This window comes from Lissotriton vulgaris, chromosome 1_1, assembly GCF_964263255.1.
Source record: "Lissotriton vulgaris chromosome 1_1, aLisVul1.2, whole genome shotgun sequence".
Classification (NCBI taxonomy): domain Eukaryota; kingdom Metazoa; phylum Chordata; class Amphibia; order Caudata; family Salamandridae; genus Lissotriton; species Lissotriton vulgaris.
In genome coordinates this window covers 272411493-272483581 of record NC_141685.1, presented here as the reverse complement: position 1 = coordinate 272483581, position 72089 = coordinate 272411493, and the positions used below count along the sequence as shown (strand labels likewise).

Here is a 72089-nt window from a genome sequence, read left to right as displayed (position 1 = left end):
GATGCAGGGTGACTACTCCTTAGCCACAAGGGAGAAATCTTGAGAAGAGTCTTGAAGTCCTTTCGTAGAAAGTATTCTTGATTCAAAGATGATCTAATTTGGAAGGGTCCCCGCTCCGGCCTTTATCCTAAAGAAAGGGGTGGGTACATGACTAGGTCCTGCCCTAAGGGTGGGACCAGGAAGGAGGGTAGTTACACCCCTCTCCCCTGCCGGACTTTCCCCAGGCCAGGGCTGTCGCCCCTGGAACTGGTTCTAACCGGCAGATGCGTAGTGAGCACCGGGGTGCCACTCCGCAGTCACCTTCTCGCAAAAGCCCTACCTACCCAGAATACACAAACCCTGTCTGGGACGGTGCGAACACCGCCCTCGACAGGAAACCCTTTGTCCAAGCGCTCCTCGCTGGAAGGACTCCCAGCAGCAGGAGGTCAGACTCGTGTCTGTGGTGGCAGCATCCATTTTGTGGAGCTGAGGCTCTCGTTAACTTTAACCGGGGTTCACAGTTACGTACATGTCGTGTCCCTCTAGAAGGGCAGAATGCTAACCTCGTCGCCAGAGTTGGTGAGAGGGCAGCATCCCGATTCGTATGACACCTTACTCGACATGTCTTGATAACGCGACACCGAAGTTACCAATGTGGCACGCGTTATCATGGAACAGCCATTGGGTCTTTTCTCCGCAAGCTGCAACCGGCTCGGCTCGGGCCAGAACACAGTTCACGCGAGCCCATGCACTCTGCCTTCAGGATTGTCAAGGCCTGCCATAGGAGTGACTGATAGGGACTCGGGTGTCCATTGTATGGTTAGATATAGAGCTACTATATCTACAGCAAAGGGTGATTACACGCCTTCGCCCCAGCTGTCATGCAGCCAGTTGTGTCAAATTTAGGAGGCCAGCCAGGGGTGGCATAATACATGCTGCAGCCCCTGGCGGCCCTGGGTACACCTATGCCCTGAGTTACAGGGTCTGATAAGGTGGCCCAGTACCAATTGGTAAATGCACCTAGGGTACATGGAATCCATTTTAAAGAGAGAGCAGTAGGCCTGGGGTCCTGATTGGCAGGGTCCCAGGTCGACTATGTCCAAAACCAGCTAAAACACAGGGCAAAAAGTTGGGGGCAACCATAGTCAGGATGTACCTTCCTACACAACCCCCCCCCCCAAACGAAAGGAGATAAGGCTATCCTTGTCCAGGTAAGCCTCTATTACCTAAGTGGCCATATAAGGAAGGACCAGCTCTGGCTTGGTTTCCCCCTGTGTCATGGTCCACTAGGCAACCCCTCACCCTAAAGGTATCTGAGGGTCTCCACCATAGGGAATCTCTGTCTCTGGTGTGTCTTGGGAAAGAAGAAGGCTGATGATGGGATGGAGTACTGAAGTGAGGCTCCTCTACCTTTGGGCTCAACTTCCTCCAATCACCATTCATCATGTGCGCCTTTCTTTCTTTAGCTGAGATGCACTGAGCTCTCAGGGTCAGCCTCTGGCCACCTAAAGCTGGAGGCTGAGTCCCTCTGTTTGGCTTACTGGAGGGACAGGTCAGGTCTGGGGTTTTTAGGCCCCATGTTTGGCTGTGCCCAACAGTGTCCAGCTGGGGGAGTTCCCTAACTACTTTTAAGGGGGATCCCTCAGGAGTCTGTTCTATTCTCACTTGGCTAGGTTTACCAGCTTCAGTGATCCTAATCTGTTGATTAAGGGGTTCTTTTGGACAGGGGGCCCTTTTGGGTCCGCCACTGGCCTCCCTGTCCTCTTCAGCCCTGGGCTGACTGAGGCAGGGTAGAGAGGTGCAGGTTATCTGCTCCAGACTGGGTCCCACCTGGGAAGGGTCCACTGCCATCAGGGGCTCTGCCAGGCTAGGCCTGACTACCTCTGGGGCAGTTCCTTCAACAGGGGTAGAGTCAGTTCCCTGAGGAGGCTGGCTCTCACCTAGTGTCTGGGAGGGGGAAGACTCTTCTTCCTCCTCAATGCTCTCTGTTTGAGTGGAGTGATCCATTGTTGCAGGCTTCACAACCTCACTATCTGTCTGAGTAGAGGCTGAGACCATTTCAACCTTGCCAACCTTTTCAGGAGGGCACTCAGTCTGTGTTTGGGCGGTGACTGTCACAGCCCTCCTATCCTGTTCTGGAAAGTCTGTCTGAGCCTGGGCAGTGGCTACCACTGCCCTTCCAACCTTTTCAGGGAGGAATGGTGCTTGGACTGGGGCTGTAGCTATTACTGCCCCACTAACCTGTCTGGATAGGCCTATCATTCGGGAGTGAGTTTCTTGCTCCACCTCAGCCCATGCTGAGAGTTCCAGGTCATTCCCCAGTAAGCAATCTACAGGTAGGTTATCTGTCACTGCCACTCTCATGGGCCCTGTGACATTACCCCAACTGAGCTTGACCACTGCCATGGGATGCCTTCTCTTCACTCCATGAATGTCTGTCACCTGATAAGTAAAACCAGGGGTCAGTTGAGCAGAGGGGACCAGATGGTCAATCACCATGGTGATGCTGGCCCCTGTGTCTCTGAATGCCTCAACTTTCTGACCATTCACTGAGACCTCTTGCCTATACTTCCCCAAAAGGTGGGGTCCAGTAGTGAAGTTGGCAAACCCCATGCCAGTCTCACAGACAAGAGTGTGGTCAGGGAACCTGGCTAGGCCATAGTCCTCCTGATTGCCCAAAGTAATGCCCACCACATTCTTGGGGGCACTCCCACCACCTGGGGGATTACCACTAGTGGTAACAGGAGGTCTGGGAGTGTTACTTGGGGGTATGTTTTCCTTATTGCTATTTTTAGGGCACTTGGCATCACTTTTGTAATGGCCCACCTGTTTACAGGTATGGCAATAAGGCTTCTTCTGTTCTGAAGGAGTGTTCTGGGACCCACCACCCTTGTTGGAGTTTTGGGGCCCTTGGGAAGTCTTCTCTGTGGATTTATCCCCCCCCTTCTCTTGAGGCTTGGTTGATTCCTTTTTCTGGTCACCACCCTGGTTTTTAGGCCTAACCCTGGTTCTGACCCATTTGTCTGCCCTCTTACCCAATTCCTGTGGAGAGGTCAACTCAGAGTCTACCAGGTGCTGATGTAATAGCTGGTTCTGACAATTATTTAAGATCTGCTCCCTTATAATTAGATTATACAATCCTTTAAAATCAGTAACCTTACTACCCAGTAGCCAGCCTTCAAAAGCCTTAGTGGCACAATCAACAAAGTCAGACCAATCTTGAGCCTGCGTTTTCTGGGTATCCCTGAACAGCACCCTGTACTGCTCAGTGGTTAGGCCGAACCCTTCAACGAGTGTATTTTTCAAGACTTGGTAATCGTTAGCATCCTCCACCCTTGTGGTGAGGAGCTTGTCTCTTCCTTTTCCTTCAAAGGAGAGCCACAAGATAGCTGCCCACTGACTCTGGGGAACACCCTGCACAGTGCAGGCCCTCTCCAAAGCAGTAATCCATTTGTGGATGTCGTCCCCTTGTTTAAAGGGGGGCACTATCTTATTCAGGTGCTTTGTATCAAAACTCCTTTCCCTATTGCTAGGTTTATTGCTGCCACCAGTGGGGACTACCCCACTTAACTGTTGCTCTCTAGCAAAGGCAAGCCTTTCTTTGGCCAGGGCAAGTTCTTCCCTTTCGATCCTCAGATTAGCTGCCCTTTCCTTAGCTTCGTACACTCTCCTCTGAGGGGACGTCATCCCTCTCTGAGAAGAGTTGTGAGAGCCATTGGTTCGAAGGGATCCGCCAGAGTCTCTTGACAGAGATCGGGCTCGTCCATTCCCAATGTTAAGCTGACCTGATAGTGGCCCCAGGGGTCCCCCAGTACCGCTATCATGTTTGCTTAAGTTGGACCTGCTCAGTCTGACGACTTCTACCTGTCCCTTATCTGCCTCATCCCCAGAGAGATCCTCATCCTCATCCTCCTCCACATCCTCGTTCTCGGTTGCGAGGTGAATGAGGTCAGGATCGTCTCGGGTTCCCTCGAGGGGAGGCATGTCTCCTTCTGGATTAGAAGAGCTACGAAGTTTCTCAGCTCTCCTGGCATCATAAGTCTCCAAGAGACCAATCAGAAAGGACGTTGTGGGGTTAGACCCCTGCTGAATCTTCCTGGAGTGACACAGTCGTCTTAACTCCTTGAAGCTCAGCACAGTATATCCTGAAGGGATGACCTGTGGAGGGTCAACTGACACAAGGGGAGACTCAGAGTTTCCTCCTTGGCCCGACATACTGTTTCTAGTGTGGTGTAAGTGATGCACCTACCTACACTATGTGTTTTCCTACAGTTCCCTTGCTAAGAGTTGTAGCCAAGGTGTGCTAAGCCTTGAGGAGCTACAACAGCTGGTTCAGTAGAACTCAGAGTATTCTAAGCTTTAGTTATATGTACTAACAGTACTTGCGCGATCTTTCAACAAGATATTCTTAGGATACGTGTGGTAAAACAACAGCAAGCTCAAATCCCAACCGCTGCTCACCAATGTGAGAAGTTGGCCCGATATGCAACGTTCGCTATTCTAGCGACCGCTATGTATCGTTCCAACGACCCTTATGGTGTTTGGTTGTAAGTCAACCTATAGACCAGCTATCCTAGTAGCGTGGATACGAGCAGTCTAAGGCTAAAGACTCGAGAGGGCGCGTTAAGCCAGCTGTTTACCACACATGTACCCCTTGAACACCCAGTGAAAGGACACCACACAAGTGTTATGAAAATAAACAGTATATTTATTAAGAATCACAACAGCCCTGTACTCTTTATGAGGACAGGGTACTTAGCACAAACCAAATCTCTTTAGCAAATACTTTAAGTGCACAATTAAAACAAGTGTCCGAGGACACGGAAAGGTTAAGGCAAGTCGGAAGCGAGGGACTCGGGACCCTAGAGTAAGGAGGCTATGCAGGCACTGAAATGCCGAGTTACCTAGCCACGAGGGCTGCGGCTGCACAAGTCTTACAGGCGTCGGGGTCTTCGCTGACGAGCCAGGAGCCGGAAGAAAAGGAGTTGCTGGCCGGCGACCAGTGCTGAATAGTTCGTAGAGATCCAAGCCTGGATCGGAGATTGATGAAACCTGAAAGCGGAGGGGACCAAGTTCGTACTACTAGCCAGTAGTCAGAGGGTACCAGGAAGGCACCAGTTGGCCGTCACCTCGACCAGGTGAGTGGGCGACGCTAGGCTCTGCAGTCTCACGGACCAGGAGGCGTTGTCGGCGACCACGGTGGAGGTGCGAGCTGTCCCACGACGGATGTCGCTGTCGGCGTCTTGAGTGGACCAGGAGGGTCCGGGGTGCTTCTTGAAAAGATGGAAGCAAGGGCCAGTCTGGAGCAACCAGACCGGCAGTGATGATTCTCGGATGTCGTCACAGAAGGACACAAGCCAGCGGCTAGTGACCAGACAACGTGCTGAGCAGCGAGCAGAAGGGCCCCACGCAGATCGTGGAGATGCTGGGGGACTGCACTTCGGAGCTGGAGCGGCTCAGGGTCGGGGCTTCTCGGACCCCAGAGCACTCACCAGAGAGTTACCTCGATGGTCGTGCTGGTTTTTAAGAGCGTGCAGGTTCTGATGATGGCCGGTCCCTCGAGGTCTCGTCGCACCCACAGATCACAGCTGAGCTGATGACGGGGGTAGAGGTCAGAGGTGCCAGGGAAGCCGGTTCTCGTCGAGCTGGGCCGTCGGATTCCTTGAGGAAGGACTTACAGCAAACCGCAGAGTTCTTAGATGGTGCCCGCTGATGCAGGGTGACTACTCCTTAGCCACAAGGGAGAAATCTTGAGAAGAGTCTTGAAGTCCTTTCGTAGAAAGTATTCTTGATTCAAAGATGATCTAATTTGGAAGGGTCCCCGCTGCGGCCTTTATCCTAAAGAAAGGGGTGGGTACATGACTAGGTCCTGCCCTAAGGGTGGGACCAGGAAGGAGGGTAGTTACACCCCTCTCCCCTGCCGGACTTTCCCCAGGCCAGGGCTGTCGCCCCTGGAACTGGTTCTAACCGGCAGATGCGTAGTGAGCACCGGGGTGCCACTCCGCAGTCACCTTCTCGCAAAAGCCCTACCTACCCAGAATACACAAACCCTGTCTGGGACGGTGCGAACACCGCCCTCGACAGGAAACCCTTTGTCCAAGCGCTCCTCGCTGGAAGGACTCCCAGCAGCAGGAGGTCAGACTCGTGTCTGTGGTGGCAGCATCCATTTTGTGGAGCTGAGGCTCTCGTTAACTTTAACCGGGGTTCACAGTTACGTACATGTCGTGTCCCTCTAGAAGGGCGGAATGCTAACCTCGTCGCCAGAGTTGGTGAGAGGGCAGCATCCCGATTCGTATGACACCTTACTCGACATGTCTTGATAACGCGACACCGAAGTTACCGATGTGGCACGCGTTATCATGGAACAGCCATTGGGTCTTTTCTCCGCAAGCTGCAACCGGCTCGGCTCGGGCCAGAACACAGTTCACGCGAGCCCATGCACTCTGCCTTCAGGATTGTCAAGGCCTGCCATAGGAGTGACTGATAGGGACTCGGGTGTCCATTGTATGGTTAGATATAGAGCTACTATATCTACAGCAAAGGGTGATTACACGCCTTCGCCCCAGCTGTCATGCAGCCAGTTGTGTCAAATTTAGGAGGCCAGCCAGGGGTGGCATAATACATGCTGCAGCCCCTGGCGGCCCTGGGTACACCTATGCCCTGAGTTACAGGGTCTGATAAGGTGGCCCAGTACCAATTGGTAAATGCACCTAGGGTACATGGAATCCATTTTAAAGAGAGAGCAGTAGGCCTGGGGTCCTGATTGGCAGGGTCCCAGGTCGACTATGTCCAAAACCAGCTAAAACACAGGGCAAAAAGTTGGGGGCAACCATAGTCAGGATGTACCTTCCTACATCTCCCTCCTAGGGGCACTACCTTTTGTTATTGTTCAAAACAAAGTTACAAATTGATGTACGTACGGTGTGATTAAATAACACTGATTACTAAATACACTGCTTGGCAGATTTACAAGCCTCTCATGCCTCTTTTATGCCGCCGTTGTGTCACTTTTGTGACGCAGCAGTGGCACAAAGCCAGCGCCATGGTGCAGGGTACTTACAATGTGACGCATCTGGGAGATGCTTACAAAAAACAATTCGATGGACAGAATGTAGATCAATGTCTTACATTCACCCCAGTACAAGGATCTGGGCCTAAATCCATTGTTTTTTGCACTCCACACAACCCTGGTCGGGTAATGGCTTTATGCAATTCAGCTCTGACCCTGTGCCCCATGGGAACAGTCCAGTCCGAACTACAACAGCCATATCTTTCCCAGACCGGAATCAAGCATCCGAGGACGGGACCGGTTTCGAGGTAACACCTCTCATCAGCCCGGCTAGCTTGACTCCAGTGGTTATGCTTCGCGCCAGGATACTCTTGAGTAGTTGTGCGTGCAATAAATATCCATATAACATAACATAACATAACATAACTGCACATATCGCACAGTATAGGATGATTAATTCCCTTCATAACGGGGTATTTTAGTATTTCACACTCCCTGTTAAGATGGCCGCCATGCTCAGTATACTGAATGCTACTTTGTGCGCATGCGCATAGACGCGATAGTTTGTATTGATGCTCACGAGCCTTTCCTCTAGACGCCGACGGAGACTGGAATGATACGGTCGCGTCCGTGAAGCTCACCAAGTAAGTTCCCTGCCCAGAGACAATCATGGACTAGATAGCTGGCATCTTAGTTGTCGATCGTTTTAGTGATTCGAGATTGCACGTTTATTTCTCTTTTAGTTTATATGGTTGGCAGACGTTTGAAAAGCCGAGGTGTGTCCCGGTGCACGTGATTAATAGCAAGTTACTATCGAGTGTCAAGGGGAATCACGGTGGAGGTAAGCTCCATAATGGTTTTTATACTGTGTTTAGTGTACTATTCGACTGCTTTAGGGTTAGGACTACATTTTGAATCTGTGCATTGTTTACCTAGGAGTGGTTTCAATTACCCTAAGAAGTAGTAGTGGATTGAGGCTTTGGAAGACATCCTGTCTAGTGAGTATAGAGAATCCTGACATGAGGTGCTAAGGAGTGAAGGGTTGTATATATGTGTATATATCTAGTAAGGTTTTTTGGACACTTTGGGTGTGGTGATGGTATTTTAATGTAAGCAGACGAGCAAATATTGGACATTAGTAGCTGGTTCAGTTATATTGACTGTGTATATATTGTATATGTTTTTGTAGATTCCATGTGCAACGCTTAGTCCTGAGGATGGTCTCGGTGAAATACATACAATAGAGACAGAAACGTCGACGCATACACACCGTTTGGTTCATACCTGTCCAAACAAGGATTTGTATATAGTAAATCGATGGATTAGCTGACTACATGTACAGGAGCACTCTATGTATATATTTGTATATTACATACTGTACCAACGGTGTACCACACTACAGGAAACATACAGGAAATTGAAGTGTTGTTTATGTTGCCTATTACTTGTACTTTGAGAATCTTGTGTGTAAAAAACAAAAGGATCATTTTCTAAATAATATAAAAGTTTTGAAAGATACCATGCTTCTTATGTTTTCTTCTTAAGTAAAGTACTTATATAAGACTTAGTAGAAAATTATTGAGATATTAACAAATAATTCCTCAAGGAGCCTTCTTCTATTGCATCTAAGCAGATGCATCACCTTGTAACGCCCTGTGCTACATTATACCTCCGTCAGGTATAATGTATGCAGGGTGGACATTCCCCCCGTAAAAAGCCATGTAGAAGTGTCACAGTGAACTCTATCAGATTTCACTGCGCCACTTCTAGGACACCACCACATCAAAATCTTACACCTGCCACACAGCAGGCGTAAGACTGACACAGACATATTTAACATGGAACTTGCCCATGTGCAATGGCACATTGCTGGCGTTGCGTCACTTTTACGAGATACTCCAGCAATGCGTCATTACTGCACCTACAAATACATCAGAAATACTGACGTATCAGTAACTCCTTGCGACATGAAGCGCCGTACATCAAATTCGGGGCATTATTCGTGTTGCAAGGAGAGCGCAGTGAAAACTGTTGCAGCGCTTTTTTCATGCAGCAATGCAACAGTTTTCATGAATGAGGCTCAAACAATCTTCATCTGCAACGCAGACACCCTTGCACTATGTTGCAAGCGTGCCTGCGTTGCCGAGAGGAAGCTAAATTAAGCTCCGGCACTGGTGGAAACGCAGGGCTACACCATATTGTGTTTCAGAAGTGACGGAGCTGTGCACCATCACTTCCTTGTAAATATGCCCTGCTGTGAACTGTGAGAACGATGCTGAGGTGACGCTATATCATGTGACATCATATTCATCATAAAATTTTGCAATCTCCAATTTAATCCTAGTTTTTATTTTTAGTCTCATAAATAAGGCGCTTAAGGTCTCATCTATACTAATATTATAAAGAGAGAACGTGCACCTTTTGGCCAGGTAAACTCGGGAACCACAGCACCAATCACAACACCCAATACAGCGTTGGAAAGGGCAGTTGCAGCAGAAGGACATAGGCTATGCAGACGCCCACCATATACATTTAAAATGTAAAAGAACCGTGCCAGCAGAGTAGTCTCTTGTGGGAGTGTCTGCATTGTGCTGTGGGTGTGTGCTGTGGGTGTGTGCTGGGGGCATTCCATCACGAGTGTTGTTTTTTCTTCCCAGGTTCTATACATTCCTGCTCCCTTTAAATAGTAATTCAGTGGAGGTCCCATTCTCTTAGAACCACCCCAAGCACAGTTATGGGCAAAAATACAACTAAAAGTCCCTGCAAAGCATTATGGGATAAGCTTAGCATAATTTTTAGCATTCATGAAAGGGTTTCAATGTTTTTGAATTTTACTCATCAGGGACATCTTGGGACGACGAGGTGAACTGCAGCTTGATGTATAATATTTAAAATGATATTGCATTTGCCTCATCAGGGACATATAGGGACGGCGAGGTGAACTGCAGCTTGATATATAATATTTTAAATGCTATTGCATTTGCATCATCAGGGACATCTAGGGACATGAGGTGAAATGCAGCTTGATGTGTAATATTTTAAATGCTATTGCATTTGCCTCATCAGGGACATCTAGGGACCATGAGGTGAACTGCAGCTTGATGTATAATATTTTAAATGCTATTGCATTTGCCTCTTGGGGACAACTGGGGAGAACGAGGCGAACTGCAGCTCTTTGTAGAATTATTTGGATGCTATAATATTCACTTCCCACTGCTAATCTCGTCCCATAATGATTTGCACGGGCTTGATCTCAAAATCATCACCTCTCTCACTGCTTGCTGGAAGCTAATTTCACTTTTGTGAAATGACTATATGCATTTTAGCATGTAGAAATACTTGTTATTTTACCTTGAATATATGAGGTTTCTGTTTTAATAATTGGAAATCTGACGGAACGAAATATTGTGGATTGTACCAAGTTCGCGCCAATTCCGCCCACCCCTACTTTAAATACCCCTGCACCCATAATCATAACCCACCCTTACTCTATAAAATACCCCAACACTCTTAAACACTAACCCATCTTAATCCTATAAATCTACCCTGTACCCCAAAACCCAAACCTATCCCTAAACGCTAAAAATACCCCTGTACCCCAAAACCCAAACCTAGCCCAGAACCCTAAAATACCCCTGTATCCCAAAACCCAAACCTGGCCCTGAACCCTAAAAATACCCCTGTAACCCAAAACCCAAACCTAGCCCTGAACCCTTAAAATACCCCTGTACCCCAAAACCCAAACCTACCCCTGAACCCTAAAAATACCCCTTTACCCCAAAACCCAAACCTAGCTCTGAACCCTAAAGATACCCCTGTACCCCATAACCCAAAACTATATCTGAACCATTAAAATACCCAAACACCCCAAAACATATACCTCAGTACCCCAAAACATATACCCCTATACCCATACTTGCCTTATCCAAACATTTTTAAAAAAACATGCTTTTACCATTCATGTATTTACAACGAAATTCGTTGTAAATGTATGCGTGGTAAAAGCATAAAAAATGTAATGCCATGCGTTATAATGGCATTGCGGAGTCATGGTACTTTCATAATGAGAGTATGCGGAGTGATGGTCTGCGGAAAGAAAGTTGCGGAATAATGGGTGTTTACCCTACCCCGGTAAGTACATTGGTGGCAAGGCGGCCCACATCTCCAGAAACATACTCATATTTTTTCACCACCGATTTGAAAAATGCACAGGTCTCTCTCATTGATGGCCAGCACCGACATACACTTTTAGACACACCTCCCGCCACAAGTTCTAGAATTGCGAACTTTAGAGCTGGGGAGCTACGTTCGAATCTCGGCATCAGCTCAACATCCTGTGATTCCAGGCAAATTGCTTTGTCTCCCCTTCCACAAATGAATGTGTTCTTCTGTAATGTAAATTGTGCTCATGCCATGTTGTCGAGTTCGCGCTATATAATATTGCAAGGAAAAATAAAGTAGGGAAACTGGAGTTCACACACTACTGAATGCGCACTCTTAAGTGCATCAGCAGTGCACTGTAAATCGGAGCGTTTCACAGGCCTGTCACAGTTAAGAAATGCTATCAAAACGAAATCCTACAAAACAATATAATACTGGCCGGCAGCAATTCATACCCGGACAACGTCGGGACGGGCTGCTAGTTTAATATATTTTGATGCACAGCATTGCAGCAAGTCTTCCTGCTGTGAAGCCATACATCAAAATAAAAGGGCAGGAATGCGCTGTATCCACAAGATTCAGCCCATTCCTGTCCTTCTCCCCTGCACCGTTGCACAAACAGCAGTCATTAGTCAACATTTTTTTTGTGCTGGAAGGGAATGCAGCATGCATAGAAAGAGGGAAAACATGAAGAAATGAAAATATTTCTCCTCGTTGCACCGCTCCTGCGCCTTACCTGCGGAGGCATAGGATTCTGACACTTTCCCAGCTTTACAAAATGTTGTAAATCTGAGAATGTGTTAGGTTCCATGGATATTGCTGAAGAACACCCTCAGCAACACCCATGGAACGCCCCGTTCAGGCAGAGTAATGTGTGAAAGGGGCCCATATTTACAAGACTATAAAAAGTCACACAGAGTAACTTTATGTGGCCTTGTACATATGGACAAGTCAATTACGCTGCTTTTCCATTAGGAAAACGTGATGCACCAGCACCTGTAATGAGGCTCTCAGAATGGAGAAACCAAAGTGTACTTAATGGCACCCCAACCCAAATTAAATAAATAGTGTTTCATAAAATAACTTCTCTGGAGTAAAATGCAAACCATAAAGGTATATTAAAATAATTGAAAAAATGTTAAAGAAGGTAAAAGAAAATATTCAATCTGCATGCATATTAAATCAATATAGGGAATTTGGATAAAGCTCAGTCAAATGCAGCAAAGAGAATGAGGTGAAGTCAAGATTCTGAGCAAAACTAATTTAAGTCAAAAGTATGAGACAAATGCATGGGAAAATTAGACACATTCAATTCCAAAATGTATCAACGATTAGAAACATTCTCCATATAAGGCAATGCAAACTGCACAGACAGCTTAAGGGAAGCGAATGTAACTAAGATTTGACAACTATCAATACAGGATTATACAATGTCGTACAATACACCATCCTGGAACTATCCCCTAAATGAATATCAATATGCCCTGTACTGACTAAATGTCACGGATGTGAGAGTACATATGTAGTTATGTAAACCAATAACACACTCAATACCTGAATGGTTTTACTCATGGCCGCAGGGAGGCAAACGCAGGGGCCGCCATGGGTAGCCATAGATCCAGCTAAGCCACTGAAGTCTACTTCCTTCCAGGCTCATCAAGAGCAGCAGGTCATCACAAAGCTTCAGTGCACATTTTATTGAGTGGGGTTCCTTACACACTGACCGGGTTTTACTCCGTCGGTGTGTTGCTGGCTGGGGGCTGCTTTGTTGCCCCCCCCCCCCCTGTTTGACACCTGACGGGTTGACGGGCTGGACTCTACCCTCTGGACTACAACGCCCAACTCTCCCGGGACCGCCGAGGACGCCGCATACGTCAAACCCCAGCGCCAGGTGTGCTTAAAGCTCAGCTGGGGGCCGAGTTCAGTGGGTTCCTTACACACTGACCGGGTTTTGCTCCATCGGTGTGTTGCTGGGCCGGGCTTTGCTCCGCCGCTTTTCCTGCTGGCTGTTTTGTTGCCCCCCCCCCCCCCCCCTGTTTGACACCTGACGGGCTGACGGGCTGGACTCGGCCCTCTGGACTACAACGCCCAACTCTCCCGGGATGGGCGAGGACGCCGCATACGTCAATCCTCAGCGCCAGGTGCCGCTTAAAGCTCAGCTGGGATCCTCGCCCCGCGAGACGCGCGCAGGACGCACCGGGCGAAGCTCGGGCAAAGGGCAGGCCGATTGTGGCCGTGTGTGGCCGTCCAGGGCTAGAGGAGGCTGGGCTGGGCCACGGCATTTGCGTCTCTACCTTTCGTCTACATTTCTATTACTAAGGACTGGAGCCTGGACACACTTAATCAGTCTTAGTGAAAACGAGGGACAGTGAGTACTGTGTACTTGTTTGTACTTATTTGAATCGGATATCTCCGGTAGTATTATATACTGACCTGACATAACATAAGAGAAGTATTAGTGTACTGTACAGGGTTTTTATATCCTAAGCTATAAGAGGGTCATATCATCTGTTTTGTATTGTTTTGCGGATATTGTTTGGGTTTGAACTATTAGCACTGTGTCAAATAACGATGGGTCGGAAAAATGTTAAAAATAATATGGTTACTGGGGGCTCTAGTATAGAAACATATCTGGTTAAAGCTGTCAGTGCCATCAACGGAGAAATAGGAAGAGCAGAGAGACGAATCTCCTTGGGTACAAGTGGTTTGCCTATAAATCTGGATACCGCGGAAACACCCATTGAATCAGGAGATGCTGCTTCCTCACCTATAAAAACCCATTTAGATCCTGCCGAAGGGGTTCAAATTAATAAGAGCCCAGAATTCAACTCACCTCATATACAAACACTTAATACTGACTCGCCTCCACTCAGAGCCAAAAGGGAGTGTAGGAAAACACAGAGTAGTCAAGGGGCAGTAAGAAAGGTTAGGAAAGTGAATCCCACTGCATCAGCTAAAGAATCAAGTCATAAAGGGGAATCTAAATGATTTACGTATAACCCAGATTACTAATGTAATTACAGGAAGGATTGAGGCATGCCTTAAACCCCTATACGCTAAGTTAGATTTAATTAATGAGGAAATAACTAGGCTTAAGTGGGACCTGACAATACAAAATGAGAAATTGAACAAAAACACAATAACCCCAACTAAAAAACGTGGAGGTATAACGGTGAATACAACCCAAGAAGTTATACCGCAGGAAAGTATGGGAAATGAGGCAGCCCCAATTGTATCTGGACTAGCAGGGGGAACGCAAACACAGAGTAGGGTAATTGCGCCCAGGATAATGATTTACTGGAGGTCAACCCTGGCACAGGAGAAGGGAATACCGAGACGGGCGGTATCGCTCAGTCGATCTGCCACCTGATTGCGTACCCTATGTGGTAGTTATTAGTAATGTACCTCCCCTTAGTCGGCAACAAGAAGAGTCCCATGACTCACTTAAGAACAAAAGCATCAGTTGGCTAAGTCATTATTGCGATTTTCCCGCGACATTTGCAGACCAGATTCTTACCACTCGGAGAGTTAAATGGATAGGCCCGTCGAGAAAATCCATAAAGGGAGATTGCATAATTGTCAACCTTAAAAACAGACACTATGCAAGAATATCTCTGAATAGACTGAAACTGGGACTATCTCAGGGGCATGGTACTTCATTATTACCACTGGCCTTTTTTTACAAACTGCATGGGCAAACTCGACTGAGGGGGCCCACCCAAGGTATAGATACAATTATGAGTAGGACTCTTTCACAACAGGGCAATAGGTTTAACTTGCCAGTCTTTAACAGGTTTCACTCTTTAGCAATGTAGAGGAAAATGACTGACTTGCAATGAATCCCCTGTATAATGAGAACATTACTGATGGGTTCTGGAAGAACACGGAAAACAGTGAGGAAATAGAGCATGAAATCCTGGAACAAGATAGCCTAACCGATAATGAGACATCCCCTGAGCTAGATTGGCAAATTCTGCACAACCCCTGAATATGGATAAGAATCCTGGTAAATGTGTAGGAAACAGTGCAGACAAACAGGAAAGAGGGGTCTCAATAGCCTCCTGGAACATCGCTGAATTATCTAACAAGCAGGAAACACTAGGATGGTTAGAGTTCTTTAACTCAAACGAGATTATCCCCCACATGCATCAAACTCCCGTTTTGCGATTCCAAATTTGCGATTTTTAGCGAATCGCAAATATGGAATCGCAAAACGGGATGCATCATTGAAAGTGGATAATATTTGCGATTCGGTAAAAATCGCAATTTTTACCGAATCGCAAATATTATGCGAATTCAAATGTGCGATTTCGCAATTTCCATTGATTCCTATGGGCCAAAAGGCCCATAGGAATCAATGGGAATTGCGAATTCGCAAATTGGAATTCGCAAAATGTTGATGCATTTCATGGGTGCAGGGGGGGGTCCAAAGGACCCCCCCTTGCACCCCTGAAATGTTTTTTTAAATGGATGTTTCACACACACATGTCCTAAGGACATGTGTGTCTGTAGCATGAAAGTGTTTAAAATGCTAATTTGAGCATTTTAAACATTTTTCGCAAATTACCGCGAGGTTCCCCCTCGTGGTAATTTGCACTTGCAATCTTCAAGATCGCAATTTTTTCAACAAATGATGCATTGCATTTAAGGAATCGCAAAATTGCGATTCCTTAAATGCAATCGCATTTTCCAAAATCGCAAAATTAGCGATTTTGGACAAAAAGCAATGATGCATCCCAAAAAGCATTTTTGGAATCGCAAACGGCCGATTTTAAGGAATCGCACCGTTTGCGATTCCAAAAATGCTTGATGCATGTGGGCATATATGTCTACAAGAGACATGGTGTACAGGGTCTATTAATTTTGATGGTTTTACCACGTATGAACTGCCGGCATTAAGATCAGGGTCCGGTAGAGCCAAGGGGGGCTGGTCATTCTAATTTCAATTGGTATTAACCTGACTGTAATGAAGTATATTAACATCGGGTGTCACTCCCAGGTTATGTGGCTAAAACAAAAGTGTGGTGGGAATGTACTCTTAAATAATTTTTACAACAACGTGTTTCACAATACCAGTTTAAGGTTGTAACTGAACTGGAGAAAGCTATCACTAAGCTATATGAGGGTATGAGGGCTGCATGTGACCTAATGTGGGTGGGTGGCTTTAATTTGCCAACCTGTTCATTCTCCAATACCAGGGTATGTGGTGTCAGTGAGGTGTTTGCAGAGGGCTCCTGTTGAGGAGACCTACCTTAGGACTGAGAATCTTTTCAGAAAAATTTTGTTTTTTTGTTGTTTTTTTAAATTATTTTCCCACTTCTTTTTTAGAAGAAGTAGGTGTCTGCCTAGAAGTGTCCTTCTCAGGACTGCCCATTAGCTGTGGTTTTTTAAAAGTTTTTTCACCCAAACTGTCCCTTCCCAGTTCTGCACATGCCGTTTTAATTTTTTTGGGAAGGTCTTGTGGTTGGTCCATAAAACTGACCTCTCTTAGGTGTTGGCAGATCGCCATTGAAGCTGATTCCCCTTTAATGTTAGCTAGTATTATTGTTGATACCTGGTCAAAATTACCCAGTAATTTCATACCTAAGCTCAGAGCTGGTTCAGCTCCATACTTTTCTGTATCTGTCGTAACACATCTGGAATTACTGCTAAGGAAGGAATACCATGAGTTCTGGTATATATGGCAGCCAAGACTGTACCCCAATTGGTGCAGTCCTCTAACTGTGGTGTGATCCCCATGGGCAAGCGGAGTGTTAGCATTATATGCTTTCAAATGGTGTGGTATTTAGAAATACTGCTTCTAACTGGGTGATTTTCTGAGCTACCCAGAAAGGAATCTGTTCATGTTTCGTGGGCAGTTTACCCATTACTGTGTGTAAGTTTTTTGGAGTGATTTTAGTAGCGGTGCTCTGTGTAGGAGCTGTATTATTTGTAGCTACCGTGGGCTGGACACCAAGTGTCCTCATGACGAGTTACGTCATGGCTCTGTAAGAGTTTTACCTACTCTTTGTGTTGTAAGAGTAGTGCATCTTGTGGCATTATATCAATGTCAGGATGTTGTGTGTAGCAGGCTAATGTCGGCCATGTATCTCCTAGTCTACCTAGTGGACAAAGCCTGGTTTTATTTATTTGTTTGTAGGGCGCCATTAAACCAGAAATTGTGATTCTGGTTAGTGAGCTGAATCTTAATCTCCTCAAAAGGAGTGTGGACCGCTGGGACTTCTTCATGTATGTAAGAATGAAAAGTCTGAGTTATTGCATTTGCTGCTGGGAATATAACCCAAGAATAGAACACATCTGTTTGATCATCTTCGTGTGCCTCTATAATTATCACTGTAACTCCTCGGTCTGTTAAATCATGTCTGAGGGGTTTTTGTGTGAGTCCATGCCTGATTTTGGGTGCAAAATGTATTGCATTTGCTTCCTCTTTGTCGTTTGAGACCTGTGTCCCAGTGACAGAAGCAGCTGCCTCAAGAGACATTGTGTTATGAAAACAAAATGTCCTAGAAAAGGGTTTTCAGATAAGGTTTTAAAAAGGCACAATTGTTCGGGAACTTTTTCCTTCAAGCTTGTTTAACCAAAAGCCAATATATAGGAAGATTGCCTACTCAGCTGTGGCGGAATTTTGTGCCTACCCACTCCAGACGTCTCTGGCATTTTGTGAGTAGGGGTCTCTGATAATAAGCATGACTGAATTACTCAGTTTCTACTGTTCTACTGCTTTCACCGTTGGGCGCCATGTAGTGCAGTTCCTATATCCCTTATAGGTTCTGCGCATTGGAATAACATACACTATAGGCTTGGCATAGGACTGAGGTCTGTATGCCCCTATCATGTATATTAAATGTAATTACTGTGTACCAGCTAGCACAGAGGCCACTAGAAACTTCTTGAAGACAAGAAGGGAATAGCTTCTGGCAACCACATAACATAAAACCCACATCCCTCAGGATCATGGAAACAATATACTACTTTTCATTCAGGCACTCATCTCAGAGAGGTACATAGAAGAAACAGTTGGGTGTGTTTACAATAAAATTTATTGCACAGTTGTTCTTCTAGAACTGGTTATATGTGCTGCGACAACTGTTGGACAGTAGCAGAGAATTATGGCCAGCAGTGCCGTTAAATAAAAAGGCTTTGTATAGTTATACCATTTTGCAATATTAATGAACAAATACATGAAATACAGAATGCATTAAGATAAAGCCTATATTCCTATGATGCCTAACTAGATGTACCTAAGTGTACCTAGCATGTGTGTAGGTCTCTAGAGAGCCAAGAATCCCCCTAGGAGTTAGTCTAACCCCTTTACCTTAGTGGGACTTCATCCTGATCTTGAGCTGGACACCGACAGATGGGTGATGGACCTCTGCCTGCTGGAGCTGTGGCATGACGCAGGTTGCAGCGCCTCGGGCAGAGTGTCGGCCTGGAAGTCTCTGTCTCCTCTGGTTTGCTTGGGCAAAGGGAGGTATACTTATACTTGATCGGTGTCTTTGGATTGACGTATGGTGGTCAGAGGAAGATGTCTCACAGGAAGATGTGTCAGATGAAGTTCCAAGAATTTATAGTGACATAGGTTAGTCACTGTTGGACATGGAGATTACGTATTTAGGAAGGAGCGTCTTCTGCACACAGAGCACACAGTGTTCTGATAAGGGGACATCCTCTCTGTTGCTCGTTATTCTGAAATGAGGGCTAATCTAGGTCAAAGGCCTGCCTGTTTCAGTAACACAAAGGATTTGTGCCTCTGAGACAGGGTACCTATGTAGGGCCTCAATTTCACTCATGACAGTATATCTTGACATTGTCAATGGAGATATACCTGTTTTCCTTACGACGTGGAAGTGGTGGTAAAATGACTGTTCTTGTGTCCTTCACTCCAAGCACTGGAACCGGAGCTGGATAAGAGGGACCACATTTTTTCTTATTTTCGATCTTCCCTTAAACCAGTTCTCCGACTTGGGGTAGCCAGCCAACTACCAGAATCTGCAACGCAGCTTGAGATGTGCAGGGCAAATATTCCTTTGCAAGACTGTCTCTCGTCTGTTGTAGATTCTATGAAACATTGCAATGTTCATCTATGTCAAAGGTGGCATCTAAGGCCGCCTGGTCTAGACCGTCAAGGTCCGGGACATACATCTTGATACCAAAGAGCATTTCGTATGGGGTCCACCCACCCAGAGACCTTCTAGGCAGATTATTTAGGGCATGCTGCACGCTACTGAGGTGGGCCAGCCAGTTCCTGCCAGTGCCTATAACTCTAGCCGTCAAAGACTGCTTTAAATCTCGGTTCATTTGCTCCACAACACTATCACCCTCAGGTCTGTATGGAGACGAAAACTTGACTTTGACCCCCAACGAAGCCATGGCATCCTTATACGCCTTAGAGGTGAAAGCAGGACCCTCATCAGAATGGAAGGTACCACAGGCAAAAATCCCTACAAAGATACGCAAGTCTCTTATGACAGTTCGCGAATCAGCGCCGCGGTGCGGCGACACCCACACAAAGCGTGTGCATGAATCAACTGCTTTTAAGATGTACTTATATGCAGTATCAGAAGAAAAAGGACCGCAGTGATCTAAGTAAACATAACCAAGTGGTTTAGTAGAAATGTATAACTGTGTCTGGGGCGGACGCGCAGCAGTTGAAGGTTTAATCTGCTGGTAAATGTCACATTGAAGGACATAATCACGTGTCTGTTTGTACAGTCCCCGCCACCAGAAACGTAGTTGTAACTGAGAAACAGTAGCCAAAACGCCTGCACGCGCAGTCGCAACACCTTCATGGGCAGCTGTAATCAGTGTGGACCTGCGATCCGCGTTGGGGATCAACCTTTCACCAACGTCAGGTATTTTCTCATAAGGTACTTTATCAGGACTTAAGTGGTATGTGTACTTCGAAGGGACCCCCTTAGGATATTTACTTGCCTTCTCAGTCACAGCAACAGCTGCCAAGATATTATCATCAATCTTACTTTTGGAACGTGTAACCGCTGCAACCAAATATGTTTATACTGCTGATTTTGTGACCTCATCCGCCAAAGAATTACCAACAGCGTGGACTCCTACGCGCTGATGACCAAGAGTATGAATTACAAACACGAGCGGCAACTGCCCTTTAACCTCAGCCACTCGGACCCAGATCATTTTATGTTTTATTGTGCTACCCTTGGAATCACGAAAATCATTCTGAATCCAAAAGAACAGGTTCTCATTGTAAGACTGGACACAGTAGTAACAATCACTCACAATAAGAGTCGTCACACTAGGATCAGCGTACTCCAATGCAAGAATCAGAGCATGAAGCTCTGCCAATTGTGCAGTGCAGTCCCCTAAAGTCTGCATGTGCACGGCCCTGGACTTGAACTCATCGTTCACCATGGCACCTACCACAATGGCGCAAGCTGAAACGTACGCGTGCTTAGACCCATGAGCAACTTGCGCTGAACCATAAGTGTATATGATGCAATGGAAATCCTCCAAAGGACGCATAGTCAAAGGAGCAGGATGAACAAATTCGTACTGCAAAAACTCTTGCGACTGGAGGGAGGCATCAAAAATAAACGTGACATCCGGAGATGTCAATGATGCTGCCCATTGTATCCACCGTGGGTGCAAAGCTTTAGAATTCGTTACACTGGCTTTCGTCACTGCCTCTAAGGCAGGATACGGGGTAATAACCAACATGCGTTTTCCCTGTGACTGTGCACGTTCCTTAAGAATCGCCATCTGCACTGCTGTCAAAACTTTTTCCACAGTGGAAAACCACATTTCTGCCAAAGTGTACAAGTGTGACTTGTAAGCAATAGGTACTGTGTCTCCTTCGTTAAAAGTAAGGAATGTGAAACCCACCGCCCCAGGGATGATTCTTATCACGAGTCAGTAAGAATTTAGATTCTAGGAGGTCTGCTTGCAAAGATTGCAAAACAGCAGTATGTTCCGGTAGCCAGCAAGATTTGGTAAAAGTAGGTTGTATCAATGCATACAAAGGCTTGATACGCTGGCCATATTCAGGAATGTAAGTATGCCCGAAATTCAAACATCCCAGCAAGGACTGTAATTTTTTCAGAGTTGTCGGAGCACGCAGTTGTGCGCATTTCTCCAAGAAGTGAGGAGCCAATCCTCGACCTTCATTGTTGAGCTCGTAGCCCAGGAACAACACTGTGTACTCTGCAATTAGAGACTTTGCAAAGTTAAATTTGTAACCGAAGTCCACAAAGCTACAAATTATGCAGTCAACTCGATACATATGCGCCCAAAGTTCGTCGTCTGTGAGATAAATGTCATCCACATACAAACACGCATCTGGGTCCACTCTCTCCAAGAGAGAGACTTTGCGGGCAGCAAACACGCCTGGACTATTCTTATAGCCCATTGGTAAATGTTTGAACTGTCTTTGTTTGCCGCCGCTTGTAAAACTGGTCCATTGGGAACTTAGACCATCCAAATGGTGGGCAAAAAAACGTTGGATATGTCAAGCATGGTTTTAAACCGCTTACGCACAAGACTATCCACTAAGGCAGAGCTGTGAGTATTCTGTACTGCACAGGTACGGCAATGCAAGTTCAAATCCCGGTAATCCAATACCAAACGATATGATCCGTCAGGCTTGGTCACAGTAAAAAGAGGGTTATTCATCGGTGACACACAAGTTTCAATTGCACCTTGATATTCCAATTGTTCAAGAATTTCTGAAATGGAAGCCTTAGCTTCACGTTGGATGGGATATTGAGGTTGAGGCTGTGGCATAGACCGTAAAGGAATTTTGTGATGTGGAGGAAATTTATCCCATCCACAGTGTGTACGGCACAGAGCCGGCGCAAGAGCCTTAGCCCACTCTTCTGCAAAATTTGTCGCATGCTCCTTCGAGACAGTGTGCGCGAAACTAGGGAGGATTACCTCCTCCCCTCTCGGAGCTGCGAGAACAAAAGGTGGGGGCCAGTCAGCCTCCACCAGCAAAATGCCATAGGTAGTTGTAAGATTTTCCCAAAATACTCCTGTTATGGTAGGTTGTATGTCACCTTCAATTAAAAGGACAATTTAAAAAAGTCTATCAGGGGGAGCTACTCTTGTATCAGCTGTCTCCACAACAACATACTGGTCAGTCGCTGTCACCTTCAGTAGTGGACGCAGGGCCTCTCGCACTATGGTAATCTCTGCCGCGCTGTCCAGCAAAGTCAGAGCCTATGTCTAATTCCGAAGCTGCGTTCTTACTATCTGTGGCATATCTCGCTGTTAAAGCGGCAACTTTCTTTTTCTGAAACTGGGGTCTTTTCAGTGTCGAATCGTCCTGTTTGCCTTTACTGTCTTGCGGGCGGGGCTGGTCGCGTCCTTGCTGGCCACCCCGACCTCTGCCGCCTCCTCCACCACCAGTCGATGAGGTCGATGAGTCCTGAAAAGAACGAGGAGAGTGTTGTTCAGAAACCTGAAACGATCAGGAGATTTTATCGTTATTTAATTATAGTCATAAATACGTTCTGTAGGTGCAGACACAGGCGATGGTGGACGTTACCCTGTTTCTGCTGTTGTTGTTGTTGTTTACCCTGTTTCTGTTTTTTCAGCCAATTTTGCTTCTTAGCCTTGGGCTGGTCGTCTGTTTCCGACTTCTGCCCTTGGGTTTGCTTTGTCTCTTTTGTCGAGAAAGGCTTGAGACCCAAACTGTTACGGCCCACGGTTTTATAGGCCGCCGTAATAATTCTCGGTAACTGGCGGCGTTTGTCGGCATCGGGAACCGCCTGCAAAGCATTAGACACCTGAAAGATTACCGCAGCCCCCTTGACATTCGCAAGGACCAGATCGGCAACTACGTCAAAAGTGCCGCAGAGCCGCATCCCCAATTCAACCTCTGCCTCCGATCCGTGCACATCTTGAACACGCTTAATGACCGCAGGGAGGACAGTCATTGACAGAGTCCCAAAGCACCTCATGTACACCGCCGCAAAAATCTTACCCCAAGATTCACAGTCACTAGCTTCGGGTATCAATTCTTTAGGCAAACTAATTGTCAGAATCCTGTGTTTCTCATCAGGAGTCGTGTTAGGAAATACTGCTTCCAGCTGGTAAAACTTCTCAGCAAGCCAGAAAGGCATATCATCCTTATCCTGGGGGCGCTTGCCCATCACAGCATTGACCATAACAGGACTAAGCTTCATACCGCTCGGTCCGTCTGGAAAAGCCGCAGCCCCCGGGGCCCCGCCCGGGAGGTGGCGTGTAATGTACTGTACTAATGACCGAATTACACTAATTGCAATTACATGTACCAGCCGTAAATCTGCAACGGGAACCGCACCATGTCTAGGATGCGGTGTAAAACCAATATACTACAAGAAAACCTAGGGGTCTTGGTTGGGAGAGAAGGATCAATCTCCTATTTGGAGGTAAGGATATCTTTCACAGTCTATCGAATACCAAGCACCTTTGCCATGAAGGTAAGCATTCAACCAATGAACACAGACCAAGGAGTGATTGTCGGGGAAACCAGTAAATACATATTGGATTCCCATCAAAGTCTTGTTTTGATCAACACTATCATTTGGTCATCCCTCGTGGATGGGGTGTCTCTAGATCATTGAGACGTTTCTACCATACCCACGGTGGAAGTTGGGTTTGGACCCACAATCACTCCCAGACCAAGTAGAAAATGATGTATGATATATGATGAGAACAAGTGCAGTGCAATAAACCAAAAGTGGTGACGTGGTGAATTTTAAAATAGGATAGAGGACAATAAGAGAAACTGTAATGAAAATTGGCCTCTTCCTAAATAAAAACAGAAACAGTGCAAATAGAGACAGTTTCAAACAAATAACTGTATGGGGGCCAACATGTTTCAGCCTTCAGGGAAAGACACTCGGCTTTCTTCAGGGCCTCTGTTCTTCAATTAACTAATGCTACTGCATGTGTAACAAGGAATATGACTTTCCTACAAAGAAACGTGAAAAAAGGATATATATGACCGGAACTGATTTTCTCTGTGTCACTCCAACAACTGTATCACACCCGGATAGACCGGAGGTCGGACCTCACCTCTCCTGGACCAGGCTCAGGAATTAGGAGGCCCCGCTCTGTCCGTTGTGGCCTCTGGCGGATCCTGAGTCAGGGGGAGGTGTAAATCAAGCCAAAACAGGCCAGGTAGCGCTTAGAATGGACAAAGGACCTAACCTAGATATTAGTAAAGAGTGGGGTAGGGCGCCACTAAACCAAACTCGATGCTGCCAAGCATTAATCGGAATTTCTTGTGTCCTATAGAGAACATATTCCTGTGGCTCGACAGTCGGAGCACAAGTGTCGAACACATTAGTATTTGCGTTGACAGCCTGAAAGGTCACCCACGAATAGAAAATTTCGTAAGGGTAAGCCACTTCTGCACTCACTACCAGAATAACTGCCATGCCATCCAACGCGACGTCATCACCTTGCAAATGATTGCGAACCGCAATACGAGTATGTCAACGTTAGCCATAGCCACACAGCAAGAAAGAGGTACAACAAAAACTACGTAGCACAACTGGGTAGTAATTCAAAAGGAAACCGTTTGAAAAGATTCAAGCTTGAAAAGACCTATGTAACTATAGGTAGGTTTGCCCGAAACCACTGCCTTCCGGAAACAATAGTGAAGGGTGTTAAGGACCGATATTAGCACTACTCAAGTGTCATGTAATAATACGACCAACGGTTGGGCGCCATGTCGCAGGGATCCTGCTCTTACACAGAACTGTACATAGAGACTTAGAACCTCAGTGAATTAAGGTGTACCAAAACTCACCTCAGTATCCAAAAATCCCCTACCAGACTAGCAATCAGTGTCTCATTGGTTCTTCAATACCCCCAAAGTTTAGACAACCCAGAACATGGACTTAGAACACCTCAGGTAACGTGGAACACATGAATACTCTTTCGTTATACTAACATACCAATCAAGAACAAGGAGTAAATGAAGACACGTGCAAGTTTGAAATGTTTATTACTAACGCAGTGTTCTCAAGCGCAGCATCTTAACTAATAGAAGCAAACATATTATAAGTAACAAGGTTATCAGCATAGTTACTAGTCCATGAAATACAAAGGGACAAAGCATGTTAAAATGCTACAAGGAATAAATGCTAAAGGTTAACTCAGCCTTACCCTCCCTTGCTAGTATATTATCCATCCATACTAATATAATAAAGAGAGAGCCCAAACAATTGAGGCGGGTAATTTCAGGAACCACAGCACCAATCACAACACCCAATACAGCGTTGGAAAGGGCAGTTGCAGCAGAAGGATATAGGCTATGCAGACCCCCACCATATACATTTAAAAAGTAAAAGACCCATGCCAGCAAAGTAGTCCCTTGTGGGCGTGTCTGCGTTGTGCTGTGGGCTTGTGCTGGGGGGTGTGACAAATGATGGGGGCGTATGGTACGTTCCACCCTTCGGGCTGGACTGTTCCCGTGAGGCACAGGGTCAAGGCTGATTTGCATATGGCCATGTCTGAACTGGGGTTGTGTAGAGTGCAAAAAAACGATGGATTTAGGCCCAGATCTCTGTACTGGGGTGAATGTATGACATTGTTCTGCATTCTGTCCATCAACTGTTGTTTTTGCGTTTGTCACCCCGAGTGCGATGGGTATGATGGGAATGCTCAGACGTGAGTCCCATGCTCTCCACAACACTGGAATCAAGCTATTCTGGTTGAAGATGGCTGGAGCCAGAAATCGGTCCTAGGATGTTTGAGTCAGGTCCAGGAAAGACATGGCTTGGCAGTTCGGCCTGGAATGTTCCCATACGGCAGAGGGTGAAGGCTGAGGTGGTGTGGAGTGCAAAAATAATGATGGATTTAGGCCCATATCTCTGTATTGGGGTGAATGTATGACATTGTTCTGCATTCTGTCCTTCAACTGTTGTTTATACATTCTGCCCTTCATGCCATGTCTTATATTGTGTGCTGGGGGTGTGGGTGTGTGTGGGGCGCGCATTTTGTCAAATATTTCATTGTTTTTTCTTCCCAGGTTCTGTACATTCCAGCTCCGGATGTCTACTCTGCTCCCTTTAAATACCCCTGCACCCCATAATCAAAACCCACCCTTACTCCTTAAAATACCCCAACACCCTTAAACACTAACCCATCTTAACCCTGTAAATATACCCTGTACCCCAAAACCCAAACCTATACCTAAATCCTAAAAATACCCCTGTACCCCAAAAACCAAACCTACCCCTGAACCCTAAAATACCCCTGCACTCCAAAACCCAAACCTAGCCCTGAACCCTTAAAATACTCCTGTACTCCGAAACCCAAACCTAGCCCTGAACCCTAAAAATACCCCTGCACCCCAAAACCCAAACCTAGCCCTGAACCATAAAAATAACCCTGTACCCCAACACCAAAACCTACCCCTGAACCCTAAAATACCCCTGTACCCCAAAACCCAAACCTAGCCCTGAACCCTAAAAATACCCCTGTACCCCAAACCCAAACCTAGCCCTGAACCCTTAAAATACCCCTGTACCCCAAAACCCAAAAGTACACCTGAACCCTAAAAATATCCCTATACCCCAAAACTCAAACCTAGCCCTGGACCCTAAAAATACGCCTGTACTCCAAAACCCATACCTATCCATAAACGCTAAAACTACCCCTGTACCCCATAACCCAAAACTATATCTGAACCCTTAAAATACCCAAACACCCCAAAACATATACCTCAGTACCCCAAAACATATACCCCTATACCCATACTTACCTTATCCAAACATTTAAAAAAAACATGCTTTTACCATTCATGCATTTACAACGAATTTCGTTGTAAATGTATGCGTGGTAAAAGCATATGAAATGTAATGCCATGCATCATAATGGCATTGCGGAGTCATGGTACTTTCATAATGAAAGTATGCGGAGTGATGGTCTGCGGAAAAAAATCGCGGAATAATGGGTGTTTACCCTCCCCTGGTAAGTACATTGGTGGCACGGCGGCCCACATCTCCAGCAACATACTCATATTTTTTCACCACCCATTTGAAAAATGCACAGGTCTCTCTCATTGATGACCAGCACCGACATACACTTTTAGACACACCTCCCGCCACAAGTTCTAGAATTGCGAACTTTAGAGCTGGGGAGCCACGTTCGAATCTCGGCATCAGGTCAACATCCTGTGATTCCAGGCAAATTGCTTTGTCTCCCCGTGCCTACCTCAAATTAATGTGTTCTTGTGTAATGTAAATTGTGCTCATGCCATGTTGTCGAATTCGCTCTATATAATATTGCAAGGAAAATAAAGTAGGGAAACTCGAGTTCACACACTACTGAACGCGCACTCTTAAGTGCATCAGCAGTGCACTGTGAATCGGAGCGTTTCACAGGCCTGTCACAGATAAGAAATGCTATCTAAACAAAATCCTACAAAACAATATACTACTGGCCGGCAGCAATTCATACCCGGACAACATCGGGACAGGCTGCTAGTTATATCTAAAGAAGGTCTCTTTGGGATTTAGAAGGGCGGCCCCATACCTTTTGGTCTTAGTGGAGAGGGATCACATCATCTCCTACGATAGCTCTCTGCATTCGAATATTCATTAAGTGTGTAGCATGCTCTGCGCAGTGCCGTATTAAAACGCGCCAAAAGCCAAAGTTGGCCCCAGCTGCATACGTGTTATGTCTAGAACGGGCTCTGATCAGACTGAGCAACAACCACTGTGTTGAAATAACCTTGAAGGCCTCGGCACTCACTGTACAGACAGAGCTTACTAAGCAAAGCTGATACCATTGGAAAACATATTATTCATGTGTGAAGCAAAACATTCTACTAGGATCAAAGTATTAATAACAATATGTGCAGTGTGTAGAAGCAGCAGAAAGGAAAAATTGCGTTTAAACTTCAAATAAGCTCATGCTAACTTAACACAGTGTGAAGGCTAGGCCTATCGGTATGACAACATAGGACAACACTTCTTCATCAAATTATTGTAGTAACTCTGTTACTCTTGCTGAAAATACCCAGGGGCTATATACCCTTGAACGAGTCGACAAAATTGACATTGGGACGATAACGCACTGAATGCAGTCAGATACCTGCTTTCATGTGCTATATTTTGGCAGAAAAATCCATTTGAGCTATCAAGTGTTGTTTTGTATTTTTTTGCGCACAATGTTATTCATTAATGCGGCACTATGTGCATTTTGGACAGCAAATGTCTATGTGCATGAATTAAATGTCTGTATTCTAAAAGTAGACGATATGTATTGTCTGGTTTAGTGACTGGAAACAGAGGATTGTTCATTGGAGAGGTACAGTTTTTTAATGACCCACTGGTATTCAAGCAGATCTAAGATCTCCCTGACCTGTTTTTTAGCTTCTTGCTTTATTGTTTTTTTTGCCTCTGAGCAATAGGTGAAACTTTTAATGGGATTGGGTAGTAGGTTGAGTTCTCATTCCACCCAGAGTGATTTTTGTACAATACTGGAGCTTGGGCTACTGCCCACTCCTGTGCATATGTATGTTTAAGGTTAACGGGAACGTGGTTGGAAAATGCATGAAAAATTACACTTTCTCCCCTGGGGCACTCTATTACGAATGCTGGCGGCCAATCTTGTTCTTCTAACAGGATGTCATAACCAGATGATAAGTTCTTCCAAAAGAGGGCTTCTACTTTGCTGGTCTTGTCCCCCTCCATCCAGAGTGTTATTTCATATAACTTATGTGGGACGCTCACCCTGATGTCTGGAGTTTCCACTGTGATGTAATCATTAAGCATGGGCGGAAAATCCGTTACGCTCGCGGATTTTGCGGATTTTCGGTAAATTCGCAATCCGCGAGATCCGCGAATTTCCCGCAAAATCCGCAAATTCGCACGCAGCAGATTTTTTTTTCTTGGTGATACAATTTTGCTGCGTGCGGTGTAAGTTCGCAATTGCGAACTGGTACAAAACCCTCGCGAACTGGCAGAAATCCTTGCGAACTGGCAGAAATGCTTGCGAACACAAAAAAAGCATTCAGCAGGTTCAAAAGTTCAAACTCATCATTAGTAACCATTCCCTGTAGTGCTTCCTGACAAGGGCCCCTCCAGAGTTCAGTTGCTAGTTGCAACAATGATATGACCCTGCTCTGACCCTCACAGCAGGCTCATAGAATAGCTACAAGTAGGCCACAAAGGTCCTGGAAAAACAATTGCACTGCAACAGAAAGCAAATTACAGATAAGGAAGCAGGTGCCAGACTGGAATTTTAAAACAGTGACACATTAATAAATCAACCACAAATTAATTCATGTCAGTTGAAGCAGGCAGGTGTGCTTGCTTTCCCCCCCATAATCTACAGTGATGATGAACCAGAGGGTGGCATTGATGCACCAGAGGATGGCATGGGTGAAACAGAGGGTAGCAGGGGTGAAACAGAGGGTTCTGGGAACCTGTGATGATGAACCAGACGTAGAAACAACATAATTGTGACCGTTGCGAGCCGACATGTAAGTTCGCAATTGCGAATTGGTACAAAACCCTCGCGAACTGGCAGAAATCCTTGCGAACTGGCAGAAATCCTTGCGAACACAAAAAAAAAATCCGCAAATTCGCGAGAATTCACGGATTTTGCGGATTGCGAGTTCGCAAATTCGCAAAATTCACGAAAGCCAGATTCGCAAAATTCGCCCATGCTTAGTAATCATTCAAGTCCGCTGTCACCAGAATTTCCTTCAGGTTCTAGCAAGCTATTGTTACTTCTGCCGCACTGTCTAGCATCGTCAGAGCCCATTCCCCGATCAGAAGTTGTGTTCTCAGAATTCTGGGCATGTCTGATTTTCAGACCAGCAACTTTCTTTTTCTTAAATTGAGATTTTGAATTTTGCTTTTCTTCTTTTTTAGAAGTAAAGTGTTGAGCACGCTGCTTGTCTCTGGACTGTATGTGCTCCTCTCTGTGTTCTGACCGTCCTTCTCTTTCGTATCTGTTCTTCGAGCCCTGAAAGGAACGAGAGGAACATGTATCAGTATCCTGATAGCTGTCAGGTTTCCTAATATTATCAGTATTCCTAAGGTTGTACCTCTTTTCAGAGGGCTCCTGTGGAGGAGACCTGCCTCGGGACTAAGGGGCATATTATCAAGGAACGGCGTTAAAATCATTGCCGCTTTAGCGGCAGGAAAGTGCCGTAGAGCATTCCAATAGAAGCCCCATGTTAATACCCGAAGTTGGACTTCTATTTAAATTCTCAAGGGCATATTATCAAGCCCATTATCGCCTCTTTAGCTGCAGTTTTCTGCTGCTAAAGCGGCGATAATTTAAACGCTGTTCCTTGATAATAAGTCCCTCAGTTCTCTTGTCTTTAGAATTTTGTTTTTTATTATACCACTTCTTTTTAGAAGTGGTAGGTGTCTGCTTAGAAGTGTCCTTCTCAGGACTGCTCTGTAGTTGAGGTTTTAAAGCTTTCTCCCAAACTATCGCTGTCTAATTCTGCAACACAGTTTCAATTATTTTGGGTAGTTCATTCTCCTGATCGAATGGCGAGATCTCCCATAGGCATTGCCACTGATGCTGCTTCCCGTTTAATGTTAGCTAGTATTATGGCTGATACCTGGTCATAATTATTTAATAACTTCGGGGCACATTAGCAAGGAATTGCGATATATATTGCAAAACGTGCTTAGCGCATTTATTGTTATCGCTGCCTATCGCTGGATATGTTAGTGGAGAAAACGTTTATCTCTATTGTGCTAATATATCCAGCGATAGCGGCAAAAAGCCTGAATATCGCTGGAAATCCAGCGATATTCACGCATTAACGTCAATGGGGACTGAGGTTCTGTGACGATTCGAACCCGTGTTTTCGACATCGTCGTAAACCTATAATTCCGGTACCAGTGAACCGTAAATGATCCATATAGTATATCCTGGTGTTTTCGCTATGCTATGAGCAAGAGCACTCTTGTTACGAGCACATTTCCGGTACACCTATGGCATCCATTTTAGAATACGGCATCCATCTTGTATTCTTGCCCTCACATAGTCAATGAACAAACAGGACCTCTGATCAATTCATCTCGCTAAAGGACACGTAGGCTTTAGCCCGGCGATTCACCTTGTTAATGACACGTACACCTTAGTTCAGAAACGCTGTGGCCGCATGACTCGGCAGAAGCTGCCTCCTCTGCCTGAGGCCAGTCCTGCTATACTGGTTCTCGTGCTCGTTGGCCTGATCATGATTAGGCGGCCAAAGTTGGTAGCCTTGCCCATTTACAACCCACAAACATCTCTTATCCTGCTTTTCTATCTCCTACACCTGGCTCTGCTCCTTTCCTACTGGGCCTTTATTATGGGGAGGTAACGAAATTTACAATGAGGCGGTCCGGCTCTTGAATGAGAAGATGACATGAGATTATGATTGAACAGTGGGAACCCCTCATTCGTAATGTTTGACATCAGAACTTTGTTGACTGTTCCTGTTTGACGCCAAATATTTATTGTTTAGGATACAAAGTTTAAGAAATGTACGAGTATGTGAAGAATGTTGCCTACAGCTAAAAATCGTGTATTTAAGGAGCAACCCACTTAGTACAAATCAAACAGGCTCCTAGAATCTGCCCGTGTGTAGTTTCTGTGACTTCTGTATCCCTGCAGTAATAAACCTTTGGTCTTTGACGCCACCATCGAGAAGCCCGTGTTTCTGTTTATCTGTGCACCGAGACAGGTAGAACTCAGGGGTCTTCGGGTGTTATCCCTGACACCTCTGGACCATAATTAGTCCAGAACTCCAGGACTTAACCTGACAATCCACCTCCCATTAAAGAAACAGGTAAGTCATGTTTTACCAAGCGTTAGATTCTGACGATAATTGCCCTTAGTGCGACTTTATTTATCGCTTCGCCTGCCTTGCTAATAGGCGATAGCTGTTAGCGACTGCTTTCAGCTGCTAACAGTTTGGGTACGCCCACTTTGCATGTCATTAGCGATAAATATCGCTGACATGCAAAGCGGGCCCTAGACCAGTCGCTATCGCCTGAAAGCTGTTGCTAACTGCTGTTAGCGACAGCTTGCTGATAGGGCGATAAAAATATCGCTTAGCGGCTAAAAGTGTCTTAATACATCTGGTATTACTGCTAATGAAGGAATACCATGAGTTCTGGTATATATGGCAGCAAAGACTGTACAACAAGAGGTACAATCCTCTAACTGTGGTGTAATCCCCTTGGGCAAGCGGATTTATAACATTCTGTGTTTTTTAAATGGTGGTGTGTTTGGGAATAATGGGGCATATTACCAACAAGTAGCGATAATTATCGCTAAATAGGCTTAGCGACTATTTTTTTATCGCTGCCTATCGCTGGATATGTTAGCGGAGAAAACATGCTATTAGCAAAGTTTTTCTCCATTGCGCTAAAATATCCAGCGATAGCGGCGAAATGCGCGAATATCACTAAGAATACAGCGATATTCACGCATTAGCGACGAAATGCTCTTAGCCATGTTATCCACCTCCCATTGGACAACATGGCTAAGAATTAGTCTGAGCAGGCGTTAGTTTTTGGCGATAGCGTGAATATTTCCATCGCTACGCCTGCCTTGCTAATAGGCGATAACGATGTTAGCGACTGCTTTCAGTCGCTAACAGGTTGGGAACGCCCACTTTGCATGTCATTAGCGATAAATATCGCTGACATGCAAAGTGGGCCCCAAACCGCTCGCTATCGCCTAAAAGCTGTCGCTAACATCAGTTAGCGACAGCTTGCTAATAGAGAGTTAGAATTATCGCAGCTTAGCGGCCGAAAACGGTCGCTAAACCGGTGATAATTGCCTATCGTCACCCTTGGTAATATGCCCCAATGCTTCTAACTGGGTAATTTTCTGAGCTACCCAGAAAGGAATTTGTTCACGGTTTGAGCCTGTCCCTCGAGGAATGTTTTGATATTGCATAGTATATTATTCACTGTACTCTAGAATATCGTCCCAGGTCCTTTGGTTGGGAATGTATTTTTGCCCATAACTGTGCCTAGGGTGATCCTAGGAGGATAGGACCACCACCGAATAATTTTAGCACTTTGTGTTCAAGGCATCTGCTTGGTCCTCTCCCTAGGTTAGGAAAGTCCCCAAAAGCATAATGTCTCTCACTGCTTGCTATTTTTTATGTTTACTTTTGTGTGATGACTATATGCATTTTAACATGTAAAGATAGAATTATTTATTGTACAATTAAAAGCACAACTTGTTACATTTTTATTTTGTGAGGTGAATAGATGTATTTTAACATGCAAAGATAAGTTCGATTTCTGTTTAAACCCTTTATTGATACATGATAACAAGTTCATACACAAACTCTGGAATATGATACTGCACCCACAATCTATGGATAAAACAATGTTACCTTTACATTCCCAAAGCATGCAACCAGGTACCAGGTCTGGTGGCTCAGTGAACTACTGCATTCATTGAAAAGGTTTGTGTTCAACCACATGGTCACAGGGTCTAATCCCAGTAGGTCCATTCAACCTTTCAATCATCTGTGATTGATAAAATGAATACCATCAAATTGCATAACAACAAACATCGGCTATTCAACACTTTACAAATACACATGTAATGCTATGTAGCCAATCACAAAAGTTAGCTTTGAAAAATACCCGTCAATGAGAGAGGTGATGATTTTGGGGTCCCCCCTAACCTAGGTAGAGGACCAAGCAGGTGCCTTGAACACAAAGAGCATATCATGCTCAAGGATTGTAGTGGAACCATCCTCCTAGGACCACCCCAAGCGAAGTTATGGCCACAAATACAATGCCAACCAACGGCTCAGCAAAGCATTATGGGGCAAGATTCTAGAATTTAGTGAATCTATACTACTATTATGAAGAGAGAACTTGCACCTTTTGGCCAGGTAAACTCGGGAACCACAGCACCAATCACAACACCCAATACAGCGTTGGAAAGGGCAGTTGCAGCAGAAGGACATAGGCTATGCAGACGCCCACCATATACATTTAAAATGTAAAAGAACCGTGCCAGCAAAGTAGTCCCTTGTGGGCGTGTCTGCATTGTACTGTGGGTGTGTGCTGGGGGCGTGACAATCGCTGGGGGCATTCCGTCACGAGTGTTGTTTTTTCTTCCCAGGTTCTATATATTCCTGCTCCCTTTAAATAGTAATTCAGTGGAGGTCCCATTCTCTTACAACCACCCCAAGCACAGTTATGGACAAATATACAACTAAAAGGCCCTGCAAAGCATTATGGGATAAGCTTAGCATAATGTTTAGCATTCATGAAAGGGTTTCAATGTTTTTGAATTTTACTCATCAGGGACATCTTGGGACGACGAGGTGAACTGCAGCTTGATGTATAATATTTTAAATGCTATTGAATTTGCCTCATCAGGGACATCTAGGGATGGCGAGGTGAACTGCAGCTTGATATATAATATTTTAAATGCTATTGCATTTGCATCATCAGGGACATCTAGGGACATGAGGTGAACTGCAGCTTGATGTGTAATATTTTAAATGCTATTGCATTTGCCTCATGGGGACAACTGAGGAGAACGAGGTGAACTGCAGCTCTTTGTAGAATTATTTGGATACTATAATATTCACTTCCCACTGCTAATCTCGTCCCATAATGGTTTGCAGGGGCTTGATCTCAAAATCGTCACCTCTCTCACTGCTTGCTGGAAGCTAATTTCAGTTTTGTGAAATGACTATATGCATTTTAGCATGTAGAAATACTTGTTATTTTACCTTGAATATATGAGGTTTCAGTTTTAATAATTGGAAATCTGACGGAACGAAATATTGCGGATTTATTGTACCAAGTTTGCGCCAATTCCGCCACCCCTACTTTAAATACCCCTGCACCCCATAATCATAACCCACTCTTACTCTATAAAATACCCCAACACCCTTAAACACTAACCCATCTTTACCCTATAAATCTACCCTGTACCCCAAAACCCAAACCTATCCCTAAACCCTAAAAATACCCCTGTACCCCAAAACCAAAACCTAGCCCTGAACCCTATAAATACCCCTGTACCTCAAAACCCAAACATACCCCTGAACCCTAAAAATACCCCTGTACCCCAAAACCCAAACCTACCCCTGAACCCTAAAATACCCCTGTACCCCAAAACCCAAACCTAGCCCATAACCCTTAAAATACCCCTGTACCCCAAAACCCAAACCAACACCTGAACCCTAAAAATACCCCTGTACCCCAAAACCCAAACCTAGCCCAGAACCCAAAAATACCCCTGTATCCCAAAACCCAAACCTAGCCCTGAACCCTAAAAATACCCCAAAACCCAAACCTAGCCCTGAACCCTTAAAATACCCCTGTACCCCAAAACCCAAACCTACCCCTGAACCCTAAAAATACCCCTATACCCCAAAACCCAAACCTAGCCCTGAACCCTAAAAATACCCCTGTACCCCATAACCCAAAACTATATCTGAACCATTAAAATACCCAAACACCCCAAAACATATACCTCAGTACCCCAAAACATATACCCCTATACCCATACTTGCCTTATCCAAACATTTTTTTTTTTAAAACATGCTTTTACCATTCATGCATTTACAATGAATTTCGTTGTAAATGTATGCATGGTAAAAGCATATAAAATGTAATGCCATGCGTTATAATAGCATTGCGGAGTCATGGTACTTTCGTAATGAAAGTATGCAGAGTGATGGTATGCGGAAAGAAATTTGCGGAATAATGTGTGTTTACCCTCCCCCGTAAGTACTTTGGTGGCACACATCTCCAGCAACATACTCATATTTTTTCACCACCAAGTGGAAAAATGCACAGGTCTCTCTCATTGATGCCCAGCACCGACATACACTTTTAGAAACACCTCCCACCACAAGTTCTAGAATTGCAAACTTTAGAGATGGGGAGCTACGTTAGAATCTCAGCATCAGCTCAACATCCTGTGATTCCAGGCAAATCGCTTTGTCTCCCCGTGCCTACCACAAATCACTGTGTTCTTCTGTAATGTAAATTGTGCTCATGCCATGTTGTCGAGTTCGCGCTATATAATATTGCAAGGAAAATAAAGTAGGGAAACTCGAGTTCACACACTACTGAATGCGCACTCTTAAGTGCATCAGCAGTGCACTGTGAATCGGAGCGTTTCACAGGCCTGTCACAGATAAGAATCTATCAAAATGAAATCCTACAAAACAATATACTACTGGCCGGCAGCAATTCATACCCGGACAACGTCGGGACGGGCTGCTAGTATTATAGTATTAGCTCTAAGCTGAGCCGGAGAGCCTGCCCCTTGAGGAATGTTTTGCTATTGGATACTATAATATTCACTGCACCATAGAATATTGTCCCATAATGCTTTGCAGGGCATTGGTTGGGATTTCTTTTGCCCATAACTTTGCCTGGGGTGGTCTTAGGAGGATGGGACCACCACCAATCTTTCGGCATGATATGCTCTGTGTGTTCAAGGCATCAGCTTGGGTCTCCCTAGGTTAAAGGGACATCAAAATCATCACCTCTCGCACTGCTGGCTTTGTTTTCATTTTTGCTTTTGAGAGATGATTATGTGTATGTTAGCATGTGATAATGAAGTTACTTGTCCAAAGGTATGTGAGGTTTCTGATTTATCAATTGTGGTGAAATAAGACGTGTAGTGGTTCTGTACCAACTACACTCTTCCTTAGTTGTCAGCATGCCACAGCAGCTCCTTTACGGCTGGTTCGCACCTATCCAGCACACACACCTGGGTATATGCATGTGGTTATTATTTATGCATGGGGGCCTTGAGCACTACCACATCACATTCCCCACAGCCGGAGGTAACATGATGGTATACGCTCCACGAGACTCACTGCGGCCAGCATCGGCCTACCGCCAAAGGATGTTGAACTTCGGTGCACTGAGTTAGGGGCACCCTAAGTGCTGAGCGGGTGTGTGGCCTGCGATGATGGCCAGTCCTGGGGGTCCGGACTGGTAAGGATATGTGTGTGCTCTGCTGGACTGCAGTGTAGGCCTGAGCCGGCGGGCTGCGCAATGCCGATCGCCACGTGGCATGGCCTCACGTTTCACATAGTTAGTGGCTCCTATAGGGCTGTACAAAAGGGGGTGGTAATGGACGGAGGATGTGAACCAATCAAACACTCACTCCCAGTCAAAAGATCTGGGTTTAATCCATCACCGTTCTTTAGCCCACTCTGCCACCCCAGTTCAGACATGGCTATATGCAAATCAGTCTGACCCTGTGCCTCATGGGAACAGTCCAGCCCAAACTGCCAAGCCATGCCTTCCCTGGACCAGAAACAAGCCCCAGAGGACCGGTTTCTGGCATTCCACCCGTCTTCTGCCCGGCTTGCTTGAATCTAGTGGCAAAGTGAGCAAGGGACTCACCTCTGAGCATACGTGTGGCGGCCAAAAGCGGTACAAAAGGGGGTGGTAATGGACGGAGCATGTGAACCAATCAAACACTCACACCCAGTCAAAAGATCTGGGTTTAATCCATCACCGTTCGTTAGCCCACTCTGCCACCCCAGTTCAGACATGGCTATATGCAAATCAGTCTGACCCTGTGCCTCATGGGAACAGTCCAGCCCGAACAGACGAGCCATGCCTTCCCTGGACCGGAAACAAGCCTCCGAGGACCAGTTTCTGGCATTCCAGCCATCTTCAGCCCAGTTTGCTTGAATCCAGTGGCAAAGTGAGCAAGGGACTCACCTCTGAGCATACCCTGCCACACTTATGGCAGCCAAAAGCAGTACAAAAGGGGGTGGTAATGGACGGAGCATCTGAACCAATCAAACACTCACACCCAGTCAAAAGATCTGGGTTTAATACATCACCGTTCTTTAGCCCACCCTACCACCCCAGTTCAGACATGGCTATATGCAAATCAGTCTGACCCTGTGCCTCATGGGAACAGTCCAGCCCAAACTGCCAAGCCATGCATTCCCTGGACCGGAAACAAGCCTCTGAGGACCGGTTTCTGGCATTCCAGCCTTCTTCAGCCCGGCTTGCTTGAATCCAGTGGCAAAGTGAGCAGGAACGGGCTGATTTTCCTAATCATTCTGAGTTTGTAGTGGGCTGTTGTTGCTACTTTGTTTGCATGATCCATGAAGTTAAGACCCTCATCAAAAATGATTGATTCAGATGCTCCGTCCATCACCACCCCCTTTTGTACTCCTATAGGGCTGAGAAGCTGTGCAGCCTGCCATGATGCTGTGTGCACTGATATGTTTTCTGCCATTACGAAATCAAGATCCAGAATCACGTGTGTGACCTTGTGGCCCGCGGTGCGGGGCTGCATGATGTGGAGGGTACCAGGTTGTGGGCTTGGACCTTTCACCGGCACATGGTTGGCCCTCTTGGAGACACGCCAGTGGCGGAAGGTGAGCAGTGAGGCCTGTGTGCGCAGGGGCGGGCAATCACCACTGGGCGACGGGAGGGGCTGGGGTGTGCATTGGGGCGGGCAAGCGATGATGGCGTCTCAATTATGTGAACTCTGCCATTCATATATCTGGACTCTGTTTCAGGTGAGGGACCTGGTGAACTGCAGTGTATACTGGCACATGGTTGGAGACACACCAGTGGCAGCAGGTGAGCAGGGTCCGCAGTTTCGGCACTCTTTCTCTTTCTCTTTCTTCCTCTCACACTCTCTCTTCCTTTCCCATTCTTTCCCCCTTTCATTCTCCCTTTCTTTCTTTCTTTCTTTCATTCTCCCTTTCTTTCTTTCTTTCTTTCTTTCTTTCTTTCTTTCTTTCTTTCTTTCTTTCTTTCTTTCTTTCTTTCTTTCTTTCTCTCTCTTTCTTTCCCCCTTTCTTTCTTCCTTTCTTTCTTTCTTTCTTTCTTTCTTTCTTTCTTTCTTTCTTTCTTTCTTTCTTTCTTTCTCCCTTTCTTTCTTTCTTTCTTTCTTTCTTTCTTTCTTTCTTCCTTTCTTTCTTTCTTTCTTTCTTTCTTTCTTTCTTTCTTTCTTTCTTTCTTTCTTTCTTTCTTTCTTTCTTTCTTTCTTTCTTTCTTTCTTTCCTTCTTTCTTTCTTTCTCTCTCCCTCTTCCTCTCTTCCTTTCACCCTCTCTCTCTCCCTTTCTTTCTCCCTTTCTTCCTACATTTCTTTCTCTCTCTCTGTCTCTCTCTCTTTCTGTCCTTTGATGGGCGCATGACACACTTTCTTATCTTGTATTTTGTCTTCCAGGCTGTGACTTACAGATTGTCTAGAGAAGACCTGACAAGAGTCTGCAGTGTTGGCACTCTCTCTCTCTCTCTTTCCCCACCTCTCTTCCTCTCACTCTCTCACTCCCTTTCTTTATCCCTTTCTTTCTCTCTCTTTTTCTCTCGCTCCTTCCCTCTCCCTCTCCCTCTCCCATTCTTACTTTCACTCACTCTCTCTCCCTCTCCGTCTCTTCCTTTCACTCGCTCTCTCTCCCTTTTTTTCTCCCTTTCTTTCTCTCTCTCTTTCTCTCGCTCTACATCTCACTCTCTCTCTCCCTTTCTTTCTTTCTTTCTACCTTTCTTTCTCTCTCTCCTTCTCTCTCTCTATCTCTCTGTCCTTTGATGGGCGCATGACACACCTTCTTATCTTGTATTTTGTCTTACAGGCTGTGACTTACAGATTGTCCAGAGAAGACCCGCCATGACTCTTCCAAATATTTGTTTTGAGTTAATTTGAATAAAATGGTTTGTTTGGAAATTAAAAGTTGAATGAAGTGGTCTCCTTTTTCTGACCACACATGAATGTTCATTTTTGTCATTGTGCTACATCATGCAAATTGTTTTGTTCATGATTCCGTAAGGAATCATGAACAAAACAAGTCATCGAGAAAGCTGTCAACAACCAGCTCGCCGCATTCCTCGAAACCAACAAATCCCTCGACTCCTCACAGTCCGGCTTCCGAGCAAAACACAGCACTGAGACCGCCCTCATCGCAGCAACAGACGACATTCGAACTCTACTGGACAATGGAGACACAGTCGCCCTCATCCTCCTCGACCTCTCTGCAGCCTTCGACACAGTCTGCCACAGCACCCTTTTACAACGCCTCAGAAACATCGGAATCCAAGGAAAGGCAATGGAATGGATCACCTCCTTCCTCTCCGGAAGAACACAGAGAGTCCGCCTACCACCATTCAAGTCCGAGGCCTCTGAAATCATCTGCGGCGTACCACAAGGATCCTCACTCAGTCCCACCCTCTTCAACGTATACATGAGCCCCCTCGCGGCCATCGCACGCCAACACAACCTCAACATCATCTCTTATGCGGATGACACTCAACTGATCCTTTCTCTCACCAATGACCCCAGCACCGCCAAGACTAACCTACACGAAGGAATGAAAGAAGTCGCCGAATGGATGAAACAAAGCCGTCTGAAACTGAACTCAGACAAAACAGAAGTCCTCATCTTAGGTAAATCCCCCTCTGCATGGGACGACTCCTGGTGGCCGGAAGCCCTCGGAAATGCACCCATCCCGACAGACCACGCACGGAACCTTGGCGTCATCCTGGATTCTTCACTCTCAATGAACAGACAAGTCAGCGCCGTATCCTCTTCCTGCTTTAACATTCTTCGCATGCTGAGAAAAACATTTCGCTGGATCCCCACCGAAACAAGGAAAACAGTCACCCACGCTCTAGTCACGAGCCGACTGGACTACGGAAACACCCTCTACGCAGGTACCACCGCTAAACTCCAGAAGAAACTACAACGAATCCAAAACGCCTCAGCCAGGCTCATATTAGACATCCCACGCTACGAACACATCTCTGGTCACCTTAAAGACCTCCACTGGCTACCCGTCAATAAGAGGATTACTTTCCGACTGCTTACCCACGCACACAAATCACTATACGACATCGGACCAGACTGCCTCAACTCTCGACTGTCCTTCTACACCCCTTCCCGCCAACTTCGCTCTTCCAGCCAAGCCTTCGCCACTGTACCTCGCATCAACAAGACCACCATGGGAGGCAGATCCTTCTCATATCTGGCTGCCAAAACATGGAACTCACTCCCCGCTTACCTTCGACTCACCCAGAATCACCTAGCGTTCAGAAAGCAGCTTAAAACGTGGATTTTTGACAAATAATCCTCCCCCCCTTCCTAAGCGCCTTGAAACCCTCTGGGTATGTAGTGCGCTATATAAATTTTATGACTTGACTTGACTTGACTAAGGTTGATATGGAATATCTTTGTCTGGGGGGTGGGAGGGTTCCCTGGGTAGGGATCCAAGGGGGGTCCTGTGGGTGTTGTGGCCCTCTTGGGTGTCCGAACTGCACGATCAGAAGCTCCATGGCATCTGTTGCTCTTTAGGTGAGGCTCTGGGCTGGGCTCCCTTTCATGGTGCAGGTTGTCGTCCGAATTTACACCAGGTCAGAGCAGGTGTTAAATCCCTGCTGCTAACGCACCTTATCGCCTGTTTTGGGATCTTATTGTCAATCGTGCTGGTCGTTGAGAATGTTGCGAACTGGTATTGTTGCGGCATCTTGTACAGGAACGCCTACTCTGCATCTCATTACCGTTAGTTGGCGTTGTCATCTGTGGCAATTTTTTTTGCAGCTGCTATCGCAGGGAAAATTGTGAAATCGGTTGTTAGCACCGGTTTGTGAATCCGGCGATAACTTTATCGCCACTTTGGCTGTGATAAAGTGCTGATAACTCGGCGATAAGTCCTTTTAAATATGCCCCGTTGCTGCTCTAGGGAAATGCCATTCATCCAGGAAGAAAGTACAGACCAGGCAGATCTCGCGATACTACTGGTACAGTCCCTCAGTTAAAGACTAGAGGTCCAACGAAAGAAGGGTGATAGCTTTGTTACAATATACCAGGGTGCAGTACCACGGCTCGTCACATGGCGTCTCTAATCAAGTCAGCCAGGCGCCATACTGTGTAGATAGAAGACACCAGGGGTGCAGTACCAAGGGTCATCACTAGGAGTCCATAATCAAGACAGTAGTAACACTATAGAAAAGGGGGGAACAGGGAGCAATTATAGAAAAATAGAAGGTCCAGTACTAGTGCTCTCAAGATTAAATGTCAACACAATGGATGGTAGCTGTTCCTAAACAAGAGAAAATTCTGCAACTTTTTCTCGTTGAGATAAGATGTATCTAGATCCAGAGTTAGTGGGATTGAGATAGAGATAGCGAAATTCCTCCTTTTCAAATTGATGCCCTCACACACCATTACGGGTGTCGTGCTTCATCATTGGGTGTTGCTCCTCGTGGGAGTGGCACTGCAGTCCCCCATGGGCCCCACGAAAGGGCTCTTTGTCAATGATCTTTTATAGGAGGTGCCGGTTGGAAATGTGGAAGATGTATAGTATACTTCCCGTTTTGCAATTATGGAGACCTGCAGTGATAATGGGGCGTGTCCTGTCATGTGAGTCGTACCTATATAGATTGCTGGACTCTGGCGGCCATGATGGACAAGTTGAATTATTCAATGGATCAGTGAAAGGATATAGAGAGAGAAATATAACTAGACCTACCCCAAATGGTACAGATGCTTACATATTAGATAAGTGTACAGGTTACCGCCGCACTTGCTGTGGGAAGAGCAATGGATAGTACAGTATAAAAATACATACTAAGTGATTCAGCATGTTCATGTTTTTCCACGGGCGAGTAGAACTACACATATCTTACTATTAGCCCACGGTGATGGTGGAGCTTCCATATTGACTGAACATGGTAACTGTATTGAGGTCCTCTATGTAGTGGTTTGGGCAGGCAGGGTATTTCTTGTTATACCAACGGAAGACAGGTCTTCTGTGGTCACCAGAATAATGACTATTCGTTCCAATTGTTTGGTGGTCGTAACTAAACACTGGGGCCCAAGTCACCCTGGCAATTACAAAGGATGATTGCACATAGCAGACAACACTGTGGGGATTCCTTGGTGGCCGGAAACGGTATGGAAAGGGAATCATATGCACCCTAAACAGTCCCAAATCAAAGCGCAGGTGACCCCATCAATTTCTGATTGGATCCGGAGCATTAAGATGCCAGATCCACCCAAAGAATGTCGTCGTTCAGATCAACCAAATTGCTTTTTAAGTGGAACACCAACCATTGCTCTTGTTTAAATAATATGCGTGTGAACCAGTTGGGATTGGATTCAATTATGGTCCAACGGAGACTGGCAGGGGAATGATTTTTCTCTAGGTAGTGGTTCTGTAGCCTTGTGTTGGTTTTCTTACAGTGGATAGTGCTTTTGTTTTCCTCAATGTGGGTTTTAAGAGGGCAGGTCATCATGCCCACATACCTCATGGCACAGCGACAGGTGATAAGGTATAGACAGTTTTTTGTATTACAGTTAGTATGGCATTTTTGAAGCCAAGGTCTGGGCAAACAAGGTCAATCTGTTTAGATGCTGTTGTCAGGGGGCTTTATATACAAGGAACAATATCCCAACCGGTATTGTTTGCAGACAGTTATTGAGGATATCTATACAGTATTATCCAAACAGAAAAAGGAGAATCAGTTCAATTTTCATGTGTGCTCAAGGCATCATTTTTATAAGCATTCTGAGAAGTATAGGGCAATTGTAATTAACAGTTGATATCAACACTGCTATTATTGAATAGTACGTAACAGCCCAAGGTTGTACAAGGTGCACGAGTGCAAAAGTGAGTGACACTACGGTGACACAAGTGACAGTGAGAGCAGCGTGGACACATGAAAATTGAACTGAGTCTCCTTTTTCTGTTTGCATAATACTGTGTAGATATCCTCAATAACTGTCTGCAAACAATACTGGTTGGGATATTGTTCCTTGTATATAATTCTCTACCCCAATCCCAACAAGGTTGATGGGTTTATACTCCTGTTATCTTTTATAAGTATTCAGGGGGCAGCAGGTCCTGCACGGGTAGTGTCCTTCTACTCGGGGTAAGGACCAGAGAGTGGGTTGTCTCTGAATTGTGGCTTTTGGTTGAGTATGGACCAATGTGTCTCTCAGATTTGTGTGCGTTTGAATGCAAACAATGGAGGTGGGCCTGGACCCAAGCTGCCTGTTCTGATGATTTTTCAATGTCTTTTGATAATTTTTTAATTTTATTGGAGTTAGGTGTAAATGTGGTCTAACGCTGGTTTGGTTCTGACCTCTAGGAGGGCCTCCCTATGGTTATTCATTGCTCATATGTGGGCATCTCGTATGACCTTCCTAGGATAGTGTCGAACTGATAAGTTGTCATATAGTATCTTGGACTGAGACTCAAATTCGTTAAGTTTTTTGCAGATCCTGCGAAGGCACAAAAACTGACCGACTGGTAGATTATTTCTCAATGCTTTAGGGTGGTGGTTCTCATTCAGAAGCAAACTATTTCTGTCTGTGGGTTTTCTGTAATTGGTGGTTTTGAGCACACCATTCTGTAGTGAGATCTGGACGTCTGGAAACGGAATGTTTTCCTGTGAACTGAAGCCGGTGAATTTCAGAAAGTGAATATGGGTATTGATCCATTTGATCCTGGGGAATATTCGTATAAAGTGCCTCTACGTCCAGAGTCACTAGGTAGTTAATTCATGCTGGTTCTGCAAAATTTTCAATCAGGTTCAAAACCTCGGTGGTGTCTCTGAGGTATGTGTTTTAGTCACTAGGGGGGGCAGATAAAAATCATAGAACTTGCTGTGTGGTTCCAGCAAAGAATCAATGCAGGACACAGTCGGGCGTCCCAGTGGCGGTGTCCTCCCCTTATGGAGCTTAGCGGTAGAGTGTAGAAATAATGGGTACGAGGGACATTATTGGTAAGAAAGGCCGCCTCTTGGGTAGAAATCCATCCCTCCATCTCAGCCTCAGATATGAGACTTCTGATTATGGTGGACAGACCGGCTGTTGGATCTTCATCTATCGGCCGATAGTACTTTGTATCTTATAGTTGGCGGTGAAATTCAGCATCGTACGTATCAATTTCCATAATGACAATAGACCCTCCTTTGTCAGCAGGCTTCAAAATGATAGGCTGATCCTCCATGATGATTTTGAGTACATTCCTCTCTTCTCTGGACAGGTTGTCGAAGGGGTGTTTGTATGTAGTGTCCTTCACGTCTTTCAAAATTGCCTGTTCAAAAGGAAGTACCTCATGTGGTGTCATGGCAACGGTCGGTGTGAACTTCAACTTTTGTTTTAGACTAGTACCGGTAATAGTTGTCTCAAGTTTGTCTTGAAAAAATGCCTTGAGTTTTATTTTGTGAAATACTTGATGGAGTTCTTGATAAAGTATGAAGGTGTCCTCCTTGGGGGTCGGGACAAAACCAAGGCCCTTCTCCAAGAGCTTTGATTCATCCTCGGTCATGGGCCGGGACGAATGATTAACCACTAGGGTTTTGTTGTCTTGCTCCTCAGAACCATCTGTTCTGGGTCTTGCTAGTGGACGTTCTTGGGTCCTCCTCTTCTTCTGCTCCTCCCTCTTTTGTAAAAGGGGGGGGGGGGCGGGGATTGTTGGTATTGAGGCATTTAAGGACAATGTCCGGGTGGTATGTCCACATTGGATGCGGTCCCATCCACTGTCCAGGGTACATTGGTGGTTGAAAGGAGTGTGGTGGGAATCCTTGAAACAAAGGTGGAGGTTGTTGTCCAAGGCCCCCTCTGTGTTGTGGTGTATAATTCCTATTTTCATGACTGAAATCACTACTAGTGGACCCTGATCTGGTGGACTGGTTACTGCCTTCGTCAGATGTGGTGTCATAACTCTAAAAGACTTACAGCCTAATTCATGAAGCTGAATTCGGCTCGCAAAGGGCCAGATTCTGAGAATCTGGCCCTTTGCGAGTGAGATTTTTGCATTTGGGATTCATCATCCCAAATGCAAAAATCGGTAATTGCGTTTTCGCAAATTTGCGATGGATTACATTTAAGGAATCTCTGTTTGAGATTCCTTAAATGCAATTCATCATCCATTTAAAAATTGCGAAATCGCAATTTCGGGCTGCTATTTACCGCGAGGTCAAACCTCGTGGTAAATAGCGATAACTCAGAAAAATGCTTTTAAAAGCATTTTTCTGAGTTGCATGTTGCACACACACATGTCCTTTGGACATGTGTGTGCGCAACCCCTGTTCATATTAGCATTTAAGGGGTGCTACAGGGTGTCCTTTGGACACCCCTGGCACCCTTTCAATCGCTATCTTATTTGCGATTAGCTAATTGCTAATCGCAAATAAGGAATACTCCCCATTCATTCCTATGGGCCTTTTGGCCCATAGGAATGAATGGGGAGTTATTCCTTATTTGCGATTAGCAATTTGCTAATCGCAAATAAGGAATTAGTAGGAATCGCATTTTTTTTGCATATTCCTACATGAATCCCGTTTTGCGAATCCTTAATAGCGATTCGCTATGAATCGCTATTAGGGGCTCGCAAAACGGGAGTATGATGAATCAGGTTGATAGTCGTCTTTACTGTAGTTGTACATTTTACCTTGATCAAAGCGTTTATTATCTTTTTGGAGTTTTTACATTTTCGGTTTGGTTAGATACTCCTTATAATCATTAATTTCTTCATTTATTTCAGCGAGTCGTGATTTAAATGAAGAAATGGAGATGCCTGCTTCAAGCCCATTCTCCGCTAGGTTAATCTGAATCAGAAGCTCATCTGATAAGCTCTTGGCTGTGTAGATAATCAACACAACCCAACTGCATGTGCATTTCCATGCAATCTTACCCCATTCAGATGAAAGGTCTAATCGTCTAAGAAGATTCTTTGGGACAGTGTGACTAAAAGACCATTGGGGGCTATATTGGCCCTAAGACATTCCGTCATTACTATCCCATGCAGAGCAGTCTTAATCTGTAGTTTACTCAGGGTCTCTAGGGATTTCCAGTCCTCATTCCGACTACCTGATGCTACACTGCCATCACCTGAAAGAAGGGGTGGTGCCCTTAGTATTTCTGCCTCTATGTCATCATCAAAGCTGAGGCCTGGATATTCCATGATGTAAGTGTACCTGAATGGAACCCACTAAGGAATGTATATTAGGCTCTAACAGGTGAGAAAAAGTGAATCTAGGAGAAGAAAATAGAAAATAGTGTCCCACGGCTGGCTGCCGTACTCATTAGTCACACATTACAAAAGGGAGGAACAGGGAGCAATTATATAAAAAAGAGAAGGTCCAGTACCAGTGCTCCCAAGATTACATGTCAACACAATGGATGGCAGCTGTTCCTAAACAAGAGAAAACTCTGCAACTTTTTCTAGTTGGATAAGATGTGTCTAGAGCTAGAGTTATTGGGATTGAGTTAGAGATAGGGGGGATTCCTCCTCTTGAAATTGGTAGTTCTCTTTGAGAGCTAGAGAGGCACAGTCACAAATAAGTGAGATGGGGGGTTTCATATGGCCATGGGTCAACACTCTGCAAGGCATGTTCTAGAACTGCAAGTCTCAAGTCCTTCGAGAATATTCGAACAAAGTGTCTCTACATCCAGAGGCACTAGATAGTTAATTGATGCTGGTTCTGCAAAAAATGTAATCAGGTTTATAACCTCTGTGGTCATTGAATAGACACCATGGGTGCAATACCGCGGGCCGTCACTAGGGGTCCATTAACACATCAGCCAGGCACACACTGTAACATACATGGGCGGGGGCTGCAGGGTCGAGGCTGCTACAGGTCCTGGTCCAGTCAGACTCCACGCTGTATGTCAACAGCCTATGACGGCAGCAAGATAAAGATTAGTAAAATGGGCCTGCCTGTTTTATTTATTGTTTTGTCTTAAGCGACGCTCTTCAGACAGGGCTTACCAGCAATCAGGGTAAAGAATCTGAATGAACATCCGCCTGCCCACAATGCATTGCAAATATATACCCGACCCAAACCCAAAACAGAATGCATTTCTTGATAATTAGAGGTTATTCTGGTAGTTTAAAGCACGACATAGATGTGTTTTTCCCTCCATCTTTTAGTGTCAACACTGGATAGTTCGCCGCCCTAATCGAGTTAGCCCTAATTATAACACATTCATCTTCTCGCTCGTTGATTGCTGCGCACTCATCTTCCTCTCCGTTTACTTCATAATCACTCTTTCGGATTTAGAATGCGACTACATTAACGCCAGATCATGCTGCTCGAAATGAAATAAGTGGGTGCTACCGGAATTAATCGGACACACAGCTGTCACAGTGTTAATGCTCATTTCGTTGCACTGGTTCATCTTCCTTTTGAACTTACCTGTCGCTACGTGGAATGTATATAGGTATATAATGGTGCCAACTGGCAACCTAGGAGTGTTTGACCCCACAGAAATTCACAATCGTGGACAGCTGAAATCACACATGAAAGAAGCCATGATTAAACTGGGCTTTCATCTCTTGTGTTTCTTTATATATCTTTACAGTATGATCCTGTCCTTGATAAATGAATGAGCTAGGATTACAAGAATTGTCTATTTGTAAGATAGCGCTCCAGAAGAATGTCCCGCACTAAGACCGAGAACATGCAACAGGCCTGTCTTCAAAGTGTCATTATGCAGTATATTTTTTCCCTCTTTGAACAAAAACTATTTTTTGGTGGCTGTATTTTTAACATATAAAGTATTTAAAAAAGGAAAAAAAAAAAAAAGTTGCACTTCGTGTGGTGACTGATTACAAAGATTTGCAATTTATTTGCAATTTGTGGAAGATCTTCCTCAATGTGAAGATCTGAATTATTGATATTAAAAAAGTATATAAGACTTTATCTCGTGAAAGTTCCTCTTTAAGCTTTAGTAGATTAATTTAGCAATTACAGCTCTCAACAATGACCACTGTCCTTGAGGGTTTCATTCAGTGACACCTTTTGTTTCTAATTTGGGGGGCGGCAGCAAGCTGTGCTTTTTCTTTTGAACACACGAGGCTGCAGCAGCCCCCCCCCCCCCCACCTCGCTCAGTCTGTGCAAAGGCCCATTGTCATTCTGACTGTGGATGATAATCACATAAAGAAGTACAATGGGCCAAAGGCGTGGTGAGGCCAGTGGTTAGTTTGTAGAATAAAAAGGGGCAGATTTACAAGCTCCCTGCGCCACCACTACATCACTTTTCGTGACGTACTGGTGGGGCAGGGGCCTTCTCCATATTTACAAGGAGAGGAAAAGCCACCCTGCGTGACTTTTCCTCTCCTTGTAAATATGGCCCCTTCACAATGCGTGCTGCATTCTACAGCACGCATTGAAAGAGGAAAAAGCCTCTTGTAATTGTTTTTGTGCAGGAAGGTGTCCCTTCCTGCACAGAAACAATCTCCCTACGACGCAGGTATCCTTGCAACATGGTGCAAGGGTGCCTGGGCCGGCGCATGGCTGCAGTTTATGCGCCAGCGCAGGGGAAGCACAGAGATGCGTCACATTCTTGTAAGTATGTCGCATCACTGTGCTTCCAAACTAACGCAGCCCTGCGCAGCAAATTGACTTGCTGCACCGTGCTGCATTACTTTGTGGTAAATCTCGCCCAAAGTGCTTGAGTTCTACTCCGGAGGCAGCGCTAACAGGAGAAATGTGCTGGTGCAAACTGCCTCCTGACGAGCCCCGGCACCTGGCCTAATGGCTAGAGCTGCTGATGTCGGAGCTGGGGAACCGGGTTCATGTCTCGGCGTGGCTCAACGTCCTATGAGACTGGGGAAAATCATCTGCCCTCTAACTGTGTCCTTAACTGGTGCTATAAGCAGCGGTGCCAAGAATTAGGTGCACCGGCTCAAATTAAGCACTTAGTGAAGCACCTGCTATATCTGCTTAACTGGGGGTGTCATGGGCTCAGATAAAAGTGTTTTTTGGCCTTTTATGTATTTTATTTTATTTATTTGATATAATGCAATTTTATATAGCGCAGGCTTTACCCAAAGTTGTCAAAGCGCTTCAGAATAGAACCAAGAACTTTCTGACTTTGGTCTGAGGCTCTCAGCTCAGCATAAGACATAATAACAAATAAACACAGCAGAATAATCACCATGATGCAGCTGTGGGTAGGGGGCTAAAGGGATTCAAAGTAGCCAAAAGTGGGGACAGAAAGTGAAGTGCACAATTGTCTCAACCTAATATAAACTAATTTTGACATCTACTTGTGTTGGGTTGTCTATTTACTTACTTATGTACTACTAGCAGCCCGTCCCGACGTTGTCCGGGTATGAATTGCTGCCGGCCAGTAGTATATTGTTTTGTAGGATTTCGTTTTGATAGCATTTCTTATCTGTGACAGGCCTGTGAAACGCTCCGATTCACAGTGCACTGCTGATGCACTTAAGAGTGCGCGTTCAGTAGTGTGTGAACTCGAGTTTCCCTACTTTATTTTCCTTGCAATATTATATAGCGCGAACTCGACAACATGGCATGAGCACAATTTACATTACAGAAGAACACATTGATTTGTGGTAGGCACGGGGAGACAAAGCGATTTGCCTCGAATCACAGGATGTTGAGCTGATGCCGAGATTCGAACGTAGCTCCCCAGCTCCAAAGTTCGCAATTCTAGAACTTGTGGCGGGAGGTGTGTCTAAAAGTGTATGTCGGTGCTGGCCATCAATGAAAGAGACCTGTGCATTTTTCAAATCGGTGGTGAAAAAATATGAGTATGTTGCTGGAGATGTGGGCCGCCGTGCCACCAATGTACTTACCGGGGGAGGGTAAACACCCATTATTCCGCAACTTTAATTCCGCATACCATCACTCCGCATACTTTCATCACGAAAGTACCATGACTCCGCAATGCCATTATAAAGCATGGCATTGCATTTTATATGCTTTTACCACACATACATTTACAACGAAATTCGCTGTAAATGCATGAATGATAAAAGCATGTTTTTTAAAATGTTTGGATAAGGTAAGTATGGGTATGGGGTATATGTTTTGGGGTACTGAGGTATATGTTTTGGGGTGTTTGGGTATTTTAAGGGTTCAGATATAGTTTTGGGTTATGGGGTACAGGGGTAGTTTTAGGGTTTAGGGATAGGTTTGGGTTTTGGGGTATAGGGGTATTTTTAGGGTTCAGTGGTAGGTTTGTGTTTTGGGGTACAGGGGTATTTTAAGAGTTCAGGGCTAGGTTTGGGTTTTGGGGTACAGGGGTATTTTTAGGGTTCAGGGCTAGGTTTGGGTTTTGGGGTACAGGGGTATTTTAGGGTTCAGGGGTAGGTTTGGGTTTTGGGGTACTGGGTTATTTTTATGGTTCAGGGCTAGGTTTGGGTTTTGGGGTACAGGGGTATTTTTAGGTTCAGGGGTAGGTTTGGGTTTTGGGGTACAGGGGTATTTTTAGGGTTTAGGGATAGGTTTGGGTTTTGGGGTACAGGATATATTTATAGGGTTAAGATGGGTTAGTGTTTAAGGGTGTTGGGGTATTTTAAGGAGTAAGGGTGGGTTATGATTATGGGGTGCAGGGGTATTTAAAGGGAGCAAGGTGGACACCCTTGAGTTGGAATGTACAGAACCTGGGAAGAAAAAAGAATGAAATATTGGGCACAATGCTCGCTTTTTTTTTCCGTAATCCCGCCCCCGCACACGCCCACGCCCCCAGCACACGCCCACAGCACACGATATGAGACATGCATGAAGGGTGGAACGTACCACACGCCCCCAGCATTTGTCACGCCCCCCAGCGTGAAGGACTGGGTTCTTTGGACCCAGCGGTGCCAGGGCACAACACCTGAAACCTTCGTGGGTAACCTGCTCCGGCGTACAAATCACAGAGACACGGGACACTTCCTTCGGCGTCAAAGAGTCAAGGTTTATTTACTGCAGGGAACACAGAAGTCACAAGAAGTACATCGAGTGTAGTTCGGGGAGACTGCTTCAAATTGTATTTGTGGATCGCTCCTTTTATACAGTTTCTACCCATAGGTTAACATGATACACAATAGTTTACAACCTGGTTCCCACAAGTCGCTCTCAGAGGGGTCGCTTAGATCACTTTGAAACACACAAGATCCGGAACATAAGTGCGGAAACATTTGGCGGTTCCCAACTGTAAAAACCCATCTTCCCACCATTAGCAAATTCCAATCAGCAGTAAAGTAGATCGAAATAGGAACGAAGACAGGTGCAGAGGAAGACGGAGACAGTGGGGAGATCGGAAAGGGTGTAAAAGGGGAGTGTCGAGAAGCACGAGATACAGGCATCAAAGGGACGTGCCTAATGAGATGCACAACTGAGACAATAAGCCCGTGCGGCAAGATGAGCCTCGAGCGGCGCCATCTGCCTTACAGTAGCATCCCCCTCGTCATAAAGACACTTTCAAAGAACATGTGTCTTCCGCAAATATCTTGGGAGTCCCAGGGTCGCGAAGCGGACAGCGTCCGTTCGCTGGCTACTTGAGGGCAAGAGACAAAATGGATGCCGTATCTAAGATGGAACCCGTGGGTACAGATGACAAACCCACATAACAAACGAACGGTTTAAGTTAGCACAGCGAAACTGCGCACACTTGCTAAACTCGTCATTTGCGGTTCATAGATACTAGACTCGACCATATTCGTGTGAGTCGAAAACACCACTTACAATTGTCACGGAACCTCAGACGCTCCTTTTGCCCTCATGTAGGCAAGCACTAGTCGGAATCATACTCGATATTCATCAGACCATCAAGATGTCGTTGTAGCATAGCTCTGTCCAACCGAGTCCCCTTGGTAACAGATGGTTGTCTCATACACGTTGTAGCACAGAGGCCACATAAGGCAGGACCACACTGCACACAAAGGCAACACGTGAACAGGAACACTACCACAACCCCGATGATCGTCAGAATCTTCCAACCCCAAGTCGACACCAGGCCCCAAAACCAACCAAGTAGCGTCCAATCCCCTACATCCACGTGTATGGATTCGGAGATCTTGTGCAACTTCGAGATGGCTTGATAGACAGTAGGAGCATTATCTGGAATGAAAATGCAACAGCTCGAATGGATCACTTTACATACCCCACCGCGATCTGCTAAGACAACATCTAAAACCATACGGTTTTGTAATGTCATAAGTCTCTCCGCCTGAAGTTCTGTGGTGATATTACCAAGGGCACTGGCAGTAATGTTAGCTGTCGATTCTACCACTCGAGTCAAATGTCTCAGGTTCCTACTATTAACCATAGGTCCCCAAAACGGGAGGAAACCCTTGAAAAAGTCTCCTGCCTCTTGACCGGCAGTATCCTCTTCACTAATTACGCCTCGTACAACTCTAGTCTTATGATAATCGGCATCTACAGTAAACGTCGGAGGCAACAGATTTGCAACAAAACATGAGCCCATGAAGTCTGCGGGCAACCATGTGTATGCACGATCATGACAGATGAAGTACGTACCCTTGGCAGCCAGAAGCACAGGGATCGGGGACATTGACAGAACGTAACTTTCAGTGCAAGCACTTACTCCAAGTGAGGCTTGCGAGCCACGACCCACAAGACAAAGATTACCAGTGTGGGGTACGACCCATATTGGAGACGAGCTTTTAAGCTGCTTTTCATTAGTGAACGTACTATATTCCCCTCTATTCGGTGCCCTATAGGCTTGTACCTCTGCCTTAGGGATGAGATAAGCATCATAGATCTCATCTTCCAAATCCTGTATTATCATCGATACCACCCACTGCCATGAGGTAGGACCCGGTTTGGGGGAACGTTCTGGAGAGGGGTGGAAACCTAGTGCGCTTCGAAGCATTGTTTGGTATGCTCGAGCTGACCCTTGGGAACTATACGGTAACACCAGATATGGAATTCCCTTACCCGTAGTATGTGGCATCAACCCACACACCCAACAATTAGTAGTGTTAACCACTAACTGATGCTGATGGAGGAGCTGGATAAAGGAATTGTTGCGGAATTCTACACGTCTAGCCTGTTCGTGTTCTGGTAACATATGAAAGGAATGAGGAGAAGCAGTAGAAGTAATGTTAGGGTAAGGAGTAGGAGTAGGGGTAGGAAGTAAGAAGTAAGACATAGTGTAATACACCCCACCCGCCAAAAATGCGGAAGCAGTTAAAAACAATACAAACAATTGGGATACAAAACATTTCGTACGACTAAGTTTCTGCAGCTTGACTCTATATGCCTGAGCTCCTTCCAAATCATTCAGCTTCAAAAATGCCATTTCCCTACGACCGTCCGCAACGTTTCTTGACGCACTTCGTTCTGTGCAGCAATAGTCAATTCCCAGGAGTTCCTAGGAACCGACGGCCTTTAACCTAGCGTCAAGACCTACTGTCCAGAAGGAGGTACGCGCGCGGCCCTACGGCCCTCAATACACAATATGTATTTATTTAGCACAATAATTCAGCTGTGGAAGGAAAAAGATACAAGGAAGAAGCTTGATATATATATATATACAAAACAATTTTCAATGATACGAATGTTCAAAGTTGATCATGGGAAACGAAGATATTGCAGTTATCAATTTCAGCAAAGCAAGCAAAATTTTTATTTGTCCTTAGTGTGAGATCGCAAAGAATATCGATGTTTCCCGGGACGTGTCTGCACGTCGAACAAAGGATCTGTCGAAGAGACAGCGTCCTGCTGATCAGTTCGTTGGTCTGGTCTTGAGTCTCTTGCTGACAATGTTCCAACAATGGCTTTCTGCTGCACTGAGTGTTCACCAACAAGTTGTGCGTCACTGAAAGGTACAAACGCCGGCAATGTCGCTGCTTCTGTTGACGCAATGCCTTTCCTCACCCACGGGTCTGCCGGCAAAGGAATAGGGACTCGCTTACAATGGGTAGCATGTACCCAGTTCTTCCGTCCCTCAAGACGAACGGCAGTCCTCGTGGCCAAAAGCACCTGGTGAGGTCCAACAAAGCGGGGGTCCAGATTCTTCTTGCGCGAAAAATTTCGGGTGACAACCCAATCACCAGGCTGGAGCTGGTGGCCTGGACCCTCCGTCTGCGTCGGCAAGGCGTCGTAAACCTGTTGATGAATTAACCTCAGTTTAGCAGTCAAGTCATGTAAGTAGTCAATCAACATCGGGTACTCAAGATCAACGAATATACCTGGCCTAGGAACCCCCCACACATTCGCAGGACGGCCGAACACTATTTCATAGGGACTAAGCCCTATTCGGGAGTGTACAGTCGCCCTAGTTGACAGTAATGCTAGAGGCAAAGCGTCAGGCCACGAAAGTCCAGTCGTAGCCTGGATCTTCGCTAATTTTAGTTTAAGGGTGCCATTGTACCCTTCAACCAATCCAGCTGACTGGGGATGATTGGCGCTATGGAATTTCTGATTAATTCCAAGGCCCTTACACACACTCTTCATCACACTTCCAACAAACTCACTTCCGTTATCTGACCACACGACTCTAGGCATTCCATACCGAGGAAAGTATTCCTTCAGTAGGATTTTCGCAGTAGACAAAGCAGTATTATCTTTGAGGGGATAGGCCTCGATCCATCGGGAGAATGCGCAAACCACAACCAAAACGTATTTCAGGTTATTGCATCGCTCCATATGGATGAAGTCCAATTGGATCACCTCAAAGGGATACGAAGGAGGAGCAAAACTGCCAGGAGGAGTTGGGGTTCCTTTGCCAGGATTGTACATTATACACACCATACAATTCTTCACCAAACGTTCAGCACACTTAGTAATTCCATCATTCTTCCACACATCAGCCAACAACTTGCAAATACCTTTCGCGCTAATATGTGCTAACCCATGTGCCATTTGCACAACGGCCAGTACATACGCATCAGGCAACATCCATCTTTTCTGATCTGACAAATCAATCCAGCAACCATTCACATCCAACCTTCCCGTACTTTCTTTCCACTTCATCTTTTCAGTGTCGGTGGCCTCATTCTGAATTGCTTTCACACTCTCTATAGTATTCTCACACATACTTGATTCTGTAGGCCACCTAACCGAATTCGTCACATACATTCGAGTGCTAAGGTTCCGGGCAGTCTCCTTAGCAATCTCATCTGCAAACGCATTACCACGACCAACATCATCCGTCACTTTACGATGCGCACTACATTTAACAATTGCAACTTGAGCAGGCAAAGTCAATGCATCCAAAAGATCGTTCACAAGCTGGCCATGCTGTATTTTCGTGCCATGTGACGTCAAGAAACCACGTTCTCGCCACAATCGTCCGAAACTATGCGCTACACCGAAAGCATACTGACTATCGGTGTACACATTCACACGTTTACCTTTTGCTAATACACATGCTCTAGTAAGAGCGATCAGCTCTGCAGCTTGGGCAGAATTCTGATTCAATCTCGCAGTCTCAACAACAGTATTCAATGTCACCACAGCATAAGCAGTAGTCACATCACCATTCGGCAATTTAAAACATGACCCATCCACATACAGGATGCCATCCGGGTCTTCCAATGGGGTGTTTTTAAGGTCCACACGACCTTTTGTTTCCTCCTCTGTCCGCAAGTAACAGTCATGTTCTGTTACTGCATCTGACTCTGCACTAATTGGTAACAAAGTTGCCGGATTTAGGACATTACAACGTTTTATCTGAATGTGGCTTGCCAAGAGCGTCAATTCGTACCCAGATAACCTCGCACTCGTCAAGTGCTGAGTTTTCGTACGGTTCAAAAGAGTATCGACTGCATGCGGAACCATCACCGTAAGCATATTATCCATGACCAATCCTGCTGATTGTCGGATGGAGACCGCAGCTGCCGCAGTTGCTCTCAAACAACTCGGCAATGCTCTAGCTACTGGGTCTAAGGTCGAGGAAAAATATGCACATGGACGTTGCTTACCACCAAAAGGTTGCGTTAAGACGCTTAAAGCACAACCTTCCCTCTCGTGAACATATAACGTGAACGGTTTACTGTAATCAGGGGTACCTAACACAGGGGCCGAACACAATGAATCACGTAATTCAGAAAAACTTTTCTGACATTCTTCCGTCCATGGTAAAGGAGTCGAAACATCCTTGCACGTAAGAGCCACCAATGGTTTCGCTAGCAATGAAAAATTAGGAATCCACTGCCTGCAGTACGATGTGATACCTAGAAAGGCACGCACATCTCTTTGGGTTTGTGGCACAGCCATGCGCGCAATCGCTGCAATTCTCTCTGGGGTCAATCTCCTTCCCTCCTTTGACAATAAGTGACCTAGATAGGTTACTTCTTGACAACAATATTGGAGTTTAGAAGGTGACACCTTGTGATTTAACTCACAGAGATGTTGCAGCAACGACACTGTAGCAATTTTGCAAATGTCCTGAGTATCAGCAGCCACCAATAAGTCGTCGACGTATTGGATTAAAGCCGCACCAACCGGCAACCTAAACGCATCTAGTTGACCCTTCAAAGCTTGACTGTAAATCGATGGACTTTCACAGTAGCCCTGAGGAGCGCGTTTGAACCGGAAGCTACGTCCACCAAGAGAGAAACCGAAAAGGTCCCTGCTCTCTTCGGCAATCGGGATGCTGAAAAACGCATTTTTCAAATCAATCACCGAAAACCATGAAGCTGTAGCTGGAATCAGAGTCAGCAGCGCCGTAATGTCAGGCACAACAGGGAATTGAGGAACCACAATTTTATTCACCTCCCGTAAATCAATAACAAAACGATAAACAGGCGGTTTGGTAGGATCAGTACGTTTAAGAATGGGCAGTACAGGACTATTGCACACGTTTCCCCGAGTTTCTTCAATGACATCTTTCTCGATCAAATCATAGATGATCGCTAACAAAGCTCGTTCACCATCAAGGGAGATACGATATTGGGGAATACGTGGCAATCGCACATTCGATTTCAACTGAACAACATAAGGGGAGATATCAAGTAGGCCCACGTCATTTGGACCCATCGCCCACAAAGGTGCAGGAAGAGAACTCAATTCCGGTGGAAGCTTATCGAGGGACAAGTACATGGGAGAGACTACCCTCTCTCCTAACGTAAGCTGTATACCCGCAGGAGAACAATACAAAGTCGCATACAAGCGTTTAAGCAAATCCAGACCCAAAAGATTTTCGCCACAACCAGTAGACAAAATCAATGGAGCTTCGAGCTCACGTGGCCCAATTTGAAGGGGCAAAGGGCGCGAAACTGGATTGCTAACGGGGGCGCCAGAGAATCCAACGGATACATTTGTTAAGCCAGACAAAGGTGCGCCAGGGAGTTTCGAATGCATGATAGAACTTTTCGCTGCACCAGTGTCCAACAGAAAAGGCTCAACGACGCCCGATGTAGCAACTGCGACGTAAGGCCCTCTCTGATCAACCGGAACTGATACCACTCCCTCTCCTTGTCTTTGGCTGTCCTAGTAATTACTATCGTCAGTTCCCTGATCGACGTAATAATCGTCTACATTGTACTGCGCAGATCGTCCTTGCGATGATCCACGTTGGTCGAAACAATTATTAGAATTTGACGAGTTATCAGAACAGTCGTTCTGAGCACCACGACCTCTACCACGTGATGCGTGCTGTGCACCACCACGACCTCCTCTAGACGAATTACCACCACTACGGTCATTTAAAGCAGGACAATTGAATTTAATGTGTCCCTCCTGTCTACAATAAGCACATTGATTGTACCCCAACGAAGATCTCTGAAAAGATGAATCATTACGCGGCTGCGATCGATTCGATTGCGACTGCGATCTATTCTGCTGAGGCGCATTCTGATTAGAACGCGGCGGATATGCTTGTTGTAACAACACTTTAGTTTTCAGCTCTTTCGTCTTTTTATCGGCACGGTCATTTTCCTCTTTTTCTCTATTTTCGTAATATTGTGCCGTAGCCAATATCTGAGCTGAGGTAGAAACGGCCCATGAACTTTCTGAATTTTTTAATTTATGGCTCAAGTCGGGCAATAAGTTCGATACGAATTTATCCACAAACAACCTCTGTCCACCCTCAGTACCCATATCCTGCCCACTATGATCGACGAATGTTTCCTCGAACCTCGTAAAGAAGTCTGAAACACTCTCATCTTTCTTCTGCTTGCAGGCTGACAACTTGTCCCAATTTACCCTCATAGCTGGAATAAGCGTTTTCATTAATGTAATGATTCGCTGGGGAAGAAGTTCAATCAACTGATCGGGTTTAGTAGCAGCCACTTGTCCAGCGTCTGCCGCTGTAATGGCAGCCCAATCACCACCTAATTCATTCGCGTGATCTTGGTGACGAATCTTGGCCCATACCGGTTGCGGTACGACATTGCCAAACAACATGTCGATATCGGCCAGATTCATTATCGTAGCGTCTACGAGCTGCGATAATTCTTTGTAATACCCCGCAGGATTTTTGCGAGGATCAGGCAAAGTTTGTTTCACCTGAAGCACTTCCGATCGTTTCCAAGGGAGGTGTATCCACACTCTCTGGAAATGTGCTGGTATTGGAGCATTAGCATTAGTATTATCAGCGGGTACCCAAACTGGCGGAACTTCTCGCATAGGATATTGGCCAGACCCATCTCGTTGTTCAATGTCCTCAACGAACAATGCATGAGGAATAGGAGCGGGACGAAGAGATAGCAACCGTTCAATAGCACGTCGGACATTAGTGTCGACTATCAGTCCAGTTGCGAACTGAAGCCGGAGTTCAGACAGGGCGGTCAGCACCTCGTCAGGCGCATTGGCCGCTATCTGATCATGTAAGAACTTGCACATTTCATCAAACACATATCTCTGAGTAGGTATGTTGAATTGATCAAACGTTTCGAGGACAACACGAGGTGGATTTCTAACAGGGTTTATCATCCAACCCATCGCCATATTGTATAGCGCAACACGTTCTCTATTACCAGGAAGCTGGCTACGTCTCTGTGGACCATCAGAACCTGCAGACCCAAAAACAGGTCCGAGCGACTGAAAGAAGTTTGTCGCAAGGGGAGAATCACGATTACGAGTAGAGGGAGAAGAGTAAGACACAGGACTAACAAGAGAAGGAGTAGAGACGTTAGCAGCAACAGGGGTTAACAACACAGGAGCAGTAGCGTGAGCAGTAGCGGGAACAGGAGTATGTGGAAGCGGAGGAGCAGTAGGAATAGAAAGAGGCAAAGGAGCAGGAACAGTCGGAAGAGCAAGTGCAGGTTGAGGAACTGGTGGAACAGGTACGGCAGGGACCACAGGAGCTGCGGTACCCTGTACGTACGGAGGTGGCGACTTCATAAGATAGGACATTAAAGAATCCTCAACTGCCTCTTCCTTCTTATCCGACTCCGTAGACAAAACAGGATAGCATTTGTCTATGGACATACGCTGTAATCTCTCAAACACTTCCTTATCCTTATCCTCCTTATCACGCTGAAACTGCTCAGCTTTCTTCACTATAGTAGCAACAGTATCTCGCTGACTACGTTTATTTTGTCTGATCTCTTTCTGTCGGGCTTCTTTGCGCCAGAACCGAAAGGCATCAAACATGGCCGGCCTTGATTTACGTTCGAACAACTTTATTTCCAAATTATCTAAGATCGACGCTTCGAAGCTACCGTGAGGTGGCCAACGAAGATCGCCGTCTTTCTTTGTATATTTGATCCAATAATCGTTAAAAGCAATCGGGCCTAGCCCATGTTTGCTATATAAGTCATATGTAGGAGTTCCAACCGGAGGTATCGGACACGAGTCCTCCAGCAGGGAATCCGCACCACAAGGTCTAAAGCAACTGAACAAAGTACTGCGACCAGGCATCTTGCACACTAGCCGAGTTTCACAAACTTCAAGGGTTACGGGATTTCGGGATTTACCAAGTCCCAGCAAAGAACTAAACCCTCGGTCTTTGGCGGCTGCAGTCGTCAAACAAATACAACAACAACAAAGTACGCTAGCAAAGTGTCACCGACAAAAACACTCACACAGCGTGTACAACAAAGACACCCGCTAAAGTGTCTACAACAAAAACACTCGCTAAAGTGTTTACAACAAAGACACTCGCTAAAGTGTCTACAACCAAGAACTCTGGGAGCGACCCACAAATACTTAACTCAAAGATCAATGGCGTCCTCAGGAAGGCCCGTCAATCGTCTCGCTATACCAAGGTCTACGCCAGGCGCCAAAACAGGTCTACAGTCAGGGCAGCAGTCCGTCGCAGCCGTTAGGAGGCGGGAATCTTCGCGGGAAAAGTCTTCGGGCCACTTATTTCGACAACAGGATCGATGAAGCGGGGTGCACCTTCCCTCGGAGATTTCACACGAAGTTCCTCACGATCGTCAGGCTTGGACCGGTACCACTGATGCAGCCCCACGTTGGGCGCCAACTGAAGGACTGGGTTCTTTGGACCCAGCGGTGCCAGGGCACAACACCTGAAACCTTCGTGGGTAACCTGCTCCGGCGTACAAATCACAGAGACACGGGACACTTCCTTCGGCGTCAAAGAGTCAAGGTTTATTTACTGCAGGGAACACAGAAGTCACAAGAAGTACATCGAGTGTAGTTCGGGGAGACTGCTTCAAATTGTATTTGTGGATCGCTCCTTTTATACAGTTTCTACCCATAGGTTAACATGATACACAATAGTTTACAACCTGGTTCCCACAAGTCGCTCTCAGAGGGGTCGCTTAGATCACTTTGAAACACACAAGATCCGGAACATAAGTGCGGAAACATTTGGCGGTTCCCAACTGTAAAAACCCATCTTCCCACCATTAGCAAATTCCAATCAGCAGTAAAGTAGATCGAAATAGGAACGAAGACAGGTGCAGAGGAAGACGGAGACAGTGGGGAGATCGGAAAGGGTGTAAAAGGGGAGTGTCGAGAAGCACGAGATACAGGCATCAAAGGGACGTGCCTAATGAGATGCACAACTGAGACAATAAGCCCGTGCGGCAAGATGAGCCTCGAGCGGCGCCATCTGCCTTACAGTAGCATCCCCCTCGTCATAAAGACACTTTCAAAGAACATGTGTCTTCCGCAAATATCTTGGGAGTCCCAGGGTCGCGAAGCGGACAGCGTCCGTTCGCTGGCTACTTGAGGGCAAGAGACAAAATGGATGCCGTATCTAAGATGGAACCCGTGGGTACAGATGACAAACCCACATAACAAACGAACGGTTTAAGTTAGCACAGCGAAACTGCGCACACTTGCTAAACTCGTCATTTGCGGTTCATAGATACTAGACTCGACCATATTCGTGTGAGTCGAAAACACCACTTACAATTGTCACGGAACCTCAAGCGCACGCCCACAGCACAACTCAGACACGCCCACAAGGGACTACTTTGCTGGCACAGTTCTGTTACCTTTTAAATCTATATGGTGGGCGTCTGCATAGCCTATGTCCTTCAGCTGCAACTGCCCTTTCCAACGCTGTATTGGTTGTTGTGATTGGTGCTGGGGTTCCTGAGATTACCCGCCTCAAAGGTTTGGGCTCTCTCTTTATTATATTAGTATGGATTGTGCGACCTCCTCTGATCTGTCTGTAAAACGTACCTTTTTTCCCGACCTTTTGTCCTGAAATTTTACCTACTATCCTGAATTTTGTCCTGAATTTGGACCCTTTGTTCTGAATTTTTACACTCACTGTCCTAAATTTGCCCCAATGCCAGTTTGTCACCCTAGTGTAGGCTACGTTGCGTCTGTTAAAATGTCTTTAACCATGAAAGATTTTCGTACAATCAGGTTGTTGGAGACGCACTTTCACTATCAAAGACTTTCTTACAAGCAGGTTGTCGCAGAAGATTCTGTTTCATCTGACCGGACGGTGCTGCATGGGCTTTCATAGCTCACTGGGTGTCGCATCTGTTGCAGTGCTTGTGGGGGAGAGAATTTCAGCACCATCAAACCGCCTTTCATCTATGAAGTGAGTGAAAGAACCAAGAGTCACTGCATGAAATGCCACATGTGGCTTTGCTATCTCCTACTTAACCTAGTGCTTTGAAGCTGCAGGAAGCACTAGAAAACCTGACTCAAAAGCGCAAAATGCATAATATAACTAGACTGCAGTTGTTGCACCATAAGGCTTGGGCCTGATTGATTATCGATTTGTGATGTCCTCGCGTCTCAGTTCCTCAGGGGCGCAACACAAGCCCCCCCCGTAGCCCCCGCAGTATGGGGGGGAGGGGCCCGAGCTGCAGGGGAAGCTCGGTAAAGTACTTTGGTTTGAGAGCTCCTTATTAAATCTGGAGCGAGCGGAGCCCCTCAACTTTTTTTTACGCCACTTCTCAAAAAGAAGCATTGCACTCACTGGGCCTCATTTATGAGAAATGACGCATCGCTGCGTGAAAGCAGCGATGCGTCACTTCTCAGTGCGCACTCCTTGCGACATTCCTGATGCGTCATATTTAATGTATGACGCATCATGTCGCAAGGAGTTACAGATACGTCAGTATTTCTGACGTATCTGTAAGCGCAAAAGTGACGCATTGCTGGAGTGTGTCACAAAAGTGACGCAACTCCAGCAATGCGTCCTTTCACATGGGGCAAGCCCCATGTGAAAGGGCCTGCGTCAGTCTTACGCCTGCTGTGAGGCAGGCGCAAGATTTTGACGCAACGACGTCCTAGAAGTGACGCAGTGAAATCTCATAGATTTCACTGTGTCACTTCTACGAAGCTTTTTGCGGGGGAGCTCCCCCCCCTGCATACATTATACCTGGCACAGGTATAATGTAGCGCAGGGGTTTACAAAGTGACGCATCAACCTAGATGCGCCACTTTGTAAATATGGCGCAACAAGGTGAATCTTTTTTACGCCACTGGAGCGTCACAAAAAGTGACGCACCGGCGGCGTAAAAGTGACGCAGGGGCTCATAAATGAGGCCCACTCTTTATTTGGCTGCATACTCTGAGAATAATTTGATAAAATGGCCATCATGATCTTAGAACTATATGCTTCAGGTGCTCCTTGCGACATCAGCCTAGAGCGAAGCATGAAAAAAACTTGGCCCAAGAGAGTGACGTCTAAGGGAAATTCAAATTTCGCAGTTAAGTGTTCACAAAAGGAAATGGTTTTCACCCATGCCATGCTAGCGTAAGCTACTAACCAACCAAAGGGCCCTTGTCATGTGCACGTTCTGTAAAGGATGTTGGGAGTCCGATTTTGTGAAGTATTTGTGGGGCAAAGAAGGAAAGAAGAAATTAACTACATTTCCTGTAACTTTAGGTCTAAGCAGTGCTTTTGTGTGAGAACAAAAGTAATGCATCTAAACAGCTGGGGGGCGTTAAGTAGTTGGGGTACCCCAGGTAGCCAACGGGCATGATGCTCCCTCCGCGGTCGACGGATGGTGGCCTACTACTTTGGGTCACCCCCCTTCCCTCAAAAAGAAAATCTAAAGTCTAGGGGTTTGGCTAGACCCAGCACTTAACTTTTTGGTGCAAGCTCAGAAGGTTGCAGCAAACTGCTACGCCCTGATGAGGTCCCTTAGAAAAATTATTGAACTGCTTCCGTTCGAAGCAAGGCGGATATTAGTCCAGGCCCTGATTTTAACACGCCTGGACTATGCTAACGCAATATATTTAGGAGCACCATTAGGGACACTCAGGGTTCTACAGACGGTACAGAATTGCGCAGCTCGGATGCTTTTAAAGATACCGCGTAGAACTTCTGCCAAACCAGCACTCAGGCAACTCCATTGGCTGCCAATACAACAAAGGGTCGATTTTAAGGCTATGACTATTGTCCATAAAGCCTTGACCAAGACAGGGCCTGGTCTAACTCAATCTCTGTTTTGTCCTTACCAAACCAATAGGACCCTTAGATCCAGTAGTAAGAACTTCCTGGCAGTCCCACGAATAAGGAGAATCCGCATGGGTGGCAGACGTTTTTCTGTCCAATCAGCCAAACTCTGGAACAACCTGCCGGACCCTATTCGGATGGAAGAGAACCACCTTAGGTTTAGAAAGATGCTAAAAACCTTCCTATTTCTGTAATCTCTCGGGTGATGAATTGGTACACTGCAGCGCTGGGATGCCTCCGGGTAACCACGCGCTATATAAATGAGTATTCATTCATTCATTCATTCATGGTTAACGGTTGGGCATTTAATGGTATTTAAACGTTTTTCTGTGAGTGTATGCTCTTTCTTACTGCTTGTGAACGACTTGTGAACCTAGAGTTAGTCGTCTTTTTGGCCTTGAGTGTTCAAAATGACCAATTTAATATTTGTTTACCCTCCTCTGCATAGGGGCTCACGTGCGCAGTATACCTCGTTTCTCTGCCTGCAGCCATTACCAGCCTCCTTTATAAATCATTCATTCACCCGTTCCTCAGTGGCCCCAACTGTGCAACCAGGAACAAAATAAAAGAAACATACAGCGAATCTGAAACGAAGATTCTCCAACAAAGAATAGATGAGAAAAATGGCAGAAACGTAACACACCAGAAGAGAATGTAAAAATATCCCTGTGGAGATGGTGAATGGCAGGTTTATTGGAACGCTGAACCTAGTTCTAGGGAAAACCACGATTCAGCGGATGCCAGGTGAATCCTTTGCTTATGTGGAAGTATGTTACATATTTGATGCACTCGCACACCAGGGGCCATGTCACGTGCATTGCCTGCTAACGTCTGAACTGATGAAAGAGCACGTTTGGACTAGCATTCGCACCAATCAACCTGTGCAAAATGACATTTACCTTGACCAATCCCTGCAAATGTAGCATAAGCACAGTGCAAGAACAGCACTTTCACTGAGTCAGCTGTGTGGTTGCTTGCACCTGAGGGTGCTTGTGTATTGTGCTATCTAATTTGTGCCTTCATTTCACAGATATGAAGGTGGCTGCCTCTGCCACATGCCTGCAAACCATCAGACCCTCCTGGTACAGGAGATCATTGGCACAAGTCTTCTGGCAACTGCTTCCACATAACTCAGTAGCAGAGGTCCAGACTGTTGTGGCTTTGTGGTGGCAACAGTGGTACTCCTTTGAATGCAGGTGAGTGCTGTCCCCATGCCCAAGCATTGACAGCACTAATGATTGGTGGCAGATGGTTCCAGTCTTAGAGTACAGTCTTATTTATCCTTTTAGCTGAACCTACCTTAGGGGTGTTGCCTTCAAGCTACATTTGTGAAGAAGGTCATCACTAGAACCCACACTCTGCCTGAGTGCAAGTTAGTGCTTGTCTACATGTGAGGAGTCAATTCAATGTAATGGGGTGTCCCTGTGCCCCTCAGAACCTGGGTTTACAGTTATAAACCTGTAGTTTACACATGTCAGGAGGGACAGCGGCGTAGCAATAGCCCTGACCTCCAGGAGGCCCACACTGGCACTGTGCACGGGCAGGCCTGAGAGCTCCTCACTGGTTCTGGATCCTCGGGGCCCCCTCCATGCACTTTGCAGGGGGACCCCCGCATGTTTCGTTACGCCACTGCCTTTCTTTAAGTCAGATTTACAAAGCCACTCAAGAGGCAATTTGTAAAGCAATATAATGCCAGGCAGCCGCTTGCGCTGCGGTACATTATATTTCAACCTGGGAGACGCATTGGGGGAAGCATGAGTGTTCCTGTGCATCCACCAATGGATTTTACGTAAGTCCGAATTTACAAACATTTGTAAACCTGGGGATCATGTGAAATCGGCAAATCAATGCACCTCCCGGAGGCTGTAGTTAAGAGCAGAAAATTATCCTTTTCTCCTCTTTATTTCCTCCTATGCGTGGTGCATTCTGCAGCACACAAAGAAAGAGGAAAAAACCTCTTTATCCTGTCTGCGTCGTGGTGCAAGGGGGCCGGCGCTGACGCTAGGCTGGGCAAGGAAAGAGCAGAAAGGCTCCATATCTTTGTAAATTTGGAGCATTTCTGCCCACTCCCTTTTACTAAGCATGAGCGAATTTTGCGGATCTCGCGTTCGCGAATTTTGCGGATTTGCGGATTCGCAATCCGCAAAATCCGCGAATTCCCGCGAATTTGCGGATTTATTTTTTTTTGTGTTCGCCCGTGTTTCTGCCAGTTCGCGAGGGTTTTGTACACTTTCGCAAATTGCGAACTTACCTGTCGGGTCGCAAGTTTCGCGAACTTGTTGTTTCTACGTGTCCAGCCTGTTTGGGACACTCTTCTTCATCACTGCCACTCTCTGTCACCACTGCCACTCTCTGACTACTCATGCCACCCTCTGGCCCACCCATGCCACCCTCTGTTTCATCACCACACCCTCTGGTTGTCCAGTGTACATTATTTTCGGCAAAGCAAAGCACACCTTCCCTGCCTCAAGTGACCTGAATTAATTTGGGGCTGATTAATGTGTCACAGAATATTTTTTTAGCTGGCACCTGCTTCCTTAGTGCGCCCCGATTAGTGATCTTTTGCACTTGCTAAGTGCTTTCATTGTTGCAAAATTAGTTACAACACCTGCCCTGCCCCAACTGACAATAATGAATTAGGGGCTGATTAATGGATTTTAACATCCAGCCTGGCTCCTGCTTGTCTCCCTTAGCTGTAATTCAGGACCTTTGTGGCATATGTGTAACTATTCTGAGGTTCAGAGCAGGGTCACATAATAGTTTCGACTGGCAACTGGACTCTGGAGGGGCCCCTCAGGAAGCACTACAGGAAATGGCTACTAATGATGAGCCTGAACTTTTGAACCTGGTAAGTAGTTACTTTCAGTTTTGCTAAGATCGTATTTCTGCAATTTTGCACTTATTCGCGGGGCGCGAACTCACGCGAACTCACGCGAACAGTGCGAGCAGTGCGAGCAAAATCCGCTGCTCGCGGATTTGCGGATTTTGCGGGAGATTCGCGAATCTCGCGGATTGCGGATTTCCCGAAAATCCGCAAAATCCGCGAGCGGAACGGATTTTCCGCCCATGCCTACCTTTTACGCAACGCAGCACCGCACGCTCCCTTGCTGTATTTTATGATAAAATAGTGTGACTCTTAATATTTAATTGCCAATAGACAAGTGGCTCTGATTACGTCTTTGCCAGGTGCTCTTTATGGCACCAGAGAAAACAATATCCTGGGTACGTTACCTATCCGGTGTGATAAATATCGCCTATTACACGCTTCTGGGGAGTCACATGGATTTTGGCTCTCATTGAACCAAAATCTGCAGGGTACGCCAAAAACAATTCCCTGTTTAATTCAGGCAGGTTTGATCTGCAGACATTCAACAAAGGGTGAGATACGCAACACACTCGGGCCCATATTTAAAAACATATGCACCATGGATGTTCCTCTTTCTTTGGTGCAGCCACGACGGAAAATGTTATGTGTGATTTACAAAGCTGCATCAATCAGATTTCCGTGGCTTTGCATGGGATTTTTTTCAAAAGTAACACAAAGAAGCATGTAGCGCTGCCTGTGTTACTTTGCGTCAGAGAGGGGTTGCAGTATGGTGCGAGGGTGTCTGCGTTGGCATTTGGAGACAGCAGAAATGAACCATATTTTAGTAGATATGATGCTTTTCTGCTGTCGCCCTTTCATGGAACGCAGCGTTGAAACTTTCCTCGCTGCCCAGCATTGTGTGAAAAGTTAGTAAATATCCCTCTCAGTAATTGCTGGATGCTGTAAATATCAACTAATCCGGACCCCTGCGCAAACAGGGCCGTACCCGGGGTCAGAAATAACCAACCCACTCGTAATCAGGGCCCGCGCGTGAAGCTACCGTAATTGTGGACCTTCTTTTTGCTTTAATAATAAATAACTCCCAAACAGGCAGACCAGTGACATACAGACCTCAGTCTATGGCTGTGGATTGTATCAATGCCCAGAACTAAGGGGTCCCATTGACTTATCTTTCACGCAATGAGGCAGGAAGCAAAGCTGCTGATCTGCGTTGCATAAAACGGAGAGAGCCGTAATGCTCCATCTTTACAACGATATAGAGCATTTCTGCTCTCTCCTTGCGCTCGCTCTCTGTGTGCAGCCTAGCGTCAACGCAGTCTCCCTTGCATCATAGTGCAAGTGTGCCTGAGTTACAGACTAGGGGCATATTACCAACGTTTAGCGATATTTACCGCTAACGATGCTTAGCAACGAATTGTTTAACGCTAAGCATCGCCGGAAATTATCGCAGAGATAACTTGCTATTAGCAAGTTTTATCTCAGTAGTGATAAAAATCCTTGCTCTAACTGCCAATTGAGAGATTATCGATGAAAAACCAACAATAATCTCTTGAAGTTTGGAGTTAGCTTGATGATAGGGGCTCACAAACTTAGCCATGATATCCACCTTCCATAGGATATCATGGCTAAGACAGGAAAATACCAGGGGGCATATTATCAAGAATGGGCGATACATTATCGCCGCTTTTATCGGCAGGAAACTGCCGATAAAGCGGCGATAATGGGCTTGATAATATGCTCTTCGGAATTCCAATCGAAGCCCACATCTAACATGGGCTTCGATTGGAATTCCATCGAGCATATTATCAAGCACATTATCACCACTTTATCGGCAGTTTCCTGCCGATAAAACAGCGATAATGTATCGCACGTCCTTGATAATATGGTCCCAGGTGTAAAAAAAGCAGTGCTAACCGCGGTTAGCGCTGCTTTTTTTATCACTAACAGGGTTAGCGAAATCCTTGATAATAGGAGAAATGTCGCTTAACAACATTTCTCCTATTATTTTTCTCTGGAACGCCCCCTTTGCATCTCATTAGGGATGCAAGGGGAAGCGTAGAGAGACAAAGGGGCATATTAACAAGGAACTGAGATAAAATTATCACCGCTTTAGCGGCAGAAAACTTCCGCTAAAGCGGCGATAATGGGCTTGATAATAGGCCCTTGAGAATTCCAATAGAAGCCTGTGTTGACACCAGAACATGGACTTCTATTGGAATTCACAAGCCCATTATCGCCGCTTTAGCTGCAGTTTTCTGCCGCTAAAGCGGTGATAATTCTATCTCAGTTCCTTGATAATATGCCCCAAAGGGTGCTAACATACGAATTTGTGTGTTAGCACCCTGTTGCTGATAGGGAGATAATTTTATCTCCGCTTTCTTGGCTTTTAAAGCCAAAAAAGCAGAGATAAATCCCTTGATAATATGCCCAAAGGGTGTTTCTGAGCAGGAGTTGACACCTTTCTGATCAGTAATAATTCTTAGAGCCATTTTTCTATGTTTCACTGTGCGCTACAGACAGATATTTGAAGATATTTCCTCTTGTTTCTCCTCTCGGGGGAGGGTGCAGCAGTTTGATGCATTCCCGGGTTTACTAGCTTAAGTAAATCTTCGGAAAGTGGAAAAATCCATGGGTGGATGCATGGAACGCCCAGGCTCCACCCATGGAACGCCCAGGCTCCACCCATGGAACGCCCATGCTCCACACATGGAACGCCCAGGCTCCACCCATGGAACGCCCAGGCCCCACCCATGGAACGCCCAGGCTCCACCCATGGAACGCCCAGGCCCCACCCATGGACCGCCCAGGCCCCACCCATGGAACGCCCAGGCTCCACCCATGGAACGCCCAGGCTCCACCCATGGAACGCCCATGCTCCCCCCATGGAACGCCCAGGCTCCACTCATGGAACGCCCAGGCTCCACCCATGGAACGCCCAGGCTCCACCCATGGAACGCCCATGCTCCACCCATGGAACGCTGCCCAGCTTGAAATGCAACGTAACGGAGGGCAGCAGTTGCATTGCTTTACATTTCTTTACATCGCTACCAAAGGTGGTGCACATTGCCCCTTGTGTTATTTTTTAAATATCACTGAAGCCTTTGCATTTTCAATGTGTCACCTTGCCCGACCCAAGGATAATGCAAAGCCCGCATGAATCTGGGCCCGAGTGTCACCCCTAGTGGTGGTCCAAGCTAATAGCATCAAACTCAATGCACAAAAGAGAAGTGTAAGCATCAATAAAGAACTAGAGGACATGAAGCCAGGGTGGAAGAGAAATCACACAGAGACCCCTTTTGGCCATCGGTGGAACTGCAGCCTTTGGTGCTCGTGTAATCTTGATGGCAGTCATCAGAACACATCTCTTCTTCATGCAAGTTGAACAGGTACTTAGCCAGAAACTAATATAGAAAATCTGTTGGGAAAATCAGTAAGTCAGTACTAAACTGTCACAGGTTTTTACAAAAAATAGAATTAAATCGGAGATTGCAAAATTTTAAGATGAATATGATATCACATGGTGTAGCGTCACCTCAGCATCGCTCTCACAGTGCACAGGGGGCATATTTACAATGAAGTGATGATGCGCAGCGTTAGCCTTCTTGGCTTAACACATCGCTCTGCCACTTCTGAAACGCAGACTTGCACCATATTCACAACCATGTGGTGTAGCCCTGCGTTTCCACCGGCGCCGGAGCTTAATTTAGCTTCCTCTCGGCACAACGCAGCACACATGGAAACAGCAAAAACGAGGAGAAATTAAAAAAATTTCTTGTTGCGCCTGAGTAAGACCAAAGGCGGCGCATTGCTGAAGTTGCGTCGCAAGCGCGACGCAGCTCCAGCAATGCTCTAGGGGGCCCTATCTGTCCAATGCTGCGTCAAGCCTTACGCCTGCTTCAAGCAGGCTCAGGGTTTTGACGCAGCATTGGCCTAAAAGTGACTGAGTGAAATCTTGAAGATTTCACTCAGCCACTTTTAGGAGGCGTTCCTGCGCAGGAACGCCCGCACCCACGCCGGAACGCCTCCTTATGGCGCAGGGCTTTACAACGTGACGCATCTCCCAGATGCATCACGTTGTAAATACCCCGCAACATGGCACATCTTTTGCGCTGCCACTGCATCACAAAAGTGACGCAACAGCGCCGTAAAAGAGGCGCAAGGGGCTTGTAAATCTGCCCCCAGGTTTTCCCTGGTCTTCATTTTTGCGCTGCCCCATATTTATACCAGCCTTGTAAATATGGGGAAGTACATTGCAAAAAATTGTCCCAATAAACAATTCATCAACAACACAAAATACAATAATCAAGAAAAAATACTAGAAGAAATATGTAGTGTATTTAGTAATCACTGTTATTTAATCACACTCAATTTGTAACATTGTTCTGAAAAATAACAAAAGGTAGTGCCCCTAGGAGGGAGAAGGGAGGAGAAATGGGTAATAAGGTAGGCTTTGTGATTGGAGTGAGGATAACAGGGTAAGTAGAGAAGATATAGTGCAAATCACACAGTTTGTAACATAAAAACCACAAGGCTCATATCTTAAGCCACAAGATTCAAAATTATATCCAAAAGATAAATAGCCATGATTGAGAACAATATCACAGTGATTAATTGCTGTTGATTAAGTTGGCAAATCATACAGATGTCGACGTTT

General features: G+C 45.8%; 1 long non-coding RNA gene and 1 pseudogene across 2 annotated transcripts; both read left to right on the top strand.

Annotated features, from left to right (window-relative positions):
- Positions 1-13356: 13356 nt before the first annotated feature.
- LOC147746906 (uncharacterized) lies at positions 13357-39749 on the top strand. The gene is made up of 3 exons (XR_015299453.1): positions 13357-13517; positions 38631-38694; positions 39691-39749. It is a non-coding gene; the product is annotated as an uncharacterized LOC147746906 (long non-coding RNA).
- Positions 39750-48051: 8302 nt separating this feature from the next.
- Positions 48052-48633, top strand: LOC147746905 (protein cornichon homolog 4 pseudogene; annotated as a pseudogene). The gene has a single exon (XR_015299452.1). The product of XR_015299452.1 is annotated as a protein cornichon homolog 4 pseudogene (transcript).
- The last annotated feature ends 23456 nt before the right edge of the window (positions 48634-72089 follow it).